Here is a 56,316-nt window from a genome sequence, read left to right as displayed (position 1 = left end):
AAGCAAATTCTACAGACAGAAATTCTACAAATTCTACAGAATTTATTTATTACAAATGTACACAAAAAAATTAAAGTTACTAATTTATTTCCAATGCTATACAAAAGAAGGAAAAAATGTAGGCTGATAATTTCAGAATGAAATGACAAAAAGCTTAGCAAAGTCAGCGAACAAAAAATCTTATGGGACTCTGATTAAACAAAATGAACACAAGTCTTTCACACATAGAGTGTAGACACTCTTCCCCTTCTTACTCAGTCTATATTACAGCAGACATTCCTCAAACTTTTTATGTTGATTCCTTTGTTTGGCCAATCAAGCTTTTGCCCTAAAAACAGAAAGCAGCTGTCAGGTAACATTGCAAAAAGGGTATTATTACAAATTAGAAACATCAGGCAAGTTATCTGAAACAACACAGAGAGAAGCGTGTAAAAGAAAAAGAAACTATAGCCATTTTCTGCATCCAAATGCTAAACAAATTGTTAAATAAACTCATATAATCCAATGTCCCATTGTAAAGGAAAATCAAAATGTTCAACAGTACTAAATCTCTGGACACTGACAGGTGAAAAATGCACTTTATTTACCAACAAAAAAAAGCGAGAACCTTGAATCTTTGCAAGACTATGGGGAGACAAAAAGTGCATTGTGCAAGTGCAAATGACAAATCATTACATTCCTGAACAATTTTCAGTTTACTAAAGGCACTTAACATTTTACTTGTCTCAGATTATAGCAGTTGAATCCTACGGTTCTTGTGATTTCTGGCAAAGATATCCAGAAACTCATCCAGATTTAGCCATTTTGCTCCATTTTGCTCCCCAGATCGCTCAATTTATCTTCTGCCATGTTACTTCTGAGATGAGTTTTGATAAGCTTCAGGCAGGAGACGCTCTGCTCACATGCAGCCGTAGTGACTGGAATTGCAACTGCAATTTTACACAACTTAAAGGATTCCTGGAAAACATCCTTATATGGTTCAACAAAAACAGGTAGGTCTAATATACTGGATGGTTTCTGTAACCCCTATTTTACCTTTCGATCCAAAATTCTCTTTACTTGGTACAGCTCATATACAAGGTCTTCAAGATCAGACCCATACATCCTAGCAAATGGAAACAGAACACCGTTTTCACAAAATGTTTCATCAGATGGATTTAGAGCTTGGATACCTCTCATTATGTCACAATTTTGTTCTGAAAATCTAGTCCTCAGCTCATTTAGCATCATGTCCAAAACCTGGTAAAATATTCCTGCTCTGAAACACTCTTTGCTGTTCAGAGCTGCTTGACTTTCTACTGTGGATATGACAGAGGTTGCTTGTAGCTTAGAGCTTAGTTTCTTCTTATGTCTGGGAACTGTTTCCGTACGGAAATTACACTGCTCAGCTATACCCAAAACTGTTGTCCAGAAATCATCAAATACCTGCTCATTCCCATAATTTTTAAATGTGCAAATGAATGCCTTCACAATGTATACTGCTTTTGCCAAATCAAGATATGAAGACTGGAACATGTCAGAAAGGAATTTTGCATCGCCAAAAAGTTTTTTAAGTGTTCCTAGAAACACAATAGGGGGTGCAGTGGGTTGGACCAGGTCCTGCTCTGTGGTGGGTCTGGGGTTCGAGTCCTGCTTGGGGTACCTTGTGACGGACTGGCGTCCCATCCTGGGTGTGTCCCCTCCCCTCCAGCCTTATGCCCTGTGTTGTTGGGTTAGGCTCTGGCTCCCTGCAACCCTGTATGGGACATGCGGTTCAGACAGTGTGTGTGTGTGTGTAGAAACACAATAAACTCAAAGTCAATTTGAAACAGAAGGCCTTGGGTATCTACTAACCTTTCCCCAATTTGTTCCCCACCTATATCTTCTAGGACTTGTACTACTGCTGGCAACCTGTCCACTAAATTGCGACAGGCCAAATACGTGCATGCCCACCATGTGTTACTCAACCATTGAAGTTCTCTGGGAGCACCTGGATACATTTCACCTTGAATTTGCAGCCAGTTTTGGTGCACCACTGATCCAGACATGAAGACATATAGCTTTTGTAACAAGGAAAAGAAGCAGTTAGCTTCTGGGATGGCTTTTACTGTGTCAACAAGCACAAGGTTAAGGCAGTGAGCATTACAGTGCACATAAAAGGCCTGCTTTGCCACCTGCTTTACACGTGTCTGTACACCACGATGCTTACCACTCATGACTGTAGCCCCATCATAAGACTGACCTACCAGATTACTCTTGTATTCCAGAACATATCTTTCGAGTGTCAGTAATCCTTTGTGTCAATCCTTTTGCATCTAAGCATTCAGCCTGTTCAAACTCTAAAAACTTATATTTATTGCACCATTGTAATAATACCTTAGTACAAAAGAAATCTGCTCTTTTTTGCTATGGTCTTAGCTTCATCAGGTAGTATGCTGAACATCTCACTTTTCTTGACCGCTTTTATTATTGAGGTGCGCAACATCTCTGCTAAGCAAGACAGAATCTCATTCTGGATATCGACACTTGTATATTTTGCATTACCAACTGCATTAATTTTCTTCATAATGTTAGGATTATGTTTTGCAATCAGCTCTAATATACCTAAAAAGTTCCCTTTCCTGTCTGATTTTATTGTTTCATTGTGCCCTCTTTGGCCAATGTTTTCTGTTGCAGTGTAAAGCAAAACCTCATCTAACGTTTTAATATAATCCCAATTGTATTTAAACTTTTTATTGTACTCTTTGTTTATATTTCCAATTATAGATTCCTGCTTTTTTCAGATATCTCAGATTATTTCCATGCCATCACTGCATCTCTATTATGCTCAGTTTGACTGTGTGCGGCTAATACTCCATCTTTGAATATCGCGTTCTTCCAGTTTTTAAATCCTGAGCTTGCAGTGAACGCGGATTCTGTGTGGCTAGGGAGGCTAAAATGTCTACAAGCATATCAGAAGTCAGAGTCTGCACTTGTGGAGTATTCTAACCAGGCGTGACTTGTGTACCATTCACTCTTAAAGCTTCTTCTTCTGTCTCTCTGAAGAGTCCTGGGAAACACCTTCAGTCGTGGCTGTATTGGAGCTAACATTTAGTAAACTAACATTTGTTTCTCATGATGAAACATAGCAGTACCTCAACTTTAACAAACTTTCACGAAATGGTAGTGAAGTGAAATGTAGGTAAACAACACTGATTTTACTCTCCTGATCACCGTATCCTCTTCCGTTGCTCACTTGCGCTGGACTTGGCTAAAGTAACGCTACCAAAATTCAATTTTACCGCTCCTGCTCCTCCCTCCTACACGCAGAAGTTTGTGCTGTGTGGGCGGTTCGCAGCTCTTTAGCCTAATAGCGTCACACGGAACACTACGTGCATTGTAGAAGTTTGAGCAGCGAAAGAAAGTCACCTGTCAGTGTTGTCAGAGTGCTTTGCTCAACGGGTGGCCAGAGAAGTGGCCAAGCTTTAGTCAGGGGTGACACTGGCCACCCACGGCCACCGCGTAGCTACATCCCAATGCCTACTGATCTAACATCCACATTGGTCTCTTTCCATCTGTCTGTCTGCTGCCAATGTCAAAGGGTTATGGACAACTTTCAGCTGGCAGGAAACAGGGCCTTGCATTTAGTTTTTCAATTGCATTAGAAAATTAAAACATATGTATTTATAAATGAATTACTGAGACTCTAAACCCTATAATTTAGATGGCAAATGTGTATAGTTTTTGCTGCATTTAGTTAATTCCAGAAGCTGATCACAAAGAAGTGTGAGCATAAACACCAGAGGTTTCCAGCAGCTGCTTCCAGGTCCCTTTATTGTTGTGCCCAGTCACATTCCAGGGAGAAGAGTATGAAATGCTCGAAGAGTTCAAAACAGTTCCACTAATCTTACTTAATTCATATACATATTCATACTCATACCTGCTTTCATACTCATATCTTCTATAGCATTGTCTTCTTTTGTGACATTTCTTAATTTATTTTCAGTTCATGTTAGTTAAACGTCCAGTAAAGTAAAAAAAAAACAATATTACATTATAGGATATTAATCTGTAGCTGAGAAAGATGAGTGGGTGTGGCCTATGGCAAAACATGTTTGGAGAAGAGGAGGGGCCAGCAGACTTTATAGATGAAGGGCTGAAGGAGCAGCCGGCACATGCATCTGGCTGCAGAAGAGCATAGTGATGTGGGAGACAGATGTGATGTGCAGCGGGGGGGCTACAAATGACATGTTGCTTTGAGGTCAGGGGTCAGAGGGCTCAGAGCATGGGCTCCCAACACAGCACGATCTCCAGCTCCGTACGGTACAGCTTCCCCCCATCTGACAGAGCCATGATGCTCTTTTTGTAGCTCGTCAGGTTCTGAATGTCTATCTCCTGATGCATCGTGGAAAAAACAGAGAAAACACAGGCAAGGTTTGAGTAGTTGTCTCGCTTGGGTTTCACACATAGTTACAGGGACACACGTGACAGTGTGGGATTGCAAATTTGACCACTTAGAAGTGGCCACCAAGTATCAAATCTGCAACTTTCTACTCCAACATCCAGTCCAGACTTAAACCAGGTCACTGTGCTTTAGTTCTGGGACTTAAACCTATACCTTACTGGGCACCTGAGTAGTTAGTTGACTTGTTGAACAAGAAGCCCTGACAGCAGCAGCAAGAGTTTGGAGACCAACCTTGCGGTTCTTCTCACATAGGTCTCTGAGCAGAGCGTCCAGTTCCTGCTCATCAATGTAACCGTTTCCATCCTTAATTGTGGAAAAAGAGAACAGAGACAATATGATGAAGAACCTAAAGGATGTTTGGACCTCGGTCGGTAATGAGGTTTTATCACCAGTGTGGACACTATGTTGTGGTCACCGTTCGCTGACCCAGTGTGCTTGACCCACGTCCCCTGAGTATGTCCTGCCATTGCCAACGTGTTGGAGGCGGTGGTATGTTCTGGGAGTGGGGGTCAGAGCCCACTGTGGATCTATGGTCCATGTCTCATTTATGAATGAGCACAGCTGGTCCTTTGCCAAGACCCTGGACCCTGCTCCTCTTCTCACACACAGGTGGCATTGGCTGAAATGGGATGCTTTACTACAAATTTTATGCTTTTTTTGATCCTTGTCATCACTTTTAATTTATTTGTACTGCACACACATCTGTGCTGCCTGCTGTAACGTGTCACAGCTGCCACTGAGAGTGTTTAAAATAACATATTCTCCGCAGTGATACTATGCTGGGCTTGTCTGCACACCGATGTTTGCGGTAGAACAGATGTTTTTATTCAAACTCTGCTGCATTCAAAACCCTCCTTCTTTAGACTTCACTAGAACTGTCTGCTGAAGAACTTTGTTAAAATGTAATGTAATTTCTTAGGGAAAGGATTAGAACCCACAAGCATATGATTAAAAGTCAGACTCCGTATTGTATGCACAGCATTATACAACATGCTTTTGTTTATTTTTTTCTTTTGTTTATTTTTTGTTTGTTTTGCTGAGATGTACGTCGCTTTGGAGAAAAGCATTTGCTAAACGAATAAATATAAATATAAATGTTTACAAGTCCATTCCATGGAGTCTGAGTTTGCCCTTTTTACCATGCTAAAGTAATCTAGAGGTTGAAGATCTTTATCTGGAACTGGAAGGTTTCTGATTTAAGTGCAAGGAGAATCTTTGTGTTGCTCATCTTTAGCAAAGCATTCAGTTCAAATTTGTTCCAAAGACTTACCGTGCTCTACAACTGAGTAAAACTGTGACTTTGTAAGCAAGATGCAGCATTCCACCAGACATTTAATCTAAAAACAGGCAATGAGCTTGGGTTGTGTTTCAGAAAACCTCTGTTTTGATATGAGGTAAAAGGCCTTCTCCACTGAAGTCTACTGTGGTAAAACACCAAGGAGGCTACAATGGCAACATAATGTCTGTTATACATCTATTGATCATGCTATCATATTTCAAGTGGTTTCATGAGCAAACTCTGAAAATTGCGTCAGGTCAATGTGTCCTCCCAGAGCACAGCTCAGAATTAGTATCGTTTGCCATGGCAATGTTCACTCGTGCTCACTGGCCTGTATGCGTGGGCGAAGGTTCCCCATGATCTGTACGTGCAATGCTCATTTCAATCTGATGTTTCCCCACACGGAAGTCTAGCCTCCCAACATAAGGCTGACACGCCCAGCACTGCCCATTTACCTTGTCGTAGAAAGTGAAAATGGCATTGAATTGCTCACTGGTCAGCTTCAGGCTCTGGAACCACAAACATGGGGAATTAGCATGTGTCACAGGTCACACAGGTTTCAGCCTGAACATCTCAGTATGCTGCTTCATTCTGGATGTGGGGCAGCAGATGCAGGAGAAATGCAACTCTTACCTGGAACTTGAGGAGGAAGTTCTCCTGTACTGGGAGCAGCCTTCAAAGACAAAAAGAGGAGATTTTTCCCACAATGTTTTGCACTGTTGTTGCCTCACAACCACAGCATCATGCACCAGCAGCAGGTGCGCTTGCTCACCTGGCCATTTCAGACAAGCCGAGCTTCCCATCTCCATTGAGGTCAAACATTCGCAGCTGAAAGGTGTGTTGGAGTAGTCAGTAAACAGAACACACAAAAGCACAGGGGACTTGAGCAGGATGAGTAGGGTACTCACGATGGTCTGTGTATACTCATGCAGCTTCTGGTCATCGTAGTGTCTGTTGGCCTTCTTCAGCAGGTCCGACAGGAAGCCCTGTGGATAAGACAGGCTTATCACATGACCCCACAGCAACTGGTGCACCACCCCTTGGGGTAGCGGTGGGGCTAAGTGAACCATGTGCATTACCTTAAGCTCATTGGCTTCAATGTAGCCACTGCGGTCCGTGTCATAGCGCCGCCATGCCTGTGTGTTTCACACATGGTGGGACCCATGAAGTCATAAAAGTACAAACAAACAAAAAGAGACTAAATGTCTGTAGAGCATGAAACATATTGTTTACAAATATACACAGACACACACAAAGTTTTACCGTTTCTTTCACACACTGAGACACACACAGGTAATATGCATAACATCTGATCCTTTTAACTCTTCTAGCACAATTTGGTACAAAAACAATCTGCAGTCAATTCCATGTTTCCCATCATGCTTCGTGAGGAACAGCCCCCTGCGGCAGCGCAAATTCTGCCATGCCAAGTGTGTCTGAAAATTGAATGTGTGGAAGTAAAAAACCTGCATATGAGGAGGAGCAGGCAGCCAGATGGAGAACATCCCAGGAAAGGAAGCAGGTTTGGTGAGACACCATCACTGCTTCCTATTATCAGCAAGAGTTATTCATTAAAACGCACAACCTTCATTTCTATAGATGCAAACATTGTATGGAGATGGGAGAGAAATGCATTTTAATTTATATTTTAATCTTGCAGCTGTCCTTCTTCTAGTGAGCGCTCTTATCAAAGATAGATGTTTTTCCTTTCGCAGCTCTGTGGAGAATTACCGCACCTCATCTATAATATATGATTTTCTCAAAATAGAACTTGTACTTTCTCATTCTCTCATCTAAAAGCTTTACAGAAACACCAGGTGATTGAACCCCCTCCATTCTCTATTTAATTTAATTTAATTTAATGTAATTATTTACTTTTAAGTTCCACAATGATAATTCCACAATTGTTAAGTGAATGCCTTCTCACTCTCGTTATTACTGGACACCCAAAGCCCTTTAATGTGGCAGCAAAATTAATCTTTGGAGGAAAACCAATTATTCTGAGGTATCACCTTGTAGACTAAAGTGTTCTTATAGTTGAAGAATGCGGGAAAACTGCTGTTCATTGGGATGGGGGACAATGACTGTTAATGTCTGACCACAGTTGAGCTAGGAGGACAGAATGGGTGGATGCTTGATGGGTGATGGAGTCTAGGAGGACACTGGGGTTTTGAGGCAATACAGCATGTTTGAACACCAGACTAAGAAGACTCAATTTTGTATTTATGTGTTTGATGAGGAAAGGAGTCATCCATCATGGACACCAGTGCCCTAATGAGCACTGAAACATCACCTTAAGATATCCTATGGTGTCCATTTAAATGAACATATACAAAAAGACCTGAAGTCAAACCTCATTCATGTTTACATGTCAAGTGGTTAGCGGGTCACACAATGACGTTCACACTGGGAAGAAAGATTACACTTCTTTGTTTCTCCTTTTGTCTGTGATATGTGTTGGTTTTCTTCCTCTCCAGAATACACAGCCATAGTCCTTCACACACAAACATGCATACCAACACAGTCTCACACACACACACACACACACACACACACACACACACACACACACACACACTCACACACACAGCTGTAAGCCTACCGCCATGAACTCGGCACTGGAGCCCACAAACTGTCTGAAGCACAGCAGGAAGTTCTCCTCTGTGGGGAGGATCTGAGCCAGCTGAGGGTCAGGGGGCAAAGAGAAGGACAGCACAAAGACACTGAATGGATGGATCAGGTATGTCATAGAATCACCTGTTCATATTTACATTTATTCATCTAGCTGATGCTTTTCTCACAAGTGACTTATAATGTTAAAGTACTTACAATTAGTTACCTATTTATACAGCTGGGTAACTTTTTACTGGCGCAAAGTACCTTGCTCAAGGGTACTACAACTGGAGGTGGGGATAAAACCTGCAAACTTTGAATCCAAAGGGAGTAACTCTATCCACTACCCTACCAGCTGCCCCATATCTCTGAAGTGATACAACACTAAGTTTTGTGTGACCTGCAGCCAAAAAATAATAAATAATTTTTTGAGTAAGGAGTCTACATGTAGGGGGGTGCGGTGGCGCAGTGGGTTGGACCACAGTCCTGCTCTCGAGTGGGTCTGGGGTTCGAGTCCCGCTTGGGGTGCCTTGCGACGGACTGGCGTCCCGTCCTGGGTGTGTCCCCTCCCCCTCTGGCCTTACGCCCTGTGTTACCGGGTAGGCTCCGGCTCCCCGTGACCCCGTATGGGACAAGCGGTTCTGAAAATGTGTGTGTGTGTGTGAGTCTACATGTGACATATATTTTTCAACATACAGTTTCACATGGTGAAGCAGAGTCACCAGGAGCAGCTGTCACCTTTTGTCCTGTGAACTCACCTCTGACATCTCGATCTTTCCATCTGCGTTCTTGTCAAACTTCTGCATGAACTCGTTCATTTTTTCTCTGAAAGAGGCATTTGTGGGGTCCTGTTCACAAGGAAGGTGAGTTGAGCTCAAAATCTTAGTTAACTGACAGAACTGGGTGTCTAGATTATCTCATATGTTTAATATGTGGACCTGATTACTCAGTACAGCCCAGTGAAAGCACTGAGCTCCTCCACCTTGACAGTCCCACTTACGAGGGTCCAAACTCAAAACGCTATTTGTTCTTTGATTTTGGCCCTGATGTGATGGACGGAGCTCCCGGTGCCCCTCAGAACTGCTGAATCCTTCCACATTAACATTACATTTGTAGTTCCCTGCTACATTTGTTCACATGTTGCTGTATTGTGTGCTTGTTTTAATTATTATTGGTGTGGAATAGTTTTGTATTAATATGAAGAGTGCTACACCCACACCGTCCAGCCAACGCGGAACACCTGGGGCGCGGCAGAGACTATCGCATTTAAGGCAGCATCAGACCAGGAGCTGATGCGGAACCTTGTTCAGCCTTGTGACTTGCGACCTACCTGTAATGCCTCCACTCCTTCCCGATCCCACAGTTCTTTCCTAGCCCCGTCTCCCTCCTCCTTAATCTTTGTAGCTCCTTATGATTATCGACCTTTTGCCTGAATACTGACCTTGCCTTTTGGATTATCCCTTGACTGACGTTTGCACCTCGGAGACCTCTTGCCTGTTCTTTGACATTGTTTCCCGGATTTCCCTGAATAAAGCCCCTACTCTGCTCCGCACTTGGGTCCACCACTTCCTTCCGGAACCAGTCATGACAAAGAGGGTTATAGTTTGGTGAACTGTTGGATGTTTTTTTTTTGCTGTGTTTGAGTAGTTCTCGTATTAAGTTTTTTTTCTTGTTATTTATTGGGTAGCAAGGTGTCAATTAGGTATTGGCCAATCAGTGCTAATTGGAGATGGGATCGTAACCTGAAATTAAGAGACAGGGGTGTTATATTGGTGTGTAACTCTGGAAAAAAGAGAGTGAGCTGTGTCTGTTGTCTTCAAGTGGAAATTTTGTTAAGCTACGTGAGCGATACAACTACGTGGTTAGCAGCAGCTAGCGAGCTACCACCAGCACTAGTTTGGAGGTGAAGACACTGCGTGTGTAATGAGAAAGACACTTTTGCAGATGAAGCTGTTGAAGTAGAGGTGCCCGGGATTTGCCACGACATGCCGGAGGACCCAGCGTTGATCTGCACGTGGACAGAGCGTCGGCCTGGGATTTGCCTTTGCACCGCCATCGGTGGAGAGAGGTTGAGAAGTGGCCGCTGACCGTTTTCAAAACTTTCAACGGAACAGTGAGTAAAGACAGTATTTTCCTCAAGGTGGACAAATGAGCTCCCACAACGTACTAACGTTATGATACCATAGACTGAGTTATAAAAACCCCGGGTATTAAGTTGTTTACTTTCTTTCAGATTACCAAAACATGTTTAAGATGTGAACCGCCTGGTTCGGTATTAAATATGGCTGCTGAGTCTCACTGAACCAGCCATTTTATCGGATGCCCCGAATCAACACTTTTTGTTCCATCAAAATTCAATTAAAATGCTTTCAAAGGTCTCAAAAAACTAGTAGTCAAACAACGAGTTAAAAACATGTAAATCGGTCCTTCAGGCAGTATGATATTGCAAATCGGTAAATCGGTGCTTTTGTAGTATGATAATGGTTGATTAGATTGATTAAATTAAGTGTATAAAGGCCCTTCTAACAACTATCTCTCACCAACTGTCCACCTGACTGTCCATCTGTATACATATCCCCTATGAAAGCTCACTCCTCTTTCTTTCCCACTTCCTGCTGGTCAAGAATTGCTGCACTCACCACACCAGCTCCTCTCCGTGCCATCTCCAGTTCCTGAAAGAAGTTCTCCAGCTCCTTCCCCTCAATGTAGCCATTGCCTGCAACACAGCATACAGGTCCAGTGAGGCCCATTGCAGCCCACTGAGAGTCCAAATGCAGGGATCCCATGGATCCACCAATAATATGTCACCAGTTTGTGGATTCAACTCCATCACACATCTGCTGTAGAGAAGAGCAGAGCAGCATGGGTAAAGAACCGTATGTAAATGCAGTGCACACTTTCAGTACTGCGTGAAGGTTGTTTCCCTGGCAGTCACAGGATCACAAAGAGGAAACAAAAGGCCCTCTTCCAAACATGTGTCTACGACCCTATCCACACTTCAGAGAACTTCTGTGTAAAATATCTGCCACAGCGACAGCGGAAAAGCATGCTTTTGAGTGCAGTGTGAAGCCACTACAGTGTGTACGCAGCAAATGTAGGTGAGGTACAGTACGGTATGGTACCACTCACAGGACTGCAGGCCGATGCTCAGAAACACTTTGAAGGTTTCTTTGCATATTCAAAAATAAGACTATGAGCAGTACTCACTACGTCACCATCGTCCCATATCACCGCATGTTCATGTTCATGGTCCAGGTTTGAAGCACATAATGTAGTTTCCACAATAAGCAACAACTAGCTGTTTTCGCACCTCTAACTCTGCAACTGTGATGGGGTCATATTTTAAAAATATAGGGGTTGGAAAACTTGATTACAGCAATCTTTGAAACTGACATGAATACACCAGACCCTCATCTTATGAGGTAAGTCTAAAACTCATGTTGTTCAAAATTTCAAAGTCACTTTTGCCACAAAATTTAATTGATAAAAGCTTAATACAGATCTCCCTCAATTTATTCAAAGGTCAGTTACTCTAAGAGTATCAGATATAGTTATCTTAAAATACTTTGTAAATGTAAACTTTAGAAGGATTTTATTTTGATGTTTTTATTCACTCTGAGCAACATTAAAATTAAAACCAATTTAAAATTACTTAAAAATAAACATGTGTAGCCTTTCTCATCTTATTATTAGTGACTGACACTCTGGGACACCACACATAAGCTGTAAACACTGTGAGTTGAATAATGGCTCTCCCACATCCCGGTACTGTTTATGTGCTCTTTTCCACCATCTGTAGGCTCAGTGCATAGACACAGGTCAAATTTTCTCTGTAGGAAACAAATTTAGAGAAGTGATAAGTGAGAAAAATGAAATTAAACATGAATAAACAGACTGGATAAAAATTGTAACACTGCATGTGTAATGTGAGGAGCCAGTGTACATGTGCATTGTGGAGCGTGTGCAACCGAATGGCCAGGGGCTGTGCTGCTGTTGCAAGCAGTGGTACTGAAGCTTCCTTGGTGAGTGTCTTGGGTAGGGGAGTGAGTTGCTGTGAGGCCACGCTCAGCTGTCAGCAGCACCAGGGGTAATGAAGAGCTGTACACAGGGTCTGCGCTCTTCATAAACGTTACTTGTTCCTCATTAGGCCATGGGAACGTAGACAGGAGCGTGGCCCTCCCAGCAACACAGTTGGCCTGGCAGTGTGCCGCCAAGCAGAGCTAATTAGTTAAAGTACGCTGGTACTTGACAGGGCTCTAATTGGGAGGGCCTTTCATGTTTCTGTATTTGAGGAGACAAAAGTAGAACGTGATGATGGTGACACACGGTAAGACAGCATGTATGTGTGTGCATGTCTGTCAGTGTCATTCCCCTGCTGCTGCTTGCATGTGGATCCCACCATAATTTCATAATCACATTTTCTTAAGAATGAAAACAGGTGTGTTGTGTTGAGGAGTTACAAAGGCCAGCTTGTGGATTATGGTGTTCTGTTTGCTAGAACCTGATCACTTTATTTCATACCTGCATATTTAAGTTATGGCATCACATTTCCACTTGGGGACACACACACACACACACACACACACACACACACACACACAAAATGGCCTTTACTGGAAGCAGGTGTGACTCTGAAATGACAGACAGGTAAGGCCACTGGTCCAATGCTGGGAGTTAGAGCTCAGGAGTGTGTGGTAAACAGTGACAGGCATTAGATTCCTCACTGAAGATCCACACATTTATTTTTTTTCATGCTCAGAGTAGTAAATGATATTTATTTTCTTAGTTATTAGTTCTTGTTTCCTCCAGGTGCTCAGGTTTCCTCCCAAAGACATGCTGTGCAGGGTTACCCATAGTGTGTGAGTGACAGAGAGAGAGTGTTCCACTGATGTATAAATGAGTAACCCATTGTAAGTAGTGTATCTAGCAGTGTAAGTCACCTTAGTTAATAAGGTGTGTCAATTGATAACACTACATAGAGCTCACTGGAAGTCGCTTTGGATAAAAGTGTCTGCTAAATAAGTAAATGTAATTAAAAAGGTTTCTTTGTTTGCTGATGGACAATATCATCATTCTTAATTGTCCAGCTTAGGGACAAACTACACTTTCTTTACAGAAATGAAGGTCATATACAGCGTCACGCACACCCAGTTATGATAGCAGCTTATAATGGTTCTACACTCAGCTGAGATTAGAGAAAACACACAGGACTTTAATGACTGCAAATGAGTAAAACAAATTTATCCTAGAGATGTATGTACAGAACAGCAGGTGGTGCAATGGTTACTGGTCCCAGACACCTATTACTATATTATACTTGGACAAGGTACTAACAGCTTCAGTAAGTAAAGTGAACACATCAAACCATGAAGTACACTTTTACCACTGTAAGTCACTTTTGATGAAAGTGTCACAGGGCAGCAAATGGCATTCTGGTTAGAGCTGGTACCTGTTTAGTCAGAGGTTGCAGGTTCAAGTTCTACATCCTGCTATAAGTACCCTTGGTCAAGGTAATTACCTTGAATTGATTTAGTAAAAGCTACCCTGCTGTAAAATTGGAAAATATTTCCAGTCAGCTTAATACTCTAAGTGTGAGAAAAAAGTTTCAAATACACATTTAAGTGTATTGTGTCATGGGGGTGAGGTGGTGTGGCAAGTTCAGCTGGTGCCTGCTGTGTGGTGGATCTGCGATTTGAGCCCTGCGTGGGGTGGCCTGTGACGGACTGGCGTCCCGTCCTGGGTGTGTCCCCTCTCCCTTCGGCCTTGCGCCCTGTGTTGCCGGGTAAGGCTCTGGCTCACTGCGATCTTGCTCAGGACAAGTGGTTGTTGACGATGAATGGATGGACATATTGTGTCACAGTTAACCCCTAGCATATTAACTGTAATAAGTGACAATCTAGTCAGAACATCAGTAATATAGTACCATTCAAGAAAAGGGATATGTAATGTTAATAACTAAGAACTTTACATAAACAGGGGGCACGGTGGCACAGTGGTGCAGTGGCGCAGTGGTGTAGCGGGTTTGGCCCAGGCCTGCTCTCCTGTGGGTCTGGGGTTTGAGTCCTGCTTGGGGTGCCTTGTGATGGACTGATGGCCCCTCCCCCTCCAGCCTCATGCCCTGTGTTGCTGGGTTAGGCTCCGGCTTGCCGCGACCCTGCTTGGGACAAGTGGTTTCAGACTCTGTGTGTGTGTGTGTGTGTGTGAACTTTATATAAATCACTATGATGCAACAAAGTGTAGGAGTGTTTTATTGCCATAAATCTAATGCTAATCTGCTCTGCTTCTGGACATTAGGCTAAGAGAAAGTAACCTTTCTTCATGGGGAATTCGTCTAACAGAAACATCGGAGGGGTCTGTGTGTGTGTGTGTGTGTGTGTGTGTGTGTGTGTGTGTGTTCGTGCCCTCTGACTGAGTTGCTATAACAGAGTGGACACACTGAGCACCTTGTCATCTGATCTAGGACACAGAGGAAGTGGATTATGATGAGGAGCCAATCACCACAGAAGAACAAAACTATACGTTTGCCTTCTTCAGATGTTTGTTGTGTTTCCCACATGCTCTGGATCAAGACCAGTTTCGGTTTAGATAAGGAATCCTCCATGGGCATGAAGCACAATACTTGCTTTACACTCCTTTCCACCACAAGCCCAGTGAGCCAGTTGTTGCAACTAAGCTTTGTTGCATCCACAGTAATTTCTGATGCACAGAGTGGGATACGCCACATCACCAAACCTTGTGTTGTCAATGAGCATGACCTGGCCACCAGGTGTCAAAGATACTTTATTAAGCCCAAACTTTCTTGTTTAGCTACTTCTAGACATATGAATCTTATGTTTAGAACTGTTTATTAATATTACGTACATACTGATATGGAGTGGAGCGACCTGATGACATTGAGGCTGGATGGAGTACCTCCAACCCCAGAGCCATGGTAGACATCTTTAAGCAGACCCTCAACTGGAATCTGATGCTGTTTTTCCAACACATTGAGGGTAACTATCACACAGATGACTCAGAGGAACGTGTGTGTGGCACTGAGAAGGCAGAACCAACAACTGTAATTCTTCAAGGACATCCCTTAATTTTGCCTGTGTAGCTCACCCAGTCCAGCCCTTTTACCTGCAATGGTCCATGATGGAGGATCTCTCATAGGGTAGTAGGACTTGTTCAACGCCACTACCTGGGCGTAATTATACCAGTCCTATCTGAAGCAGCTGACTCAAAGCAAGAACCAAAAAGAGCTAACTGCATTCACAGTACAAATTACAGCCCATCCTGGGTGCTGGAACTGGATCCCACACTGAGAAAATGGAAAAATGACAAGCAATCAAGCACCATATCTGTGGGCATGCAGAGGGCTACTCAAAAACCCCACAAGGTTTCTATTAATGCTGAGTGTTACCATTTGGGTTTTAGAAAGTCTTGGTAGCGCTCCTTCCCCAGATGTACATGGTACTCTGTCTGGGTTGTGGGTACCGCATTGCCTATCTGGACGATGTTACAGTCCAGAGCTGTCTATCGAGGGAGCAGTGTCTGTGAATGGAGGGTCAGTGAGCTGAAGTATATACGAACACTCCACCCTCAACAGCTTCTCCTTAGCAGCTACAAATATTGCTGGACCTGATGCATGAGCTTGGAGAAAGAAAAAATCTCAAATCAGAGCTCACACACACATTTTCTGAACAGCTTGTCCCAGAGCCTACCCGGCAACACAGGGCATAAGGCCGGAGGGGGAGGGGACACACCCAGGACAGGACGCCAGTCTATCGCAAGGCACCCCAAGCAGGACTCGAACCCCAGACCCACTGGAGAGCAGGACCCGGTCCAACCCACTGCACCCCCATGCCCCCATCAAATCAGAGCTCCTTCCTGAAAATGGGAGTCTCTGCAGCATCTCTTTCCCCTTGCTTCAAAAAGTCAGCCTTTGCTCAGCTGCTTACTGTTGATTTTCTCAGCTTCTCAGCTACAGTTATTGTTTAATTTTCTGCTTTCAACTAGAGATCTCATATATTTCATAAAACAAACCAACTTCTTCTGGTCAACAAAGTTTTCACAACCTGTACTGTTTTTATATAGAGTGAGTTTTTAATACCAGAAGGTGTCTTCTGTTTTTTCGCGGTTTTTAACCCCCCGGAATTCCAGCAGAGTAATTGCTTCTCTAGGGATATTTTGTCAATCTTCTGTTATGAAATTCTCAACACAGTGTAAGTCAATCATATCTGCAATTTCTGTTACGATGGAGAAGTTTCATCCTGTCAGAACATTGATTTAGGAGACTAAAACTGCAAGCTTTATCACTTAAGATGAAACAATAACTTTTGGGCACAAATGCCAATATCCTCTGTTGTGAATTCATTATGAATTCCGTCTAATAGTGTAATGAGCGAGTATTGTGAGCCTGCTCAAAAGCACATATGTTTAATGGAGCTGGACTGTGTTTAAAGCCTAAATCTCAGTATCTGATAGAATCAAACAAATGCCCAGCCAGTCACCAATTCTATTTTTGATAATCACTTCATTATTCCTTTTTCAAGAATAATTTAGAATTTAATTTTTTTCTAAATCGTAAGATTCATAATTATTTACACAGATTAAATTCTTCTCTGATCTTCATTTTCTTTTTTTTCCTTCTGTCTAAAGCAGAAGTTCTTACCCTTTTCTATTCCACAGACCATTAGTGGTTAAGCACTAATGGAGATGTTCTAACATCAATTACAGCACCATTCCTCTGAGTGCAATGGACAGAGACCAGGTGGGAAAAAATGGCACTTGAACCAAGGCTGCAACCCCTTCACCTCCTCACATATGGACAGAGAACTTCATAAAAGCCAGCTGAGATGGGCATCCACCTCGGTGACCCATCAACATGTCTATGATAATGTGTGTGGAGAGAGACACAGACAGACTGCGTGAAACTGATGTGTTAGCTTCTGGGAAACACACTCACTGATTAGTGGGTTTGTTCTGTCAAAGGTTCTCTGTGTCAAGAGTTTCCGATAGAAAATTAAAGTGAGGAAATACAGTAAAACAAAATGTCACATACATAGTTGATCATTGCATTGCTTTAAGAAGCCTGTATGCTGTCACAATTGCTAAGGAAGACACACATTTATGTATGAACTCTTTTTCATTTAAAAGATGGATTCTGGGACCAGTGGCCATTTTCATGGTGTCCACTCGTTTTTCACTCTGCCATGTGGTCGCCCCCTGTTTATTCCGTTTGCTTGTCTATGTATGTTTCTTTGTGTCTGTGTGCCTCCATCATTCCACTTAATATGACTGTTAGCCGTTCAGGATGGCATGTGCTCTGCAGGATGCCATGGCATGGTTGCGCTGATGCAGATTTAAGTGACAGTGCTGAGTGTTGGACGTCTTTTTTACACACTGCGGAGTGCACGTCGTAATATAACTGTCAATACTCACTCTTCCAACAAAGAGTCCGATATGCTCACGAGACCATCCATACACACACTCACAGATACTTACACACATTACAAGTGAAAGCCATTTTGTTTAAATGGAAATTATTAAAGACCCCAGAGAAATGAGAATCGTTGGATGATTGAGCGGCTGAAGACTGTTGAATGCATAGTTATTAAATTACACCATATTATTATTATTATTATTATTATTAATGCTTAGTGTTGGAGGGCTCCTGTCCAAAAATTTCTGGAGGTCACTGGGTTGTTACTTCGTCTGCTCTGAGTCGATCTTGCGCACCAGTGACAGTGTGGCAGTTACAGGAAATGAGAATGAATGAACGGGGTTTGGAGGGTCTGGCAGCTGTTCTGCTTTAGTAATTCTAGATTATGATGAAAAGACGAATTAACTTTACTTCCATATTATTTCATACTTGCGGAAATGTGTGTAAACCGCTTTATCGTTAATAACTGCAAGTAGAGTCGGAGAGTAGCGCTTGCTGAAAGTCTGTGCCCTCATAAATTATGTTCTCGCATATTTTAAGGTTCAGGAAACTGTCGCGCTTCAAAAAGTTTTAAATTAATCGTACTGCAGAGTGGTGGAAAAGTCAAAAGCGTGGAAAACATAGATAAGTAAAACTATACGAGATAAATTTAATGATTAATTTATCCTTTTATTAATTAATTATCATCTAAGAAAAACTTATTTTTATGTACTGAGTGAAACTAAATTTAATATATTTTGTCTGTATTTGCGCTCTTTTGCGTTTAAACTTTTTTTACTCTTCCAGGAGGTCATTATATCTCAGACGACCCAGACTAATCCAATTCTCAATACATTGACTAGCACACTGATCACAGCTTGCTTGCTAGCTACCAGCAGTGACCGTCACACTGACCGTCCGTGTCGAAGTGTCTCCAGATGTCCAAGAATTGGGAGGCGGTCACCTCGGTCAGGTGGAGTGGTGGCTGCGGCGCTTTGTTGGCCATCGTCCCTGTCGTCGCCTTCTTTGAGTTCTTCTTGTTTTTTCTATCTTTCCGTCGCGCGCTCTTCAAAATTCCCACAGAAGTTTTACACGAGACCGGTCCCGAGCTCGTACTGTCCGCGCTCGCGCTGCTCCGCCGCTTATAAACACCGGCGCCGCGTGGCTGCCTGGCGCGCGCGATCCTGTGGGAGGCGCAGCCGCTCCGAGACCGAAGAAGCTGCGCGCTCCGGCACCCCCAGCTCCACCCCTACCCCACGGGCGGAGAACCGCGTGAGCCCCAAGGTTCTTACCCTGTGAGACAGAAAGAGGGTCACCACTCCAGGGGTAACTGTGCGCCACACCGACTTCGCCAGCTTGACTTAAGCTGGACAAAAGTGTTGGAGTTGAGAGCAAAATCTACACATCCAAAGAACATCTACTGCACACCTACCACTCTCTATCGCATGATCAGGGGTAAGCTTAGTTCATACCGTAGGGGTGCACAGTCTGTAGTTGGAACAGAGGACCATGTTACCCAGAGGTAATCTTTGGATCTGACGCAAGGACTGGAACAACAGCAATGTGGAGACACACTTAACTCAGAGGCCATGATCATGAATTCCTGAAAAAAAACTCATAAAAAACTAAATCCCTTAACCAACTGGGCCCTACTTGTGTGAAACTGACCAAGCAGGACTAGCAGAGCAGAACAGAAACTGAATTTCACACCAGATGGTTGTAAGTTCTGGTTAATGCCGGATACTGCCGTTGGTACCTTCAGCTGGGAATAATGACTGTGCAAAAAAGATGTTGCAAGATGTTTTGAAACTTCAAGATGGACTCTTCAGAATCTTCAAATGCCACGATTGTGGTGTAGGTTCAGTGAACTCAATCCACAGTGGAGCAAATACAGCAACAGGAACATAAGTGGATCTAGGCTTGTTTGGTTTCTAAGAACACAGTTAAAGGTGTGTTGGCTCCTCTGCAATATGTATGGACTGTTGCTCTTTCTCCATGGTTTAGTTTTGACTTCTTCTGTTGTTTGACTGTTATTCTTCTGTGACTGGATCTTTCTGGTCAATAGGTTATTCTACACATCCATTTGTTCCTGGGGTGGAAAACAATATTCAACCTGGGAAGTGTGTTGATCTGAAAGGTGTCTTGTTCTGGGATGTGTGTTGATCTGGGAGGTCTGCTGCTCTCTGACTCTTCTGGGACTACATTTAACGTCTAGTTCCTGTGGGTCCTTTCACACCTGTGCTTCTTGCCAGCTTGGATTCAGCCCCTGATGCTCAGGAAGCACTTTTACACTCAGTGTCACAGAAGCAAACAAAACACACACACACACATTTTCAGAACCACTTGTCCCATACAGGGTCACGGGGAACCGGAGCCTACCCGGTAACACAGGGCGTAAGGCCGGAGGGGGAGAGGACACACCCAGGACAGGACGCCAGCCCGTCGCAAGGCACCCTAAGCGGGACTCGAACCCCAGACCCACCGGAGAGCAGGACTGAGGGCCAACCCACTGCACCACCGCACCCCCTGCAAACAAAACAATCAGACAAAAGGAGGAGACAATGAGGAGTGGGGGGGCAAGGGACGTTTGGAGGCAGGACAGAGTCCAGCAAGCAGATGGAGGTGGGCTTTCATCCTTTAATGCTTTCCCCAAATGTATGTTGCTTTAATAAAGGATATCTTCCTGAGGGGCACATGCCTGCTGGAACTACAGTATCAGGTACATGGATTTGCACATAGAACCGGATTCGTGTCTCAGCGAGGGTGTTTGTGCATGTGTGTGTATAACTGAGTGTAACTTTGTCTGTGAGCTTGTCTGTTTTTGAGTATTTTTGTGTGTCAGTCCAACAGAGCAAAGCAGGATGGGACAGGCCAGTCTGGTTCTTAATCAGACTGTGTTTGAAAAGGGGGAGGCTGGAGGGTATTAATATGCTTTCCGTTTTCCCCGGCCATCTGCCTCCAATGTTAATAGGGTCCAGATAATATCAGGAGAAAGTCCAAAATTCTTTTTAATGTACTTTTATTTAAATTTATGCAACACAGACCCAAAGTGGATAAGTTGTCCTGGTGCACGTTTCAGCAAATTCTAAAGTAAGTACCTTGGGAACACATTCATACATTCTGGAAAGAGCTCTAAACGGTTATGAAGTGCACACATTCACTTTCTTTGTTTGCTTCACATAGATGAGCTTCTCCAGCACTGGTACTGCTTCAGACTTCTCTTGTCCTGATCTTAATGTCTCCTCTCAGCATTGCAGTATGTGCTGCTGTATGTATTGCTTCCGTGACCGGAGTGAGGGGGACCTTAGATGTTCCAGGTCCTGGACAGGAACTGCTGTGTACTCATCAGCAAGGAACCTGATCTCAGTTTCTGCTGGTGCCAAATAAGCCATGTGTAAAACAGTGCTGTGAAAAAGTATTTGCCTGTTATCCCAACTGTCTCTGTTTCTGCAGCTTTTCAACACTAAATTTGATCAGATCTCTGTTAGTTCCAGCAGTGAATAAAAGTAGCCTGAGAGAGAAACAGTGACTCCAGTGATGTTTAATATGTAATCATCTTTGTGTGGAAGCAAAATATGCATCACAGGTGTAAAAAAGTAATTGCCCCTTTACAACTGGGTGTCACCTTTATTTGCAATGACTGCAACTAAACTCTTGCTGTAGCTGTTGGCCAGGGTTTCACATCACTGTGGAGGAGTTCTATCCCACTGCTCCATGCAAAGCTGCTTTTGCTCAGCAACATTAGCAGGTTTTCCAAAAGCTTCTACCACAAGATTCCAGTCAGTTTCAGGTCAGAACCTACCACTGTCTTCCCACTCATTTCAACGGCATTCTGGCATTAAAGTTCAGGATGGTCCTCCTTATTCAACGGTTCTTTCAGTACAAGAATTCCTGAATAAGTCCTAGTTATGAAAGCCAGATGGGTGGCATCTGAAGCTTATCATGGTCATGAATAGATGATGCTTGACTAAGTCACTGAACACCACAGTCATGGGGGCAGTGGCAGTAGGGCCAGCAGGTGGTGCTGTGGTTAGAGACAAGATCTGATGGTGGCTGGTTTGAATCCCCGCTCTTGCTGTGGTGTCCTCTATTAAGGAACTTACCCTGAATTGATGTGGTACAAAATTATCTAGCTATGTAAACAGATGTAAAGTTGATTATTTAACATTATGAGTTTCCTTGATCAAAGGGATCAGATAATTATGGCAGATAAGTATGGCCCTGGACTGTGTTCCCTAGAGCTGCTGAATTCCTAAAAGTCACCTCAGTGATTCATGTCGATCCTACATGCACGTACTTGTTTTACATGGTAAAAAAAAATGGTACTAGACGCATTGACTATACATTGACAATCTTTTGTTTTTGTCTATAACTCTTTGTTGTGAAATACACACATATAAATGCACGGTAATGGCTGATTTGTGGGGTCCAACATTGCTTTTAGATATCTGTGGACACTGTGAACTGGTAGTCAAGCCAGTAACTCAATGACGCCTTCTAACACCCTGTCAGTGTCCTACACCCCATCAGTGCCCCACACCATGTCAGTGTTTCACACCCTGTCACCCTGTGTGTGTGTGTGTGTGCGTACGTGTGTGTGTGTGTTACTGCAGATGGCTGACCATGGTCCACAGACACACAGGTTTCTGTTTCTTTTACTCTGCTCTAGAGCTCCACTGTCCCACATCACAGAGCTAAGATGTTCATTTTGAACTCTGTGCTCCCATTTTCTCCTGAACACACCTGATATCTTTGTATCTGGCCCACCAAGCCAGTTTTTCAAGAATCCCCAAAGTTTATTATTTATTTTTTGTAATTTGTCATTTGATGTTATTTGTCCTCCGCTTCATGGCAAGGCAACTTCAAAGTGAACCATGTTAATGATTTAGATTGATACCGGTCCTCCAAAGCATGGGCAAGGAGAGGGAGCAGTATAAATAATGAAAGAGGGAGAGAAACATGTGAAAAGGGGGAACACGTGTATGTGTGTGTGTGTGTGTGTGTGTGTGTGTGTGTGTGTGTGTGTGTGTGTGTGAACAGTGCAACAACAGGTAACCTCCTGGCATACAGACCTCCTGTGCCTTTGGTCACTATTCCAGTATCTTAACTATCACACCACCTACAGCTTGTAATTTGTAACATTTTCCAGCAGAATACAAGAAATCTAGATATCAAATATCTATTAAAACTTAACACATTAAAGACCTCACCTAGAGATGTACCTTAAAAAATATAAGGTAAAAATGCAGGCGTATAGGTTTTCATAGACAGCTGCAGTACAGAAACCCTTTATCTGTAAGAGATCTCCAAACTGAACAATTACTGTGTAAATCTAGAAGAAAACCAAGCCTTTATTTCCTTTGAGTTGCATGTTGCTTTGGAGAAAACTGTCTGATAAATGAATTAATGGAAATGTAAATATAATTGTCTAAGTGTGAAATAATCACTACAAGAGCAGGGCCCTCCGCTCCTTTCACTCCATTATTCATATCTCCAATATTCTTAGATGTCAGATGTTCAGTTAGATGGGCACAAAGCCTTTGTCTCTCTGTTATGACATAAAGAGACACAACCCTCATCTGCTTCATCACCAGACTCCAGCCAAAATTTCTAATCAGTATGACCAATCTAAGAGTAACATTATTAACCTTGATTTGGAGTAGGGCCCTGTGTGGGCTACTCCAAACATATACCTTCTGCTTCCAAGATGGGTCCAGACCACTGTCACCCTGAACTGGTCATGCAAGTGACAGTGAGACAATTATAAATGTATAATGAAATAAATAACAACTTTCTCCTTTTTGAACCCTATAGCTACATTGTGTAAAGTGAGAATATGGAATAAAAACTATGCAAATGTTTTTTTGCTTCAGCAATGTCTTAACTGCAAAGTTGTGCATGAATTCCCAACATAATTTTGACATATGTGATATACTATAATAACAATAGTGGGAATAGCCCATGGCAAGAATCAGATAATACCCAAGTGATCTTATCATCCAGCTTCAATGACCCATTATCTTGTCAAAACAAATCTTTCAAAATGTTGAAAAAATTACAAACTATCATAATTATTAGATGCTGTGGAGAATGAGATAGTTTATCATGTTTTTACTTGATATTAGATTATAATGGTGTTACAGCTATAATGATGACATGCTCAAGGTGAGACAATTCTGCTTCCCATAAATCCATTTCTGCAAAATTACTTAATTTCTTGATCTACTTCAGACATTCAAAACAAGATAGTAAACACACAATCACGAATGAGCCATACGCAGTAAGAGTACAACTGGAGAAAGAGCAGGGCAGACCAGTACACTCAGATGGGTGTTGTGTTGTGATCCTTTTGTACCAGAGGACGCTAACTAATCTAACCTAGAGATGGGGTCCTCCCCGACAACAGGAAGTGATGCAATAAATACATGGGATGTATGATTTGAGATGCAACGTCCCTTGTTTGTGAACAGCACAGTTAAATGTAGCAGTGTGTGACGTATCTCTGTACACATTCAGCAAGGTTTAGCTGCTCCTAGGTGGACCCCTTATGTCTATATTCTTTATAACAGGTATCAATCCACACTTGGCTACAGAATGGGCACCCTCAGAACGAGCAACCTACAGCTTGGCCAACAGTCTGCTGATGATCCTCTGTAGGTCCTCCTGCAGTTGACACACAGCACCCCACCCTAGCGGTGTCCTCTGCGTTATCGGCCACAACCATGTTGATGATGAGCGAGAGGCCGAGGACACAGGTGCCACAGTGCCATGTAATCAGCAGTTCAGGCAATGTGCTCATCCCTTTAGGAAAGAGGGATGGAGGGAGTCAGGAGGTCGACACAAGAGGGAGAGCTTTCCCTTGAGCTACAGAGAGATGAAGATGGATATGGAGACAGGTCCCTGATGGGTATACCAGCTATTCAGTTGACTGCACATCACTGGAGGGACCTGTAGGGGGTATACTGGAACCTCTAATGCTATCTCACATTTAGTTTGATCCAAATATCAATATTTGGCCAGCAGGAGGCATTGTGGTTAAAGCCACAGCCTTTGTACCTGAGGAACCCAGGTTTGAACTGTTCTTCCTGCTGTAGTTCTCTTGATGAAAGTACTCGCCCTGAAATGATACAGTAAAAAATACCCTCCTGTATAAATGGATAAATCACTCAGTAGTCTAGCTGTGTAAGTTACTTTTTTGGATAAAAGTGTCCGACAAATGCACCTTAAATAATGTAACCCATAGGATTCTCTGGTATCTATGGTAATGATGTCAATGATGTCAGTAAATCAGCACTTTAGGGAAAAAGGTGCAGTGTAAGTGAGGAGCAGTTGACCTCGTGCCAGTTGCAAGGGTGACCGCTGAGCCACTGCGGTCTGGTGGAGCGCAGTGCGTCTCTCCAAGGGTAAACCACAGCGCAGTGCGCTCCACTGGGGTTCCAAGAACTGCAATGAGACAAGAGGAATCGCGACACAGCTGGACTGCAGCAACTTGAGCCGCTCTCCTTGCAGGCAGCACAAGGACACACACACTCAAAGCACTCACACATATGCAAACACTCACTCACATTGTCGGTCTGCAGCTGCAGCAGCCGGCTGTTGGCCACCATCTTGAAGGAGGGGCCTGCCACCATGTAGGTAGACCCCCTGCTGGAGTAAGAAGGAACAGCGCAGCTCCTCAGCTGCCTCCTTCACCACAGGGGAACCTCAGCCCAAACCTGCAAGAGCCCAGATACAAGAGATTCACTTGGGGTCTGAGGCAGGTGGACAAGTGGCCACTCAGTGGCCAGTTGAGTGAGACTCACGGGTGGTCATTGGGTCCATGCAGGGGCTGCTGGCTGGCAAACCCACGCAGGTTGATGTGGTCCTGAATGACCATGATATCACTGACACTGAACTTGGGGTTCAGGCCTCCAGCAGCACTTGTGACAAACAGAGTCTTCACCCCCAGGAGGAAGAATATGCGTATTGGATATGTTACCTAGCACCGAGAAGGAGAGTTGTTGACCTTTGACCTGTGACTACTGACCTTGGACTTCTATGACATGTTTGTATCAGAATCATCACAGAGTTCAGAACTTTGGCTTGACATAAGAACTAATTTCACTGAAAAAGTCCATAACTAGGTCAGCAGGCAATGCAATGGTTAGAGCTACCCTCCTGATGTACTACCACTGATTGAAGTACTTACTTCAAACCAACAGAGTAAAAAATTACCCAGCTGTGTAAATGTGTAGGTCAGTGAAAAGAGTGTAAACCTGTAAGTAGCTCTGGGAAAAAGGTTGCAACAAATGAACAAACAAACAAACAAAATTGTTCCTACTATGGGGCAATAAAGTCCTCATTCCTGCTTTCAGAGAGTTGCTCTTCTCTGTTACCCACCAGCTGGGTCTCCCATGCTTTGGGGTCTATGCCCCCCACCCTGACGGAGGACCTACCGTTCAGTGCAACATGTGGGTATAAAGCCATGTGCCGGGTGACATTTTACCAAGTCGCTGCAGCTGAACAACAGATGCATTTAATCTCTGCTTTTGGAGCAGGAGTCAATCCTGATCCTGGAGACAGCAGCCTGTCAGTTGAAAGGAAACAGCCTGTTTAAAACAGGTGCTACATGGTTTCACTGTGGCCATGAGGGCTCTGAAAGTCCCAGGCTTCTCATGATCCAATCCCTGTAACTGTTCAGCTACCTGGTTAGGAGAGATGCAGCATTTGGCTTCTGCACTTCTCTCCATCATCTCTGCACATCATCAGGAATAAAGAGTTAGCAGAAGCTCTGCAGTGTTGCCAAGGATGCAAAGGGTCACAGGTCAAGCGAAGGCTGTCAGGTGATTATGATGCCAACTCCACTACATGGAACATCAACAAGGAAGGCTGAAGGTTACCCAAACAAGGTGAGTCTGTTCAGTGCAATCTTGTCATTCATCCTACAGAAATATCTGAACCCCAACCTCCTCCTCAATGCGTAGAAATCGACTTGTTAGGAGATTAGTCACACGAATTTCTCTCAGCACATCGAAGCCACAATTTGGACCTGCAGATTTATCCTGTATAACATCCACAGGATCCATCCTCATTTAATTCAATTCAATTTATTTTTATAAGGTGCTCTTCTCACACTGTGCCACAGAGCGCTGAACAAAGGCAAAAGGGCAAAGAAACAAATACATCTGGCAAAGAAACAAAAATAACTGTTGATTACAGACCAGGGTAACACATTAGCAATGCATTTCTTAAAGCTATAAGTATGCCCACTGGCCACGGAAGAAGGGAACAAAAAACTCCCAACTGAAACTCAAGGGAGAAAAAAACCTCTGGGGGTCCAAATGCCAGTGGCTGCCCACCCCACCTGGGCATCTAGATTAAACAAGACTTTTAAGTCACTTTACAATTGTTAGTATTGCTATGTGTTAACTTGATTTCCTAGTTCACCAAGATATATTTATATTTACATTTATTCATTTAGCAGATGCTTTTCTGCAAAGTGATGTACTGTACATCTCATAGAAGATACAATGTATGCATTACATTAGCAGAAAGAGACTTAGATGCAGATGTGTGATTCTTAAGCGCAGTTAATTTCAGTGTGAAGAGATCCCTAACTAGGATCAACCCCCGCAAGGCTGCTGGCCCACACAACGTACTTGGCCATGTTCTGAAGGACTATGCAGAAGAGCTTAAAGATGTCTTCATAAGCATCTTCAACATTTCACTGGCTCAGGCATTTATTCTCACATGTTTCAGCGCAACCACCATAACACCGGTACCAAAGAAATGATCTGCACCCTGCCTGAATGGCTACTGCCGCATCGCACTGACCCTCACCATCATGAAGTGCTTCGAAAGGTTAGTCATGCAACACATAAAATCCATCCTTCCTCCTACTCCAATGTGCATATCGGGCCAACCGCTCCACGGATGATGCTGTATCCTCCGGCCTCCACCTGGCCCTGGCACACCTGGACAACAAGAACACCTACGTCAGAATGCTGCTTATTGACTTCAGCTCAGCATTCAATACTATCATCTCTCAGCAACTTGTGGGCAGACTGGGCCTGAACACCTCCCTCTTTAACTGGATCTTGGATTTCCTTACTGGAAGACCTCAGTCAGTTAGGATTGGCAGCAGGACTTTAAGCACCACCACACTGAGCACAGGAGCCCTCCAGGGGTGTGCGCTCAGTCCCCTGCTCTTTGCCCTGCTGACTCATGATTGTATCTAAAGATCCAGCTCCAACCACATCATTAACTTTGCTGACGTCACAAATGTGGTGGGTCTTATCAGCAACAATGATGAAAGATCGTGCAGAGAGGAGGTAGACCAACTGTGTGGTGCAGGAACAAAAATCTCTTCTAAATGTGGGAAAAATGAAGGAGATTGTCATTGACTTCAGGAGAGCCCATACCCATCATCCCCCACTGACCAACAAGGGTTCTGCCATAGAGAGAGTCAGTGGCACCAAATTCCTGGGGATGTACATCACTGATGACCCCTCCTGAACCACCGACATTGCATCACTGGCCAAGAAAGCCCAGCAGCACCTATACTTCCTGTGGAGGCTGGGGCGGGTGAGTGTTCCACCACACATCATGCACATCTTTTACAGGGGTATCACTGAGACCATCTTGACCAGTTGTATCACTGTATGGTATGGGAACTGCAATGTCTCCGACCGCAAAACCATGTAGTGCATAGTGAGTACTGCTGGGAAGATCATTGGTACCCCATTCCTCTCCCTACAGGACATCTACCATGCCCACTGTGCCCACAAAGCCTTGTGGGTGACCCCACACACCCCTCCCATAGCCTCTTCAGCCTCCTGCTGTCTGGGAGGAGATACAGGAGCATACTCACTGGCTCCACCAGACTGTGAAACAGCTTGTTCCCTCAAGCTGTCAGGATTCTGAACTCTCCTGAACCACCCATAACCACTCATTACATACCAGAATCCTGAACTCTTACCACCGAACCCAAACACCTTCCCATCCAGAAGGACACTAGCCACTTTAATACGGTCGGCAGACATTGCCCTCTCAAGTCCCCAACAGTCTCTGCTGAAACCTCACTAAAGCTGGTGTCAACCCCAAGTATAGCTGCCATATTTCTTTAGTATATTCCACATTGACCTACATTAGGTCACACTACTCCTCTTTTCCAAACAATTATTGCACAAAAAAACTCACTGTTTTGCACTACCACTTTAAAATCTGTTTAGGTTTCTATTTATTGAACTGACCACACCACTGCACTTTTTCCATTGTGTTTTTAGTTTAGTAGTTAGTTATTGTGAGTTGTACTGTAGTAGTAATAGTATATGTTCAAATCAAATCAAATTCAAATTTTATTTGTCACATACACAACCATACACAGTACGATGTGCAATGAAATGCTTTATACAACTGTCCGACATAACAGTTTAAAAAAAATAAATAAATAAATAACAAGTAGTAAAATGTAAAAAATGTATATAAAATCTATTTATGCATATGAAAAAGCAAAATATATAAATATCGAGAAACAGATGAATTATAAAAATTTGTGCAGCATAAGATGCAGTGCAATATGGTGTGCAACAATGCAATGTAATGTGCAAGATGATGCAGTTAGTTCAGTTAGAGTTGTATATATGAAATGGAGTATCAGAGGTGGAGTGGTTCCTGGAGGTGACTGGTTTTTAGTCCTTGGTGTTGTATTGGTTGAGGGCCTGAACAGCCTGAGGGAAGAAGCTCCTCTTCATCCTCTCTGTATTGGCTTTTAGGTAGTGGAAGATCTTCCCTGACTGCAACAGAGAGAAAAGTCTGTTGCTCGGATGGCTGAGGTCTTCCACTATTTTTCTGGCCTTGTTCCAGCATTGCTTGCTGTAGATGGACTGCAGGTCAGGGAGCTCCACTCAGATGGTACGTTCAGCTGAATGCACCACCCTCTGTAGAGCCTGTCTATCCTGCTGGGTGCTGTTCTCAAACCAGGCTGTGATGCTTCCTGTCATGATGCTCACAATAGTGCAGGTGTAAAAGTTTCTTAGCACCTTAGAGGGCAGTCTGAAGTCTTTCAGGTGTCTAAGGTGGTAGAGACACTGCTGGGCCTTCTTCAGCAGGGTGTTAACATGACAGGACCATGACAAGTCCTGCGTGATGTGAATACCCAGTTACCGGAATCTGTCCACTCTCTCCACTGGAGTCCCATTGATCATGAGGGGTTGGTAGCTTTGTGCTGCAGTCCACAATCAACTCCTTAGTCTTGCTGACGTTCATGAGGAGGTTGTTCTCCTGGCACCAGTGCTCCAGGCATGTTAGCTCCTTCAGGTAGGCCTTCTCGTTGTTGTCAGAGATCAGGCCCACCACAACAATGTCATCATTAAATTTGATTATGGAGCTGGAGCTGGAAGTGGTTGGATACATTGTCCTCTATGTCACACCGTGGTCCAGGAGAAATGCTATTTCACTCCGATGTATGTTCTAAACATATTTTGTCTATTACCATGGTCTGTGCTGTGTCTGTAACCCCTGGTTGTACTGTGTATCAATATCAGCAGACCTTGAGGACAGCACTCAGAGATTCCAAAATGTTCTGGATGACCGCTCTCTCTATAGGTGACTATAAATCTGCTCGTAAATCACAGTTTGGCATTTGAGGGAGGGGGAAAGGCCACTCACTGTCTGGTGTCTGAGGGAAGGGGCAAAGGCCACTTGCTGTTCCTCTCTACCCCAGGACCAGACCTGATGTGTCCTTCCTGCTCTACTCCTGGGACAATGGAAGTGGTCAATTGGAGAACTCTCCAGCCTTTACCACAGTAACACTTTCCCCTTCTGCTCACAGAATACACAGCTCACAGCTTTGTAACCAGGAAAGTGTGAAGTGACACTTTCACTTGACAGTGACAGTGAGTGTGAAGTAACACTTTCACTGCTGTGTGTGAATGCCATCATGAAACACCCCTTCACCATAAACACTTATTAAAGTGAAGTATAGAGAAATAAAATGGGGTAAATGGAAATACCAAAGAGTAAAAGTGAAGAACGCAAGAAGTGCAGAGGAGTTAAACGAAGTAAAGAAGAGCATGAATCAGTGAAGGGGAGGAGTGAAATTGGGTAAAGAGGAATGAAAGTGAGGAGCTGTCCAGGGTGCTGCCACATCTTCCTCATTATTACCAGGCTCACATATGTCCGCCACTTCGCATTCACTGTAAATTTTCACTGATTGTGAAATTTCACGATCAGGTTATAAGTCATATTACCAGATAAAATAAGAATCAGTGTAATAGTGAACTGCAGTGTGTGCACTGCTCAAGAACTTCACTGTATTATTCTTATTCTTATTATCATTAATAATAATACTAATAATAATAATAATAAGATGCTTTGAAAATGTGAAAACTTTTGAACCTGTGAAAAATGCTCCAGTTAAAAAAAAAACACCCAGCTGTATAAATGAGTAAATACGTCACTCCCCCGACCGCGTGCCCAATGACTGCACCTGGGACCAATCAAGGAGGCAGGGTATAGAGGGGCTGGCTCAACGCCCCAGACTGCAGAACCTCGACATGAGAAGCTGCAGCTCTTCGTTACTGCTCTGTGCCCTTACCCGGTGTATCGCACTGATCCCTTCTCCCCTGTTCCTGTATTGTATTCACCTGGCTACTCGAACTTCTGCCTTTGTCCTCCTGACTCTGGTTTCCACATGCTCTCCCATATGACGATTGAAGATCAACCGACCCTTGCCTGTCTCCGACCACTCTCTTGTCTGCCCCTGCCACAATAAAGACACACCTGCATTTGAGTCTGCTGGATCCCAGTGTGCACCATGACAAAATAATTGTAACAGGGTTGAGGTACTTACACTTATTTACTCATGTATACAGCTGGGATTTTTTTTTTAACTGGATAATTTTTTAGGCAAAAATACTTGGCTCAAGGGTACTACAACCAGAGGGGGGAAATCAACCAGTGACCTCTAAGTCCAAAGGCAAAATCTGTAACCACTACATTATCAGTTGTACCTTATACTATCCCCTCACATTAACAGGGTCTACGGCTTTCCATGTCAAACCTGGCAACTGTTTAACTTGAGAGGTTCCAATGCAGAGGTCTCTTCTAGCACCAAGGAGCTACTTCATACTTGTCTGCTGATTTTATGAACTCTGTGTGTGTGTGTGTGTGTGTGTATCTCCTTTGTACTCAATCCTCTGTCTTGTGTCCCATGTCCAGACCCAATGCTATGCTTTTAAGTAGCTACACTGAAGCCACGTTTCATAACTGGGTGACAGCTAATGTTTTATACTGTAGAGCGAGTTCTGATAAACTACTGCGTTTCAGAGCAGGGGGCTGCGGTGGTGGAAATATGATGAGGCTGCGATGACATTCCATCAAAGTGACAGGACTCTGAGTCCCTATTTGGCAGGAAACTGACATCCTCAATACTGAGGAACGTTCCAGATTGAGGTTCACAGGAGCCGCCAGAGCAGCAGAACAAGATAAGAAGAAAACAGCCAGAGCAGCAAAGCAGGAGCAGGATGTGAATAGTGGGGAGGGGGGGGGGGGTAAACACAGAAGCAATTTGTGGTGTCTCACTGAACCTCTGATAGCAGGAAACACACAAACACACACACACACACCCAGATGATGTATCAGACTGAAGAGGAGCTCCTCTATCATGATTCATGTCTGGAGCTCTACACAAGCCCCCCAGAGCTGCGGTCTTCATATCCATCTCCAGCTGATAGGCTTCTGAAGAGAGTGTTAATCGTCACAGCGATAGAGAGGGAGCCTCCTGCACCCCGTGTCATCATACATCTCAGGGTGGCACCAGGTGTTCCAAGTCACAACAAGAACCACAACCCTAATTCTTGGACCCACGTACATAGAGAGAAATCCACACCCTCAGCCAACTTGATTCATTCAAAGAATGTGTGAATGTATGAATTTATGGGTGAGTGAATGTGTAAATGTGTTGATTGGAGGGAAGGGTGTAGCCTGTGCAGCACTGTGGGTGGAGTCTCTTTCTGTCACTCATACAGATGCAAAAGTTCAGTGTTGGATAAGGACCTGTTTCTGTGTGAAAGATGTTTGTTGTGATGCCATGAAAAATGTCATGGAAGAGGTTATAGTGATTTAAGAAATACTACACTGTCCTTGATTTTATCTAGTGTGAATCTGACAACATTCCTCTAAAACTGAGGGCCTAGAAGGAAAATAGATATGAGTGAAACATGATGGTCTCCAAACCTTATTCATCTTCCACAGAAGTTCTTCATCTCCAAAGGTCTGCCGCATTAAGTGTTAGTTTACAATGTGTGTTGTCCATGTCAATATTGTCCAGTGCAGCATAAAGGACATACACTTGCAGACAAGTGACCTGTTTTCATACACCTGATGCCACAGAGACACATGGATCCTGCACTTCTTCTTTTGGATGGCTGACCCATCTGGGGGACTCATCCGCAATTGAACAAAGGTGAAGGAATCCCTAGCCCATGGAGACCCACCTCTGAGGCACTGTTTGTGTGTGTGCAGAAGGCTACTTTTCATCATAACCATATGATAGAACCAGCAGTACATTAGATACACAGTCATGGTTTACACTGAGAGCAGCAGCCAGAGCCATCATGGGTGTAAAACAAGTGGTGCAGCTGGTGTTTCCATTGTTCAACCGGCAGGGGGAGGGGACTGCAGGTGGTAATACTACAGTAATACACCAGTATCACTCTCAGAGACAGTTGAGTGGTATTTATGAGCAGCTCAAATATCCATCTATAAAAATGTTCCTACTGTTTTTTCAAAATCTATCTGCTCGCTCACTCACTCACTCACTCACTCACTCACTCATTCACTCATTCACTCATTCACTCAATCATTCTGGTCAAGACAGGCAAAAACTGTTCCCTAAGCTGGAAGATCAAACTGCCACCTGCAGCTCCAGCAAAGATCTGAATGAGCTGAGGAGAAAAGGGACCTTTAACAGTCAATTAAAAACATCCTGCAACATTCTGCAGGTCGTGCTCCCCACCTTTCACAGACATAACGTGGATTCAGATCTCATGACAGTTTGGTCCAATTAAAATTAAACATCTCTTTCTGGCAATTATCCCCAGCCATCCTGTGTCTCAGTGAGAAACTAACTTCGCTTCATTGATGCTTTTTCCCCACAACTGTGGCAATTAAAATGGCTGTTCTCAGTTTCCAGAGCAGAAAATCAAAAAAGCATGTGGTGGGTGGGGTGTAAACCTTAAACAATTAACTCAACCCAATGATGATACCAGAGTCTTTTTTCTGTGTCACTGAGGGCTCCAGAAACGAGAGACTGAGAAGCAAGAATCACCAGTCGAACCTCAGTCACCAATTTTGGTTTAGTTGTCAGGTTGTCAGCTGTGTGTCATTGGTTACCTGCTAAGAAGCTCAGCCTAGAATTAACCTCTATTTGACTATTGCTGTGGGAAGGATCTCTCTATGATTTGTTGGCTGATTGGAGGTTCTGCCTGGGATTGGCTGTCTAAAGGAAAATTAGCATATAATTGGCTGCCTGTTGTGAAGGATCAGTCTGTGATTGGCTGCTGGTGTGGGATGGCTCAGTCTGTGATTGACCGAGGATTTGACCAGCTTCATTGGCTGTATTAGACCTCCCATCACAGGACTGGCTGGAGGTGCTGGAGTAATGCTGCTGAACCTTCAGTAACTTTCTGTCCTACTTCCCCTTCACCAGTCATCAGATGGGAGCATACTGAGCCTGGAGTGAAAAAACACAATTCAATTCAATTCAGTTCAATTTAATTCATACACAGTCTGAGACCGCTTGTCCTGAGTGGGGGTCACGGCGAAGCGGAGCCTAACCTGGCAGCACAGGGCACAAGGCTGAGGGGGAGGGTCACAGCCAGGACAACATGCCAGTCCATCGCAAGGCACCCCAAGTAGGACTCGAACCCCAGACCAAGAGGGCAGGCCAAGTCCACTGAGCCACCATGCGCCCCCTCAATTCAGTTCAATTCAATTTTTTTTATCGAGCGCTCTTCTCACTCAGTGACACAGAGCACCTGAACACAGGCATAGGGCAAAGAAACAAATACATCAGACAAGGAAACATAGACAGGTAACTACGGACTGGCGTAGTTGATTACAGACTAGCTTAATACATTATCAATGCTGTTATAAAGCTATAGGTATGCCTCATGGCCACAAAGGAAAGGAACAAAAAACTCCCAAATGAAAGTCAAGGGAGAAAAAAAAACCTCTAGGGGTCAAAATGCCATTGGCTGCCCACCCCTTCTGGGCATTCTAGATTAAATAAAACTTATAAACCAGATTACAGGTAACGATGGACTTGTTGCTGTATGGTAGCTTGATTTCCCAGTTCAACAAGGTATGTCTTGTCCATCATGGCAGTTGGTTATCATCTTCAGTCAGCATGGGGTGCTTCTGTAACGGCTGGCCAACCTCCACAGGTCTTATTGTAGGGAAAAAATACAAGAACACACAAGAAAATAATTTCAGAAAAATAACACAACTAACCAAACAATGTGTGCTTTGATGTTATTTACAGTTCTTTGTGGTAGCTTTTGGGGGGGCATGGTGGCGCAGTGGGTTGGACCAGGTCCTGCTCTCCAGTGGGTCTGGGGTTCGAGTCACGCTTGGGGTGCCTTGCGACGGACTGGCGTCCCGTCCTGGGTGTGCTCCCTCCCCCTCCGGCCTTACGCCCTGTGTTGCCGGGTAGGCTCCGGTTCCCCGTGACCCCATATGGGATGAGCGGTTCTGAAAATGTGTGTGTGTGTGTGTGTGTGTGTGTGTGTGTGTGTGTGTGTGTGTGTGTGTGTGGTAGCTTTTTGTGCTCATGCTGTATGTTGTGGCTTCAGTCCTCATTTTCCATTTTTTGCATCAGTATCTGCTGACTGTTCACTTAGTAACCATCAATATATAATTCTGCTCCTGTTCTTAATATTCTTGTTATCTCATGCTGGTGAAAACAGACATTTCTGGTGGCAGCTGAGAACCATCTTTTTACACGTGATGACTGTCAACATGAAGGACAGAACAGTGAAAGGTAAATGTTTTCATAATGAAAATTATTTCCCTTCACATAACAAGGCAAGAAAGCACCACAAAGTTACTCATAGCTGTCTGAGAGCCATTTATGTTGTATTTTCACAAGTGGGAATTTTCTCTGAAGCATCTCAGTATCGCTAATAAACTCATTGTTCTAATAAATCTCTAATAAACTCAAGAGTCTGAGAACAACCTCAGTGTCATTCCGCTTAAGAGGAGTCCTTGAAAGGAGCTTCTGCCCCAAACTTATACAGTCTAGCCTCAGAATGGATGAACCCAGATGACCTGCTTTAGCCTAACCAATCACACATTTGTCTATTGCGCAAAGCGTTGCGGGATCCTCCCTGTATGCAAATGAGGAAGACCCATCTTGGCTTCATATCAAGTCACAGTGGCCCCACCTTCTTTTCACTTTCACTCACTTGCTCATAACTGCTGCTTTCCCTAACGGCATCTGCAGAAAAGGAGCGAGGAACAACAGAAAGCCAAACCCCTTTCTTCAAACACAGTCATAATCCTTCATTACTTCATTACCACTTTCTCCATGGGACTCTGGAACTGCCAGTCCACTGTGAGAAAAGCTGACTTTATACCTGCCTACGCCTTGCATCTCTCACTGGACCTCCTGGCCCTAACTGAAACCTGGATCACTCCAGACAACTCAGCAACACCTGCACCACTCTCTGCTAACTATTCCTTCTCTCACACTTCTTGTTCCTCTGGCGGAGGTGGAGGCACAGGCCTGGTCATCTCTCCCCGATGGGAATACTCTATTCTTTCTCTTCACTTGCATGATCTGTCCTCCTTTGAATGGCATCCTGTCTCTATCCCTGCCCCAGTCACTCTTGTTGTGGTTGTCCTTTATCACTCTCCTGGCCCTCTTGGCCGCTTCTTGGATGACCTTGTTGAGCTCTCTGCCAGGGGCCAACTCTCCGCTGATTCTCCTGGGTGACTTCAACCTGCATGTCGATGACATTCATGCAAGCGGTCTTCTGCTGCTCCTACAGTCCTTTGATCTCTCCCTGTCCCAATCCCCTGCTACTCACAAAGCGGGCAACTGTCTTGACCTTGTATTTTCCCGCAACTGTGGCTGTCCTGTCCTTTCTGTCACTCCGCTGCATGTTTCTGACCACTTCTTCATTTCCTTTCAACCCTTCCTCACCACTAACTCTTCGTCTCTTCCTGCACCCATTGTCACCTTTCGCCGCAACTTAAAATCTCTCTCACCTTCCTGCTTTGCCTCTGCTACTCTAGCTGCTCTCTCTTCTGCTGCACAATTCTCAGATCTATCTACAGATGATGCTACTAACACTTTCCTCTCTGCCCTATATTCCTCCCTTGACCCTCTCTGTCCTTTGTCTTCTAGACCAGCACGCCGCTTTGCTACCCCATGGCTGTCTGATACGTCACATGCAAACAGGACCAAACTGAGGGCTGCAGAGCGAAGGTGGCGTAAATCCAAAACTCCATCGGACCCGGATGCTTACCAGTCACTATGAGTTGCTTTTCAGTCTGCTGTCTCTTCAGCTAAAACCTTTTTCTTTCACAACAAAATAGTCTGCATCTAAAAAAACCACACAGACTCCTTGCCACCTTCTCATCCCTTCTGTGTCCCCCGCCGCCTCCTCCTCCCCCATCTCTCATTACTGACGACTTTGCTTTGTTTTTCAGAGACAAAGTCAAAGCAATCATTGATAAATTCTCACCATCAACCTGCCCGGTTCATGCTAGACCTCCCTGCGAAGCTATCCTCTCCAACTTCAAGCCACTCTCCGAATCTGAAGTCTCTGACCTCCTTATATTGTGCAGAGCCACCACCTGCTCGCTTGATCCGATCCCATCATCACTTCTTCAGAACATTTCCCCGCAACTCTCCTCCTTCATCTCTACAATCATCAACTCCTAGCTCTCCCCTGGCTGTTTACCGGCTGCCTTGAAAACTGCTCTAATTTCACCTCTGTTAAAAAATCCTCCCTGGACCCAAACATGGTTGAAAATTACAGACCTGTCTCTCTCCACTCCTTCCTGTCTAAAACCCTAGAGCAGGCGGCCTGTGATCAACTGTCTGATTTCCTCACCCAGAACCATCTCCTCGATGGTTATCAGTCTGGTTTCAAAGCTAATCATTCCACTGAGACCGCCCTTCTAGCGGTATCTGACGCTCTCCAAGCTGCTAGAGCTGCCTCCCTCTCCTCGGTCCTCATCCTCCTCGATCTGTCTGCAGCATTCTACACTGTCAATCACTGGCTTCTACTCTCCTCTCTTAACCAGCTTGGGATCAAAGGTGGGGTACTAAGGTGGTTTGAGTCCCACCTATCTGACAGATCCTATCAAGTTGTCTGGCGGAGCGCTCGTTCTTTCCCTCTGCCTCTCTCAATCGGTGTTCCGCAGGGCTCTGTATTAGGTCCTCTTCTTTTCTGAATCTATACTTCCTCCCTCAGTCCAGTCATAGCCTCCCATGGATTAAAATACCACTGCTATGCCGATGATGCCCAGCTGTTCCTTTTCTTTCCACCTGGTGCGTCAGACATCTCCGCACACGTTGCTGCCTGCCTGTCGGACATCTCTTCACGGATGTATGATCACCACCTCCAACTCAAACTCTCCAAAACAGAGTTTCTTTACCTCCCAGCTGGCCTATCCTCTTGTCATGATCTGTCGCTCAAACTGGACAACTCATTCATTTTGCCTACCCCCTTTGGCTAAGAGTCTGAGAGTAACAATTGATGCGAGTCTGTCATTCTCTCAGCACATTGAAGCCACAACCCAGTCCTGCAGATACATCCAGCATAATATTCGTAGGATATGTCCCTGTCTCACTACTGACTCTGCCCAACCACTTGTCCAGGCCATGGTGACTTCCTGTCTGGACTACTGAAACTCTCTCCTGTGTGGCCTTCCTGCTTACTGCCATCAAACCTCTGCAGCTTCTATAGAATGCTGCTGCACAAGTTGTGTTTGATTTGCCAAAGCGTTTCCATGCATCTCCTGTACTTATTTCTCTCCACTGGCTTTCTATAGCTGACAGAATCAAATTCAAGACCCTGGTTACTGTCTACAAATGCATCAGTAGAACTGCTCCCAGCTATTTACAAGACTTAATCATCCCCTACACCCCAGCCAGACCCCTTCCTTCGTCTACTTCAGCTCGCTTGGTGGTCCCGCACATGAAAGACAAAGCTCAGAGATTCTCGGTTCTGGCTTCGTTGTGGTGGAATGACCTTCCCCTGTCACTCAGAACTGCGGAAACCCTGTCTATATTCAAGAAGGGTCTGAAAACTTACCTTTTCTGGATCCAATTCGCCCAAGATCTCTCCAGCTCATTTACAGTGTAATTGTTCACGTATCGTAACTTCATGAGCATCCCCTGATACAGCCTTTATTCAACCACTACGCCGGCATTGTACTTGCTTATTTGTGTATCTTAGGATATTTTTAAAAAAAAAAATGGTTGGAGGGTATCAGGATTTGTATATCTTGTGTTTTATGCACCTAATCGAATGATGAACCTCGGTGCAGCAAGTGGTAGGTAACAGACTAGGTTTACTGGAGACTTTCATGTCTGCAGCTATGTCTCTTTCTCTTAATGTAATGCATAAATTGTACTTTTGCTGAGATGTACATTGCTTTGGACCAAAGCGTCTGCTAAATGCATAAATGTAAATGTTAATTACGATGGTGTTCAGGAGCGACTGGGAAAAAGGGGATCATTTAATTTCTACTGGGTGCTGATCCCATGTCCCATGTTCCTGAGCTTCAGATGACAGAGTTGAAGCTCTTGGGTTCAAGCTGCCCTCAGTTCTTCTGCTCAGTTTGATGCAGCAGTGGGCAGGGTCAATGGCCCCAGCATCTGGAAACGGCTGAGTACAACTCATTAAATCAAATCTGATCTTCTGGACTGAAAAAGTGAAATGGATATCAGGAGAGGGCAGGGAGGCGAGGCAGTTGGGGTGTTGGGGATAAAGGAGGAGTGAGGATGGCAGAAAAAGAGGAGGGGGTTCAGCATGATTTTGGAGGTGTGGTGCTGATGGTAGCAACATTTCTCCAATTGTCAAAATTATTACTGTTTGTTTGAAAGATTAACTACTTATCTCAATGCACAAACCTCACACTATGAGAGAAATTGCTGACACATTTACCGAGGTAACTCATAGTGTGAGGTTTGTGCATTGAGGTACACTGATTTGCCCATTTATACAGCAAGGTAACTTGTACTGTATCAGTTCAGGGTAGGTACCTGGATCAAGGACACTACAGTAGGAGGTGGAATTCAAACCCAGGCAAGGGCTCTAACCACTGTGCCACCTGCTTTTTTTATTTTCCCCCAGTTAGTTGCACCACAGTCCTCCGTGCAAGGACACTGCGAGGGTTTTTCAGACACAGCCCTGCCAACTAGAGATATTTCTACACACTGCAGTAGCACATATACTCTAGAACCAGGATGTGGACACTGCAATTACTCAGAAAGATCTCCTTCACTTGGTAAATGCTGACTAGCTGAGCATGGACCTCAGAGTCAGAGGCTCCACCCAGATAATCACCCACGAGTTCCACTCCAGGTGCTCCTTCTGGTCAGAATGTCCAGCTGCTGTGTTTCATCCCGAAGGAGTTCTCTGTGCCTGGAACCTGGAGCTGCATGGAGTACCAGCACTGCATCCTGAGGAGATGCAGATGGTGGCTGTCAGTGGAAAGCTGCTCACACACACAACTCACACAGTAGGCTCACAAACTAATCTCACACACGCAACTCACGCACTCAGCTCTGACAGCAGGAAGTGCTGTAATGCGGTAGTGCAGCACTGACAGAACACAATTCCACACTGTGACACAGATGCTGATAAACTTCTGCCTATGAGAAACACCAATCAGTGAACGTACCTTGTTTTTGAGTTTCTGGTCCCGTATGTTTGACACTAATGAAACCACCACTTTGTGGTATATGCTAATGAGCTAGTGTCTCCACCCAATGCTGCAGAGTTTCTATGAATAACTGCTAGAATTCAGTGGAACAGAACTGTGGACCAGGAGATGGGTAACAGTGTATGTGTAACTGGGTGTGTTTCACTGCTCACAGACCCTTGAAATGGTATGGTTAGCGGTGAGTGGCAGGGTCTGGAGGGAATTCAAGCAAGAAAAGGGAATGGGTGATCTCACTAGGCAACCATTATGGCTAAATTATTTGTCAAAGTTAAATTTCCTCCTAATTTACAATGTATGAAATCACACTGTACTTCAATCATCGTTTCCCCCATTTACGAGACGCAGCAGTCAGGTGTGAGAGCTGGGCTTGCGTCTTACTGAGATCCTGCAAGGGTTATTACTGCAGTACCCTCCGGCTGCGGCCCCGGTGCAAATTGTTCCAGCAAATATGCAGCAGTGAAACAGCAAAAGTCGGGCAGGAACAATGAATAATGCAGCTGCACATGAAATATAGTGTAAGAATGGGAAAGAGGAAAGGAAACAGCAATGGTGAGAACACAGGATAACACCGCCCCCCTCCCTCACTTACAGCTTCAGCATAATAGCTGAACATGAAGGTATTATGAAAATATCATAATGGCTGTAATAATGAAGACCACATAGGAGTGCCTTCAAAACAAACAGAGCTGTTAATGAACTGGACACATGCAAATGAGCAGGAGGAAGTATACTATAGCAATTTGAAATAATTTGCTGTGTGGGTTATTTGCATGAAAACAACCACAAGCACATAAATAATGCAGTGATTGCACAAGTATATTGTGAGCTCTGAAATGCGCACACAACCTCAGAAATATAACAGAGTTAAAAAAACATAATGTAAACATTGTCTTCCAGAATACTATTATACCAAGAAAAAGTTGTGCAGTCTTTCTTTTTTCTATGCCAAACGAGAGAAAAAGACCTGGAAATCATCTGGTAGTGTAGTGATTAGAGCTACTGCCTTTGGACCCAAAGGTTGCAGGTTTAATCCTCACCTCTAGCTGTTGTACAATTGAGCAAGGTACTTACCCTAAATTGCTCCAGTAAAATTACCCAGCTGTATAAATGGGTAAATGATTGTAAGCCTGCAATAAGTGTGACCTTAACATTGTAAGTTGCTTTGGAGAGAAGTGTCAGCTGAATGAGTAAATGTAATGTAAATCACTGGGTGGATCTCTCACACTTTGCTTGTATGTCTTACACTGGAAGTGTAAGCTGTGCCAGTGTGTGGCAAATTCACAGGTGAACAGTCACTCTGGTAAACAGAGGGTGCATGTGGCTATGCTGTGTGGCACCACTGGCTGGGGTCAGAGGGCAGTTGACAGAGGAACACTGAGCTCTTGGGCTCTGAACCATATCCCAGCAATGAAGGAGGAGTCAGGGGTTCAGCACAGGGAGGGTTTCCCACCTTCACTTCCTCAACAGACACACCCTGAGGGCAGGTGAGTAAATACTCAGAGCATTCTGTGAAGGTGGTCTCCTGTGTGTGTATGCTTCAGAACTGTACTGACACATTTCATAAATACTTCCATGTTGCTTTTCACTGAGTTTGGTGACAGTGATTAAAAATAATGAGTGATAAGGAACAAAACACACATGCACAGTGAACCAGATGACTGCTGTGGAACAGAACAGTACCAGGAGTCTGCCTGTTTCCTGGGGCCAGCCTTTGGAGGAGCTGTGTTTGACCCAAGGCTGTGAGGAGGCACAAAGTGGGATGTGGTTGCAGACAGGGGACTGGACTCATGCCTGAATGGGTATGTGTTCACATCACCCCAAAGGGAATGGGCTGTTCTGCACCACTAAACCTGAATTAAGCTAAAATTGTAAAACTGCAACAAAATTTTTCATGAAAGCTTCCATCAGGCAAATGGAAGCAGTGCAGCTTTGTCAGAGTGGTGAGGGGTGAAACAGTAGATATGACCAGGAGAAAGAAAGTAGATACTACCAGGGATGAGACAGTAGATACAACCGGGAGAAGAGAGAAAGATCGCACCATGAGAAGAAGGATAGATACCACCAGGAGAAGGACAGTAGATAACCACAAGGGGTGGAAGGGTAGATACTACCAGGAGTAGAACAGAAAATACCACCAGAAGGACAATAGACACCATCAGGGATGAGACAGCAGGTATCTCCAGGAGCTGAATTTGTTCAACTAGCTCTCTCTGTGTGTTATTCGTGAGACTGCATCATCCAGTGTATCCTCTGGTTGCTTGGGAAAGGAAGCTGCTGAAATCTGTTTAATTTTCCAACCTCTAATCTCCATACATTACATATCCATGGAAACACATCCCCTGGAGAAATGCTCTTCATCACCACTCTTGCTGGAGATGATGGAAGGCATGATGAACTTCAGCTTCCAGGAAATAAAATGCAGTTTTGCAAATGGCCACCTCCCTGGAGGACAGGTATGACACTACTACTTGAGTATGGGGGGTGCGGGATGTAGGCGTCAGGCTCGGGGGTAACTTGGGGCACCAGTGGGTAAGCTAAGGGTATAGGTGAGACCATCCCACAGTGACTACATTGCCTCCTGCAACCCCCATTTCTTGTCTGCTCTGTCAGATCCCTGCTGGACTCTTCAATGCCTTAGGGTGAAAGCAAGCAGGACATGCACACCATTAAGGTCTCAGATCGACGACTCAGTAACACACACCTGTCTGTGAGTGTGTGTGTGTGTGTGTGTGTGTGTGTCTGTCTGTCTGTCTGTCTTTCAGTTAGTTTTCCACTATCTCAGTGAATATACTGGGCTGCAAAGAGACAGTGCTGAGTGTTTTTATACTCTGTTTAACACACACATGCATACAAACACTTTATACCAGATCATACTGAAACACAATGAATCACTGTGAAAGCTCTTGAGGCCCATTGTCAGTTTGCATAGTACTGTGTGCACTGCCAAAACAGAAGAGGTCAGGAGTAACATCTCATCACAGGTCACTGTGCGTCAGTGTGTCTCTTCGTGTATCTTTGTACATCACCAACATCCTCTTGACGTTTCTCTATGGCACAGCATTTGTCAGACCATGAAGCATTGCTGCAGCTTGACATCCTGTAAACATAAGGGCATCACGATGGGATTGAGGTGGAGGAAATGAACCTGTGGACCCATCCACTGTATCTGACCATCACCTGTGTGTGTGTGTGTGTGTGTGTGTGTGTGTGTGTGTGTGTGTGTGTGTGTGTTGGAGACCTTGCTCTAGGTAAAACAACAGAAACAGGTACATTGTTGGAGACAAGTTTGGAGCTCCATCCCGATGTAAGTGGATGCTGTTTGTATCGTAGTAGCTTACCTCAGTGTGTCTGCAGCTCTGGTGCCAAGAGCTGACTGGGGAAAACTTTCCTCCCGGGAATCTAAAACAACAGTATTTAATGCATGGTAATCCAGCTGGGTGACAGCAGTGGGACCATTTCCATAGACACCATCAATCACAGGTCCGTGAAACAAATTATAATGCTGCTTATGCTACATAATTTACAGGTCCTTGTAAATTATTCATTATAATCAAAGCATTATTTAACAATGGCTTCTTAATGTCCTGTTAGCTTTTTAACTTAATTTTTAAATGAAATTCATTGATTGCATATACTGTATATGACATGTGTGTATATTACATTACATCTACATTGATTCATTTGGCAGATGCTTCTCTCCAAAGCAACACAGATCTCATAAAAAAGTGTGTGTGTGTATATATATATACAGAGAGAAAGAAATGGAAAGGTATCTGTTTAGAGATTATGAAACTAATGACTGCAAATTTGCATTTATGGATGCTTGTCGATTTACAATGAATATGTAGCTGACACTGGGGGGCGCGGTGGCGCAGTGGGTTGGGCCTCAGTCCTGCTCTCCAGTGGGTCTGGAGTTCAAGTCCCGCTTGGGGTGCCTTGCGACGGATTGGCGTCCCGTCCTGGGTGTGTCCCCTCCCTCTCTGGCCTTACGCCCTGAGTTGCCGGGTAGGCTCCGGTTCCCCGTGACCCCGTATGGGACAAGCGGTTCTGAAAATGTGTGTGTGTGTGTGTGTGTGACTGCACATAAAACTGATAATTGCTGACAATAAAAATCTGTTGATATTAATAAATATTCATGTTCTAAGTACAAGACCTGATCCTCTGCTACATCCTAACCAGACTGCTACAGTACTTCCACATCTGCCTGTTTGGTGCTTCCACGCATGAAAGGTAAAGCACAAAGGTTCTTGGTTCTGGCTCTGTTGTGGTGGAATGGCCTCCCCCTCTCACTCAGAACCCCTGAATCTCTGTCCACATTTGAAAAGGGTTTTAAAACTCACCTCTTCTGAACTTACTTCGACCATGATCTGTTAAGTTTATGTAATGTGTAAATGTTCATGCACTATAATTTTGAGATCATGCATGTTAAACAATGGATAAACTTTAACGCAGCTACTCCTGTAATGTAACATAAATGTTTACATATATATTTTTTAATTATTACTAGGAATGTGACTAGGAATCAATATTCAGATAAAGTTTTATGCAGCTACTCGTGTGATGTACATTGGTTCATATGGTGGAAAGAAACTACTCAAAAATCGAGCGTCTTCATCTATGTCTCTTCGCTAATTTAATGCACACATTGTATTTTCTATGAGATGTACATCGCTTTGGAGAAAAGTGTCTTCTAAATCAATAAATGTAAATGTAAATGTACATGTCAAGAACTGATTTCCACCTTATACACAAACTTAGGGACCTAGTGGAAGTGATGGAGCTGGTGGAGTTCTGAATTCCTGCTTGTCACCACCTGCTATTCAGCATAGCTGTCATAACCGGAAGATGCTTTAATACCAGGTTATGGTTATAATTAAAGTGTGATACAGGAATATGCAACCCTCAGTCTCAGCTGTTCACAAAGCATCCCTTTGTCTCCATGGAAAGCATAGAGCAGGGTGTCCTGCAGGATAGAGCACCACTGGCATCTCGGCCACTCCCACTGCTATCACACATGTGGTGTTCAGTGAGATGTTGATCAATAGCCAGGACAGATGCAGTTGTGTTTTTAAACAGCATGGAACACAAAAAATTGTGCTACAGTGAGAAAAACAACATGTATGAATACATTCCACTCACAGTAAACAGAATTTATTCTTTAACTTTTATTCATATGACTCTGCTCTTAAGGACAGAACACAAGCCTCATGCAGTGTGGAGAAGTGAGCGCAAAAAACACGGAACATTCTTTTGTAATCATTCTAACGAATGAATGACAGCAGCGATTGGTTGAAACAGGCTTTCCAAAGACTGAAGTGATGATTTACTAAAAATTAGGAATGAAAGGGGCCAAGTCTCCACTCCAAGTGGTGGAACAAGGAGACTTCTGCTTAAAAACAGGTGTTCTTTTGACACACAGGTCCCTCCTCTGGGTATTTCAGGGAGTCACTGCAGGGCTCTGGGATACGCCAAGGGCCCTGCAAGCTGCAGGCTGACGTGGCCCTGGTCTCCACCGGAAACTGGGGAGCACCAGCAGAGAAGGGTGGTTGAGCCCCTGAGCTGCACTTCCTTTGTCCGCAGCTCCCAACCCCAAAGCTCTTCATGAATAATTCAAGATACGTCTCTGATCCACTGTTTGGCCTGCGCAACCTGGAGATGGATTGCTCAGGCCTGCAATGTTGTTCTCTCATTACGGAGGAAAGGGATCCTGATTCCCGCTCCAGAACGTGATTGGTCATACATCAAACCTTTGTTTCTCCAGCTCACAGTCTGACTTCCCTTGCACTCGAACTCGTTCTCCCCTATCTGTAAGACACCCCGACAACGTGCACCACGTACCAATTTCAGAGCCGAGCCTTGGTCGCTTTGGTCCATTCTTCAGCAAAAGTCAACCGTGAAGTCTATCCCACTCCAGACACACAGGTATGGGTAACAATGAGCCACTGGGGGTAACAGGGGGAGAGTGGGGGCCAAGGATCCAGCCTATCCAAGGGGTGCTTAGATCACACATCAGAGTCCTCGTTCCATCCGCAGAAGGTCGGCATGATTAATGGCTGCCAGCCCCGTGCTGTGATTACAGTGAGAGTGAGCCAACAGAGACTCCATTGCTCACCGGCACAGTTATGATGATGAGCAGAGATACCGTGGTATGCAAGCGGACACGGCACTCCATCTTACACACTTTTAAAACATGTTGTGTTTGGAGTGGCTGATTAAATGGGGAACCAGATATAACCAGAAAAATACATAAACACACAGAAACGGTTGATGGAGACAGTGTGAGCTCTGCACACACAACACTGCTTTACATGTGGTTTTTATTAAATTTGTTTTTTAAAAAAGTTAAAAATCATTTCTTTGGTAGTATCTTCAGCCTAAGTGGCAGGTGATAGTTAGAGGTGTTGCCTTTCAACCCTAATGTCAGAGGTTCAAATCCAACCTGCAGCTGTAGTACCCTTGAGCAATTTACTCAAGTAAAATTGCACAAATGTATAAATGGGTGGGGGGTGCAGTGGCGCAGTGGGTTGGACCGCAGTCCTGCTCTCCGGTGGGTCTGGGGTTCAAGTCCCGCTTGGGGTGCCTTGCGGCGGACTGGCGTCCCGTCCTGGGTGTGTCCCCTTCCCCCTCTGGCCTTACGCCCTGTGTTGCCGGGTAGGCTCCGGTTCCCCGTGACCCCGTAAGGGACAAGCGGTTCTGAAAATGTGTGTGTGTGTGTGTGTATAAATGGGTAAATAGTTGTAGGTACTTCAACGTTATAATTCGCTCTGCAGAAAAGCGTCAGCTAAATGAATAAATAATTCATTCCGTAGGTTCCTTTGCCAAAGGTGACTTAGAGTGTTAAAGAATCATCTTTACACTGATTTACCCATTTATACGGGAGGATAGTTTACTGTATCAATTCAGGGAAAGTACCTTAATTAAGGGTGATGCAGCAGAATGTGGGATTTGAACCTGGGTTTGTTAATCTAAGGCTGAGACCGCTGCGCCATCTGGTGCCCTACATTGATTATACAGGGGGGCATTGATCATTAGGAGAGCAACTTCCCTTGGACCCTTGAACTCAGCCCAGCAGCAAAATGGCTGAAATTCATGTACACCCTGAGGGCCATGCTCTACCATTGTACCGTTGTATTTCTCACTCAGACCTGACCAATCCAGGATTCATGGGATCACTCTACATAGCCTGAACATGAGACTGATCTAGAGTGTGTTTTGGGTGGTGTCTGGGGTGAGCCAGGGTAACTCACCGCCCACCCACACGCGTGAACACACAGATACACACATTTCAATGTGTGTGTTTCTAGTGCTGGCTAACACGGTGCCTCCAGCTGATTAAGATTCATTCCAGAGCCAGCTGCGGAGTGCGAGAGCACCATTCCCTCCACTTATTGACCACAAAACAGAGTAATTTGCTTTTTCTTCACTTCACTTATTTTTCTTGGCTTCACCCCCATCCACCTCCTTCACTCTCAGTGCCGCAAACACTGACCTTCACGCCTTTATGCTGATCTAGCATTTTCTGGAATGTTCTCTCCCTCTTGCAGCAGTACATCATGGGGGTTTTATTCAGTGGTGTTGTTAGTGGTGTGTTTATGCTGTTTGTGTCACACTGGTGTCAGAGTCCAATAGGGCCCCTGAAGTGCTACCTAGATAGATTGTTGATTTGGTACCGGCTCCCATGTGCTCTGGGTTGCTTTTGATTATGAAAAATTTTCATTGTCTCTTCTCAGAGCTCAAGGGATATCAACACCTTTATCTCTGCGTTGCACGTCGCTTTGGAGAAATGCATGTGAATGTACATGAAGAGGCCCTAAGCTGTTGACATGTCCTGTGGGTCAGGTTTTTGTCCTTCCACAGCAGATCTATGACCTTTTACTATCTGTGACCTTTGACCCATTCAGCCTGGACAATGGCCCTGGATGAGAAATTCAAGCACAAGCTCAGAGCAGCCTGACCCTGGGGGTCACCTTAATGGCCTCTGACTTTTGAACCCAGGACTGTAGTGCAGTTCCTCTGCTGGCCTGCTGTCTGTCAGGCTGGTAAGCGGGGAGGACGATGATCTCCACTTTCCCTCTGAGGACACACCAACTTCCTAATGTTGGTTTTAATGAGGTTTCCTCTTAATGAGGGCTTCATTAATGAGTGGTGTTTGTTGAGCTGCCGTTGACTCTGATGCTAATTAGCGCCACTGTGTACGTGACGGTCCCTGAGAGCCTGCAGATCGAGATCCCCGCGGATGGGTCCTCACCTGGCCTCCTCATGACCTGCAGCCCACATGTCACACAGAGGAATGTGGGTGAGGACAGGACACCCACCATCTGGGTTCAGGTCTCTCCTGACCCTCAAGATTATTGCTGAAGTGTGTTTTACTGCTGTTTGCTGGCTTTCAACAATAAACTTGGTGCTGTGGGTAGTGAGACTGTTGGCTGTAAAGCAGGTGGAGTAAGTGTTGGACTGAATCCCCTCCCCTAGCCAGGAAACATCAATCACCGTTTAAACCAGGACAAACCGAGACAAAGTGGGACAAATAGATGGAGCTTAGTGTTTACCTGCTTTAGCACTCTCTCTTAACTTGGTATTATTGTGGGATAGCTTTTAGGGACAGGTGGGACAGCTGGTTACGTAGTGGTTAGAGCTGCTGCCTTTGGATCCAAAGGATGCAGGTTTGATTCTCACCTCCACCTACAGAACCTTTGAGCAAAGTACTTACCCTGAACTGCTCTGGTAAAATTACCCAGCTATAGAAATAATTGTAAGTTGCTTTGGGGGAAGAAAGGTATCAGCTAAATGAATAAATAGACATGTATTCCTGTGTGCTAATCTATGGCACAGCTGTGCATTGTGGGTAGCTGTAGGTTGTATGTGTGCTTTGCACAACTCTTCCTTTTTGAAACTCAGTCTGAGGTGGGCGGATACATCTGTAGGATCCATACTGAAGGGTCTCTGCAGGTGACACTGAAATCCAGGCAGATAAAGCTATGGCTCAACAAGGAGATGCTCTGCTGGGACAGTGTTAATCTGAAAGTCAAAATCAAAGTCGTTCTCCTTTATGTGTGGAAATAACAGCCCCCTCAACTCCCGCTCCCCCTTCGCCAGATCTCACATCAAGGAGTTTTGAAAGCACCTCCACGGTATTGGTCATTCGGTCGAAGACATCTGGCCTGGATCACAGAGCATCCCTTTAAATGCGCTCTTTAAACTCATCTTCCCTTCCCAGGGGAAGCTGGTTGTGTTGTGTATGGTTACAGCTGCTGCCGTCGGATCCAGAGGTCAGAAGAATCGCACCTCCATCTACAGTACCCTTGAGCAAGGTACTTACCCTAAATTGCTCTACTAAAATTAATTATCTGTATAAATGGGTAAACTAATGTGGATAGCTCAACACTGCAAGTTGCTTGGGAGAAAAGTATCAGATATAAGTGTTTGATTTCAATGTATGACTGTGAACCAAGCCTTCGGTTCCATCCGGGGTGATGAATAACTTCATTGTTCCCACAAACACTTGGTGCTCATTGCAGGGGGGTCACTTTGAAACCTCCTTCTTACTCTCATGTGCTTCAGAGATATTGACTGAGATGAAACTCCCATCGATTCACTTTCCCCTCCCAATTACACTGTTTACTGTGTGATCTGTGCCACTCTGATACAGCAACGGCACACAAATCTATTGCATTCATGTGTATACTTTCTATACTCCAAAACCCCCTCAGGGACTCCCAGGGTTATGGGAACTGAACTATTGAGCTGGAAAGTCCTGAAAATGCACTGACTCTGGGTGATGAACAGTCACGTGACTCATTCCCGAAGATACAACAATTTTCCTTTCTAATCACTTGCATTAACTGCTTGTCGTTGTCAGAGGCCCAGGGGTCCAGAGCCTCAGGGGCACACCCTGGACAGGATACCAGTCCATCATAGGAAAGCCACACACGGACACAGCACAGACAGACCAATTCACCTGAACTGCTGTGTTCCGTGGGAGGAATCCAGAGGACTAAGAGGAAACCAATACAAACACGGGGCGAACATGCAAACTCCACACTGATTCAGTTGGATTAGAAACTACATCCTAACCCATAGCTTAGGAGTGGTGAGGCACTAATGCTACCTGGTGCACCACTATGTTAAGCAGTTGGTTTTAATTTTAATGTATCTCAAAGTTAATAAAAGTATTACAGTAAAGCCTTAAAACATACTTTTTATTTATTACGGATAATGTATGTCTGTGATTTTTACAGAACCTAATCTGCAAATGAATTGAAGTGTGCGTATATTATTCGTCTTTTACAGATTGTGACTTAGCAGTAAAAGTAACTTTGGAGTTACAAACAATGAGTTAAGAACAGACTTCTGGTCCAAACTGTGCTCTGTAGTTGAGGAACCATTGTACCCGTTGTGTACTTGTAAATCACTCTGTTTTTTCTGTTGTATCCCTGTGGTTGTGGTCTTGTAGGAAGGTCTGCTTAGCTGAATGGTCCTGCTCTTCACTTTTTGTTCTCACATGGTTCTGGCAGCTGACTGCACAACAGATAGATTCCCCCCTTGCGCATCTCCACATGTCCCTGGCATTTCGGCACAACTCAACACTCTGGAAAGAAGCAACCCCAGAAGATCTCAGCTCTACCTGCCAGTGTGTCCCCCTCTGGACCCCCCAGTCCAGTTATGTACTCCAGCTGTTTAGTATTCTGTTCCTGGATTTTGCCCTTGGTGGTGAGAGGAGGGGGTTTCTGCCCTGTCAGCAGCTTTTCTCCCACCTCAGCTGTTCAACATGAAACCAGAGCCATTAAACAAAGGAGATGTCGATGCACCTGCCCTTCCATGTGTGATTTATTTTCTGCCTCAAAGTCACCAAAGGCTTCTCCAACCCACTACACCCTAGACAGCTGGACTCAAACCTGGCACAATGCAGGTGACTGAAACAGACTGAATAGACTAATGACAACTGCCTCAGTTCAGGGAATTGTGCTGGACTCTCTGGAGGAAGTTATGCAGAGAAGAGCTCTAAAAAACTTCCACCCATCATGGCCAGTGATTTGAACCTTCTGCTCACTACCCTGTCGAGACAGAGGAATGTCTTCATCAACACTCTGTTCCAGGTTTGCTGTTCCATGGAGCCACCTGAGGGCATCTGTACTACAGACCTCTCACTGTCACTGTAGTACTGACCTCTCTCATCACTGTGCTACTGTCTCTACAACTTGTCTTCCTTTTTATGTTTGTATATTTTCATGCTGGGGGGCGCAGTGGCGCAGTGGGTTGGACCGGGTCCTGCTCTCCATGGGTCTGAGGTTCGATTCCCGCTTGGGGTGCCTTGTGACGGACTGGCTTCCTGTCCTGGGTGTGTCCCCTCCCTCTCCGGCCTTACACCCTGTGTTGCCGGGTAGGCTCCGATTCCCCGTGACCCCGTATGGGACAAGTGGTTCAGAAAATGTGTGTGTGTGTGTGTGTATTTTCATACTACATGTGCTTAATCATTACTGCCTTTCGTGTTCCTGTCTTTATGCAGTGTTTGTCTGTGTCACTGACTTGTTCTTCTGACACTATGTATTTTTGATGCTGTAGCTCCATCCAGTTTCCTTCTGGATCAATACGGTTTTCATTCATACATTCATTTGTTCATTCATTTGTTTGTTCATTCATTCATTCGCTGTAATAAATGTATCACACTTTGCTGTCACACTGCAGGCACTTAGAGCGTAGACCAACATGTCACTTTGAAGAGAAGTATCTGCTGAATTAATACATTTAAATGTGCTTGCTAACATACCACTCCACATATCCAACTGCCCCAGGATGATGCTGTGATATTGCGATGTTGTGTTGCTATCATGCTGCAATGCAGTGATGCTGCAATTCTGTGATGCTGTAATGCTGTGATTGTTGTAGTGCCATGATGCTGCAAAGTTGCCATGCTGTGAAGCTGCAGTCCATGCATTTTTAACCAGAAGCACTGCAGTCCGGGGTGTTCTCACTGCCAATAGACAGCAGCACTGTTGGCCACCCAGAATGAACACATCCTGCCACTGGCCGGGAGGCAAGGATTATCATCATTTAACACATTCAAGTGTGGTAATACTAATAAAGCATAAGTTGAAGCTTGTCTGGAGAGTGAGGGGGCAGCAAGCTTTGCAGTGTGGTGTGCAGTTCGGTGTGTAGTGCCACAACAGCAAGGGAATTGTGAAGATTAAGGTCATCAAACAGAAATAATATGGGAGCAGAAGCACACAGTAACAGCAACAGCAGGTGGTGTAGTTATTAAAGAGAGGATGTTGCATCCTAAAGGTCAGTGATTCTTCTCCTCTTTTCTTCCCTGGTTGTTCTGCACTTGAGTAAAGTACCATTGTGTGATTTCTCCTTTTTTGTCCTGCATGACTTGGACAAACATTTATTGGGGTAGGGTGGTATCTGGTAGTGTACCTGTTAGAGCTGCCACCTGTGGAGACCACATGCTGGATCCCACCTCCAGCTGTAGTACCTTTGAGCAAGGCACTTACCCTAAGGTGCTCTAGTACAATGATCCAGCTATATAAATGGGTAAATAACTGTAACTTAACATTTTAAGTCATATTGGAGAAAAGCATCAGATAAATTAACTAAATGTATTGCTTTTAAGAGTTTTTTTGGGGGCAGCAGAGTGTGTACAAGGACCATGGCTTTGTAACTTGAAGGAGTGGAGCGGCATGGTGGCACAGCAAGTAGCACTGCTGTCTCACAGCGCCTGGGTGGTGGGAGAGGACATGGATTTGATCCCTGCTCAGTCTGTGTGGAGTTTACATGTTCTCCCCATGTCTGTGTGAGTTTCCTCTGGTTTCCTCCCACAGTCCAAAGACATGCTGTTCAGGATCCCCCATAGTGTGTGAGAGACAGAGAGAGTGTGTTCCACTGATGTATGATGAGTGACCCATTGTAAGTAGTGTATCTAACAGTGTAAGTCACCTTGGTGAATAAGATGTGTGTGGGCTGATAACACTAGATAGTATCCATTGGAAGTTGCTTTAGAGGAAAGTGTCTGCTAAATAAATAAATGTAAATCTGAGTTTGAATCCCACCTCCTGCTGATGTACCCCTGACAAAGCTACTTACTCATAACTGATATAATAGAAATTATGCTACTGTACAAAAGGATAAATCAGTGTAAGCAGCTCTGTAAAAATCTTCCAGTGTTAGACAACATGGAGAAAGGAGTCAGACAAGATGGGTGGATGGCAGGATGGGTGGGTGCGTGAGTAGATGGGTACATTTTTGGGTAGATGGATGCTGACCTTCTCTCCACCCACCAATGAAGGGGTGCAGAAGTGGGAAGACCACTCTGAGGAATAAATGGATCAGTGAGAGAAGATGATGCTCCAAGAACCACCTGGATCAGCTGTTTAGAGAACTGTCTGCACGTGGGAATGGTTTGCAGCATGTCTTCATTATTTATTAAAAATGATAAACACTGTGAAGAGCTCTGCCTTTTCTTACTTTTGTACAACAGGTGTTAGACACCTAAAACTTTGAAATCCAGGACACAGCACAAGCTGCTCGGTGAATTTTTTATGAAGGAGCATGTTAAAGTAATAGGAGAGAGATAGAGAGAGAAAAAGAGAGTGAGACCAACGAGTACAGCTGTCTCATCAACTGTGAGTGGACACTGGGTATCCAGACTGGGGTTTGGATACAGAGCAGCTGTCATTTCAGTTGGACATAGGCACTGAAGCAGTGAGAAACACATTCCAGACTCCTTGACACTTTGGGTTTGATAGCACTGGTGAGCTGTGTAATGTGTGGGGGTCCAAGTATTCATCTCCCCATAGTGACACTTGAGGAACATCATTCATTCATTCCTTCATTCTTTATTAATAATAACTTGTCTAGTGCAGGGTCGCCGTGGTCCAGAGTCTATCCTGAAGACAGGGTCTGAGGAAGGGTACAGCCTAGCTAGCACATCTGTCCATGGCTAGGCAATCACACACACACACACACACACACACACACACACACACACAAGCACACACACACACACACACACACACACACAAGCACACACACACACACACACACACACAGGGCACCTGAAAGACATGACTTTGGACTGTAGGAGGAAACCAGAGGAAATCCACAAATACCGAGAAAATATGGCAAATCCACTCAGGCTGAGCTGGATTCAAACCAATATCCAAACATACAGCTACAGGCACTGCGAGGCACTACGTTCAGTCTGGAGCTTCAGCACTGGGGGGTCAAACAGCAGCTGGATGGTCGACTTTGCGCTCGAGCACACAGAGGAGTGCTGGGCTTCCAACCCCAGAGAAAGAGAGAACTGGGTGGGTGGTGCGTGGCCCCTACCTCACTTGCCTCTGTCCCGGCATGCCACAGTACTGAGTACTAACATTCCACTCACAGTTGGGTCTCCTTCCTGTGGCACTATTTTGCCACCCATTCTGTGGATGGTTTTGTAGGTGAGAGCTGCCACTGTCATGCTGGAACAATGGAAGCTGGGGGGAAGGTAAGTAAGATCCAATCACAGGTTCCGTTTATTAACAAACAAAACCAAGGAGCAAGACAAAGAGCTGTAGTCAGGGACAGGCAAAGGTCGGGCAATGAGCGTTCAGGGTTTCTTGGAGCAGACAAGGGATAATAGATGACAAGACAAAGCAAAGGTCGGTAGCCAGGAGATCAGAAGCTTGGAACAGAAAGGAATAGTTGGATGCACAGGAGTAGGGGTTGCTCAAGTGAGGTTCCACAAGCAGGCATGGAGTCCTTGTCCTTTTACCCCGTGCCACCTTGCAGGTGTGGGCGAGGTGCACGTGAAAGCCACCTTCAGAGTCAGATTGCGGGTTTGAATCACGCCTCCTGCTGTACTACCCTTGATCGAGTTATTTACTTTTGACAGATACATTAAAAATGACCCCACTACATAAATGGGTAAATAAGTGTAATTTGCTGTACAGAAAAGCACTAGCTACATGAATAAGTGTAAATGTGTTGATGCTGACAGCCAGCTGTGTTATGTCTTTGTGGAACCCAGAGCCCTCAGCGTTTAGCGACAGGAGCGAGACGCAGACAGCTCCTCAGGATGGTGTCATCTGGTGCATCACCTGTCCTATTACATGTCCCCACATCACATAAAGTCAGCGTTGCTCAGGCGTGTCAGGCTGTTGGCAGCACGTCCAGGTGTGTCTTTTGTGTTGGCAGCAAAGGACAGTCCTCAGGGTGTCTCACTCATTGGGGATAGAGGGCATCATCCTTTGACCCCCCTGGGCTGTTACTGCCAAAGGTGAGTCAATGGGAAATCAGAAAATGAGTTTAACTAATTGTCTCTTTGTTATGAATCTCAGCATGACGAGTCTTTTAGTGCTCTTTACTCCTCCGGATTGATCACGTGACTCCAATGCTGTATTTTAATCCTAGATGTAGTAGTCATGATCAGTTTACTTAGCCTGAACTGACACAGTAAATACTACCTTGCTGTACAAAATCAAATAAACACTTCAGTAGACATAATTATGTGATGTAATCATTAATGGTGTACATTATGATGATGAAATGATGATGAAGACATTTTCCAAATAGACAGCTGGACAGAATATGTCTGCAAGATTCTCAACCCCAAGAGCTGAACCATAGCAGGAGTCATATGTGAATGAGGACTCACAGCTGAGCATCATATGA

General features: G+C 44.5%; 1 protein-coding gene across 1 annotated transcript; it reads right to left on the bottom strand.

Annotated features, from left to right (window-relative positions):
- Window positions 1–3,773: 3,773 nt before the first annotated feature.
- On the bottom strand, window positions 3,774–18,909 carry LOC108933969 (calretinin-like). Its single transcript, XM_018751417.2, has 11 exons — window positions 18,634–18,909; window positions 10,955–11,031; window positions 9,074–9,163; window positions 8,305–8,385; window positions 6,782–6,838; window positions 6,611–6,688; window positions 6,475–6,530; window positions 6,336–6,375; window positions 6,158–6,211; window positions 4,655–4,726; window positions 3,774–4,353 (listed from the first exon to the last, which is right to left on the bottom strand). Exons 1-11 carry the CDS (start codon window positions 18,722–18,724, stop codon window positions 4,237–4,239), a joined length of 813 nt encoding a protein of 270 aa, XP_018606933.1. The 5' UTR covers window positions 18,725–18,909; the 3' UTR covers window positions 3,774–4,236.
- Window positions 18,910–56,316: the final 37,407 nt, after the last annotated feature.

This window comes from Scleropages formosus, chromosome 1 (genome assembly GCF_900964775.1).
Source record: "Scleropages formosus chromosome 1, fSclFor1.1, whole genome shotgun sequence".
NCBI classification, from domain to species: domain Eukaryota; kingdom Metazoa; phylum Chordata; class Actinopteri; order Osteoglossiformes; family Osteoglossidae; genus Scleropages; species Scleropages formosus.
Note: the sequence above shows the minus strand (reverse complement) of the source record. Positions and strands in the feature narration are given on the sequence as shown.

Coding starts and splice junctions, on each gene's coding strand:
- LOC108933969 (XM_018751417.2), bottom strand. CDS start 18,724: ATGGCCAACAAAGCGCCGCAGCCACCACTCCACCTGACCGAGGTGACC. Junction 6,212..6,335: donor ACTTCCTCCTCAAGTTCCAG/GTAAGAGTTGCA, acceptor TTGTGGTTCCAG/AGCCTGAAGCTGACCAGTGA. Junction 4,354..4,654: donor TATGTGAGAAGAACCGCAAG/GTTGGTCTCCAA, acceptor ACGATGCATCAG/GAGATAGACATTCAGAACCT.